This window comes from Seriola lalandi, unplaced genomic scaffold (genome assembly GCF_002814215.2).
Source record: "Seriola lalandi dorsalis isolate HSWRI2012SDOR001 ecotype SW California unplaced genomic scaffold, Sedor1 jcf7180002054505, whole genome shotgun sequence".
Lineage (NCBI taxonomy): Eukaryota > Metazoa > Chordata > Actinopteri > Carangiformes > Carangidae > Seriola > Seriola lalandi.
The window spans coordinates 981,200-1,052,197 of NW_019525058.1; the positions used below are offsets into that span (position 1 = coordinate 981,200).

Here is a 70,998-nt window from a genome sequence, read left to right on the forward strand (position 1 = left end):
TGGAAAGGTAAATGAAGGTTTGCAGAGGAAGCTTTTGAGCGAGCGGATGTCTAGCTGCTGCAGTGGCACTTTTTGCCACGCGGTGCTTGAGTCAGGCCTTTAGCAGTGGTTTTATTATCCACAATATGTTCTGTATACAAGCAGCTCAGTAGATATAAGTCACAGGTCAACGTAAGGTCTCGGCTGCTTCATAATTCATCAGGGCAGTGGCACAGAAAGCCTCTGTTTTCCTTTGTTACTGATGAATAGTCTTGTGTAGATCAGCTGTGCTGTTATTTTGGAACAAACACAGCCTGTCTGTCAGGTTAAGGTGGCCCCAGTTTAATCAACCATGTGGTAACACAGTCACACTGGATTGTGCTTTCCTCTACACCCCACGGTTATTGTATTTAGAAGATTTTCTCTTGACAAATCTGAGCTGGCACTGAGAAATCCACATATACTGCACCTTTCTCATGCATTTAAATGTTTTGGTTGCTTGTTTTTCACAGCTATTACAGTGTGCGGTGAGAAATAATGGCCTCAATTATGCAAGCATCAGGCATTCAGTGCAGTTGTGCATGCACCTGTTTTCGGGCAGCAGTGTTGGTGGGTGGGTTAAAGTGATGCAAATGCCTGGTGGTGTACGACTGCAGGAAAGTAAAGTTTGGAGAGTTAACTGTGGTCATTACAACAGCAGTGTTTGTACAGCCACAGTCTTTTTAAACTTCAGCCCAGAGGCGTGCTTTGACTTTTACAGATAGGCAAGCAGAGCTGCCCAGCCCCGCCCCCCCTCCCACAATGCTTGACAAGCCCGAGCCTTTGTCAATACGATACAGCCATGCTCACAAAAATGACAGAAATGATCGCTGCAACAGCTGGTAGTCTTCCCAGAGGGCAATGGGAATGCAAACAGGCAATCTGACAAGGGAAATGTGATGTGTCAAATTTGTGGTGTCGCTTTAAGACGCTGTATTGAGCACTATTACTTCATATTTTAAACACTGACATATTATCACCTCATAAACATGTTAGCAATCTAGCTGTTATTTACACATCCAGCAGACATGGAGCAACATTAACATTCATACGGAGTCAAGTTTCTGACCGCCTGGTGAAAGTACATCCAATGTTCACTCTCCTTTTGGTCTCCATCAAAAATATCTGGCTGCTCAGCTGCTAAAGGCTTCAACATGTTCAACATCTATTTGCTAACATTGCCCGTCTTATATTTGGTGCTGGACAGTTAGCGTAGAGAGTGTATAAGAGATTTTTCCATGAAAAAGTTCTTGCTTGCTGCACAATTCTCTGTGGGTTTGTTACTATGGGCAACCCCTCAAATATTACCCCAAAAAATACTTTGATCCATTGTTAATATAGAGATATTGATTAGTGCAGCTTTAAAGCTACCTATCTATACAATCCAGTGTGGGTGTTTTTTTCTTACCTATTTGGATCAATAATCAGTAGTTTCTGCAGTGTGTGGAAGTCGTCAGGAGGATTTCAGATGGACACCTTCGATAGCCAATGAGAGCCAAGACTCTGCAAACGCTGCAATGACACAATTTGCATAAGTGGTTAAATTAATTAATAACATTATTTGGAGTAATTGACAATGCAGTAGAAGCAGTCATTCAATTATTAATCTTTCATGCAGTGCTCACTGATCACAAGTACCGTCAAACTGCAGCATTGCTCACCTCAAGTTTACTCTTGAAAATGTACAAACTCTCATCTTCATCCACATCTTTATTCTCCTCTCTTTTCCTCTGCCTGGTCTGAGCAGCTGTTCCAAGGCTGGTTGAGGGTAATGTACTGTGGTGTTGATTTTTCTTCCAATTGTGCGGTACGGCCTTCAACTGCAGCGAGTATCAGCCTTCAGTGTCTGAAACAGACAAGACCGATGAAAACATTTGTTATGTGTTGGGTGTGTTATAATTCCAAATGGTAGAATCTCAAATGTAGTTTTTTGAGTTTTCAGATGGTCGCATCCAGTCTGTCCTTGTCGCTCGTCTTGAGTTGTCCTTGAAACACCATCGAGCCCGAGGATGAACATAAGCTGCATTAATAAAGCTGGACTAATATTCAGCCTGAATGTCCATTTTTACCATCGTGCCATTATTCAGTCTGACATTGCCATTTTTTTAAAAACTGTTTTCTGTGGCAGAGGATTGCATTCGACCTTTCTAATGACTGGCGTGTTTTTAGCAGTGCTCATTTGGCAAGTTCTACAAGTGTACAGAGAATCATAGTGAGAAGGTGTAGAAAATCATAGCGATATATTTATCCCTCTTTCACAGTAGACAAACCACATGTCTAATATTAAGATTAATAATGGCTGCATTTGTTTGTTTCAGGGCCCAGCTATTATCATTCAGGCCTAGCTAGCTTGGATGGCTCACAGGAACAGACCCAACTCAGTGTTATTTCTTACTGTGCTTTTGTCAAGTCAGAAAATCTGCAGTGAGGATTGAAGATTTACCTGCCTGCCAATAGCTGACTACAACTGACCAGCTAACAGGCCGGTGTGCTAATGTGCAGCTAATGAAGCTAACTTAGCCTAGCATACCTGTGATACACAACAGGCAGGTCGGTGCAACGCACATGCTTTAATAAGAGTAATAAGAATTTCCAACAAAACTCACTAGAAGGCAGTCAGGAACAAACCACTGAAGATCCAAGTCAAACAAACAAGAAGTTTCACAGGATTGTCAACAAAGTTAACATCCAAATGCTGGAGACACGAGGGACACAGGGCACAGAACAGAAAACTTCAAAGAGAGCAAAACAGAAAGAGGGAAAGACAAAGACTTAAATATTCAAGGAAGGCAAAGCTAATTGAAAACAAGTGAAAACACATTAGGGTGGGGCAAGCAGTAAAAATGGAGGGAAAACAAGACAAAAACAGGAAGTAAAAACAGCAGTGAGCACACAAGGTAGGTGATTTCAAAATAAAACAGGAAATATAACAAAAGTCCAAATAAAGCGTCAAAGACAGTCCAAAAGCCCAAAACTGTAAAAGAAGGTGCAGATGGAGACGGATTATAAGAGACTGTTAGCTGTAATCAAAATATATAAGTCATATCCGTAATGAGCATGCCAACATAACATAGTTTAAAAGCCACAGTACGTACATCATTTCTGTATTACAATTCTAAAATCACATAATTTTCCTTTAAAGGAGCTATTTATATGTTTTTGCTATTGCTACATAACCAACATTAGCATTAATAGCTGTTTACCTACCAGTCTAGAAGAATCAGCATTAAACTTCATTCCTTTACCGTCCAACAGCTGTCTCCGGAGGGGAAAAGCAACACGAATGTTGACTTCTGTTTTGCATCTATTTCTATCACATCTTGTCATCTGCTGACATTAGCATGCTAAGCAGCTAGCCCTCAGCCTGTTTTGTCACTTTCTGATATGACGTCACTGTAGTGTCCAGTCTGTCCTGAAGAGCTAGCGCTGCTCTTGTATTGTAAGTGCAAGGATAGCTGCAGCTCTTGGCAAAACTTGTGAGTAAACATGTTTTAATGCTAACAATGGCTATATAGCAATAGCTAGCTCCATTGAATTCTTAATTTTGTGCTTTTATCTGATGAAGAACACACTATTGTACTACAAAGACAAACAATTTAATTCCAAGAGTTCCTCAGTGGTGATAACAGTATGAGCTAATGACTTGTGGTCTGTGAACTACAGACTAGCTTCCTATTGCTAGAGCTAGCTTAGCCCTGACCCAGGACCATCTACAATCACTGTACAGTCCACCAGTCTGTGGTGTACAGGGTGAATACTGGTTGAAAATGTAGAAAAACAGTGTGGTGATGTAAAAGCATGCCCCCAAATGTTACAGTATCACTGAACAAAAAACATCACACAGGGTCAAAATGACAAACAGTCTGATGAATACATTTTTGTATTCATTAATTTGTGGATAAAAGTTTCACATTGAAGCTTACAGCAGTTTTCCAAATGGCTGCTGATGTGTAAATGTCCAGATAAGTGGGCTTACATCAACAGGACACAAGTCAAAGAGTCAACATGTAGGAGTTAGCAGTGAAGCTGTTATATAATCCAATTCTATATGTCCAGCAATATTCTTTTAAAATTAAAAATCAGCATAATTTGCAAAGGTACATTGTTTTCAGTAATTGCATTTAATATTTCATGTCATATTTAATAGCACCGAGTGTTATGTATTGATTTTAACATTTTAGTATTTGATGTTTTTTTTTGCTGAATAGATGTACTTTTAATATTAATCTACTTCAGCTGTCAAACTGCATGACAGGAGACAAAATCCTCTGTGGCACCTAGAGATATATTCATGTTTTCTCAGGCAGAGCACATGAAGCTCCAAACACAAGTGACATTTCTGAGCTGACCTTCAAAACAACGTTTATATCATGAGCAACTATAATGTAAATTTTAAAAAATAACTATAAAAAAACAACAACATAAATGATAAAGTTTCCAGAGTGTGACACAATCTAAAGCTCACAGGCATTTGTGGCTCACTTAGTGTGGCAAAAAGCCCACTCACTTGTCAGTTGTATTGAACCAACACTGTAATTATGGAGCATTTTGTGGACAATGTTTTCATTCCCACACATCAATTTTCCAATAAACCTGAGTTAGGTTGTGGGGGAATTTAATCAGTGTCAAAAAGAAAAATAAAACCTGGTGTGTTATGGAAGGAAACATGTGGGTGGTAAGTGTTAGAGACTGTGATTCTAATAAGTGTACCTCCACTCAAAGGTGCTGACGTGGGCAGGCAAAACATTACATACGGCATGCATTAGATAGAAATGATTATAGTGACTGACATATTTAGTGCATAACATTAATACATAAACATAACCAGCGAATAAAGTATTTACTGCGTGCAGATAGAAAACAAAACAAAAAAATCACTGCAGTTAGAAAGTTACCTGATGTGCATTTAGTGCAGCAATGAATGCAATAGGTCTTTTATAGATTTAAATAATGCAAGTACATAACTCTTTTCCAACAATTACTTGAGAACTGTGTCAGAGATTTTGTGGGAAAGGCTCAGCAGTGTCTTCACTACCTGCGTAAACTAAACTCCTTCAAAGGAGACTGACCACGTTTTTTATTTACTTTGACCTTCGTCATTGATTTGCTGGGTCTTCACTTCTTTGTTGACGGGACTGTAACCGACTGAAAGATGTTTTTAAAAACACGTTCTACATGACAACGGCTTATACTGGACGATTTCTCAGAAAGATGTTGTCAAATGCTATTAGGAAGGTGTTTTAGATTGTCTTTGTGTTAAAGAAGTAAAAGTAAGTTTGGTTTTATTCCAGACGGTTAGTTTTACTCTGTGCATGGATTGATTTGCACCTTTGACACTGATGCTATAGATTGGCTTTTTTTTCCCATCCCTTCTCTTTATGTATATTTGTATTTGTATATTTTACATTTCTACTATAATTTGTACTCGTTACTAAATAAGAGTTATCCATTTCTCTTTATTATGCAAACTTGTGTCAGTGAAGTTCACCTGTACCTTCATTCACAACTGTATTTTATGTTTAATATGTCAGTTACAGTTGATTGTAAATTGTTGAAATTAATGCAGTTTTAATGTGAAGTTTTTCCTGAATCTGTAATTTAATCAAAGACTTTCTATGTTGCTTTAATCAACAACTAACATGGTAGAAATGAACAGTAGAAATGAAGTAAAAGGCAAGAAAGTGAATCTGTGAACACTGGAGGACAGAATAAACCAAACTAGAAAATATCTGGAGAAATTTTGAATGTTCCCGCTGCTTGGTGCGTGAACTTTACTCCTCGTTTCAATCTGCACAAAGAAGTTTCACTCATGTCGTAGAGACTCATCCTGACACTGACCTCAGTCACTTCTGGTGTCCCTCAAAAAGCCTTTTGAAGCTGTCACGACTGACCAAAACAAACTCACAGGTGGTTTCAAATCCAAATTTGTCCACACAACCACAGCCAGACATGCACACACACACACACACACACACACACACACACACACACACACACACACACACACACACACACGTATACAACAGAAGTTGATCTGCCACAGCAGCTTCGGGCCACTTTCCTCTTCCTGTAAATCACAGAACAGATTACAACACACCAACAGCTTTATGACAAACTCTTACCACTGAGTCCTCAATTCATTCAAAGAGCTGGATGTTGGTCTGAGCCATGAACCTCGGGCCGGCCAGCACTGCCTCTCTGATGCCACATAATCCTTGAGAATGAAAGACCGAGTCCTCATGGTCCGGCCAACACTGGCCCAGTTTGCAGGGCCCGCGTTCAGTCCAAGAAGACAGCTGAAAGATAATCAGAGAGCAGTGTGTGTTAATATAGATCTGATATTCATTAGAGGAAACAGTGATATTTGAGGTGAATCTCACCTCTGGAGACTCTCCTTCCCAGGACAGGAGGTGTTCTTCCCCGTCGCTGCCTTGAACTGTCACCTGGGCTGCCTCTCCTGGTCTCTGGGAGGGAACACAACTCGCTCTTCCTCCTGCTCTGTCTGACAGGTGTTGCCAGGAGCTTGGAAGTACTTGTCACTGGCTTGAGGAAAAAGGTCAAAATGGATGAAAAGTGAATTTTAATCACAAGCTATGAGACACACGCATGTACCTGGGATGAAGTGGTGAAGGTGGAAACCAGAAGGCTGACCTCACCCTTTGTCAGTCTACCAGTCTCTGTGTACAGCTGCACCTGCTGGGTCCTGAATGCAGGTGAGGAGGCTCCTCTGTGTCTCCATATGTCCTGGATGCAGAGAGACGTCCAGGGTGACGTGGAGATCCTGGATGAGGAGGAGCGTCTCCTCCGCCCCATGTGTCCTCCTCCAACAGTGGAGACTCCACTCCTCCCAGGAGATCCTCTGGATCACCTTGGCAACAGTCAGGCCGAGCATCCTGTGCTTCCCCTCCGGCGAGGCACCTCCGGGGGTCCACCTCCAAGACTTCCATCATCAATCCGGCCGCCATCCTGGAAAGCCAACACACCAACGACCTTCTTTGTCACCTGGAGGGAGAGAGAGAGAGAGACAGAGAAAGGTTTCAAATGTTAATGTTAATATTTGTGTGTGAATTTAGTACACATTCTGCTATCCCATGGACGCCCATATAGTCTATTCTGCAATCTTATATATTGTTAAATTCATACATCAATGAACAACGCCAGCAAGCTAGCTGCTAACCCTAACTCTCTGTTTAAAACAAAATGTACTTATCGGAAAAAATTTAACCGCCGACTCCTCCGAGTGTCTTATAGAACAACTGAACACTGAACAAGACATTTTCAGGCAAACAACATGTTGGAGCTAATTTTGATGAACTGAAAACACAATAACAAGTCAAATGTCCGACACATCGCTCTGACAGGCAGGTCCCCCTGTGTGTCATCACGCAGTAGCCACGCCCTAAAATCACTCTGCTTTAACGTCTATTATTTTTTTAATAGGACCATAATTTAAAAAAAAACGAACATCATGAAGAAAACTTCAAACTAGAGATTCAGACCATAAACACATAACGAAAACGTTTTCTGAGGTAGCAAATCAAGTGACAAGTCGGGTCATTTCTCCATAAACTTCAATACAATCAGACTTCTTCTTGCAACCAGTGGAGTCGCCTCCTGATGGTCATTTGATACAATGCAATTTTAAGGCACTTCCGCATCGGCTTCATTCTCACCTCACCTCTCAGTCTATGGTCTGTGTCTGTGTGCCTGTGTAAAGCCATAGGTATTAATAAAACTTTACCATACATTATACAATTTTTATTCATACCCTGTATATACCCTATAATAATTAAACCATACTTTTTAAGGACTTTATAGTGAATCTTAGTGTCTCCTGTTATTTCTTCCCGCCAGATGCTCCAAGGATCCAGCTGATTACTGGCAGTTTGAAGGTGGATTTTTCTTCATCTGCTCCGTTGCACCGTCACTTCTGGTAAAGATTCATTGACCTTTGTGGTTTGTTTTGATTTGACTTATTAATACACTGTATAGTTGGGATTCTGACATTAAAGATAGTATAATGTTTGTCCACATGTGTTGTCAGAACTAGAATACTGTGGAAAACAAGATCAAACTCAATTGGAAAATACAAGCTAAAAAATGAAAGACTACCCCCCCCCTCAGCTCCACAGCCCCCCTCTCTCAGAGGTGACATCATCACCTCCTCATTATAGTCACCTGAACAGGCAAGGGTTGGTTTATGTTGTAAATTTACATCTGAATATATTAAATAAAAGTGTTAAAAAGTCAATAGTGGTGTGTATGTTATTTTTAATTAAGTTTCCAACCCCACTTTAGTTTAAAGACTACATACAGTAGTTAATTTGCATTTCTTCAGTTTATTATATTTTATGAGAAATGTAAGAAAATTGATCTGAATCTGAATCAGTAAATATTGTATTTAGATTTTGCTTCTACAGGTTTTAACATTACTTTACATACTTAAAGATTCAATGTTAACACAAATACTGCAAGTTGAAGTTTGAGATGATTTTAATCTGTTTTACACAGTATTTTTTACTTTGTCTTCCAAAACAAAAGGTTTACTTTACAATATTAAGCATGTGTTAATATTTAATTGACTGACACTTAATTGTATTATTAGGAAAAAGTTTCTCTGCAGAAACTTGAGTGGATTCACTTTATTGAAGGTGTTTGATCATAATAAATTAGGAAAAATCTGTAAAATTATAATTTCTCTCTGTGGAAATATTAATGAAACTTATGTGAAACGTTTCTCATGGTTTTAAGTTTCAGTCTCATTCATTCTTTCAGTGCAGTTGTTTGTGAATACATGTTCTGATTCTGCTGTCATTTCAGACCCTGCCACTTCCACGCCACCTTTTTCCACCAGTAGAATCACCTGACTCGTTCACTTCATCACCTGTTCTCCACTTCCTCATTAGCTTCTAAGAATACACTGTGTACCGGTCCGTTTCCACTCTCTGCTCTGTTTTCATCCTCATTATGTATTCATATTTTGAACCTGCCCTATGTTTTGTGGATTTTGCTTCAGCCCGACTCTTTGTTCTATGTACTTTGTTTGCCTGCCTGGATTTTTGTATCCTTGTTTTTGTCTAATTAAAGACTTTTTACTTTTACATCTGCCTCCTGAGTCGTGCTCTCGGGTCTCCTTTCTGAGAACTGTGACAACAACAGAGAATTTAAAAGCTCAATCAACCACTGTGAAGCTTCTTTAGTGAATAGCAATGCATTTGTCAACAGTGCTGGAACAATATACATTTTACTGTGTGAACTCCAGCTGTCTTGTCTGGTGGGCGCTAATAAACAAAGTCTAGGATTTAGTGTCGTCTTCGAAGTTTAACATATCCTACGCACCATCTTAAAAACAAGTAACTTAAAGGGACTATGTATCTTCTGCTGATGGGGGCGATGGTCGCTTGGCCGACTGGATGCTACGGTGACTTGGTAGCCGGGCTGGGGTCAACTAGTTAGCATGCTAACGTCAGTATAAGGAAAGAAGTGAAAGAAATAGAAACAAAACAAGAGTTAAAATTGGAATTGCTTTGCTGGAGACAGCTGTTGGTGCGTGAATAGCTCCTTTAAGTCATAGAATATATGAACATGATTCTATGCTTAATAATAGGAACGTTTTGAATTATTTATAATATTTGAGACATTTCCATTTGAGCCTAACATTGAGTGTATTTTGTCTCTGCAACAATGCTCTAATAATTCTATGAATATTTCTATTCTTTCTATCTTCCCCATTATGGAGAGAAATGTAGTTCAGAGGCACCACCCGTGCTTCTGTCTTTTGTCAGCTCTCAGATATGACACAGCGCTGTACAAATCAAATGCAATCTGTTGTCTTGGCTGCATCTTTCCAACTGTGTGCTCTCTGTTGCGTGCATATCAACATCAAGTACAAGCCAGCTCTTGTGATGAATGTCCATGCACAATGCCCCCAAAGAACACTTCACTTGAAAATATTGGCCACATCAAGGGCCATTTTCAGGTGCTGTGTGTAATGAATACAGAGACACAAGCTTCTGCCACCTCATATATCAAGCAGTGCAGCATGAGCATTTCGGTTTGTCCTAACATAGCAGTATTACACAGCTACTTATCACTTTTAATGGAGTTTAATGACATTAGTCTTACACTCAGCAGAGTACGTTCTTCTGGTGGCACTGAAGGGAAACAGACTGGGAGGTAACATCTGGCTGGGGATGTGCAGTGAAACCTTCACAGAATAGACACATGCATACATATTATTATTCCAAATATGCTTCATTAGTAAAGGCGGCGTTATGTCTGTGAGCTGTGTGCGATAAATATCTGACTGTGGCAAATGCATTCAGACTTTTTATGGTAATAGAGAAAAGGAGTTTGAATGGGCCATTTGATACCATACTTCCACAAAGTTAGGAGGCTTGTAAGAAGCAGATTCAAAATAGAATGGCATTCAGTAGAGCGCATATCTCCGCCAAAGGCCAAACATACCCACCAAAATGTACAATATAGATCTCAGCGCCATAAATATATCTGATTTTTTTTTTCAAGCTCAAGCTCAATACATATTCTCTGGGAAATCAACGAAAATGTCAGACAAAGTGAGACGGGTAAAAATATAAAAACCTTCATCTATGCAGCAGAGGCCAAGATATTATGAGTCAAGCTCCAAACACTCAGGATCCTACATTACACTTTCTTTTAAACATTAATTATTCATCAGTAAATAACAACAATCAAAGTTAAAGTTTGATAAAAAAAATACATTCAAAGTAAGCAAAAAATCCCACAAATTAAATATTAGTCTCATTCAAATATTGCTCAACTCTGATTGGTGCTGGGAAACACGAGATGTGACATCACAATTTTGCATCTGATCCCCGCCCACTTCAAACCAGTTACAAGAGCCAGGACAAAAACAGAACTGCAGAAATCTCTCAGGTAATTGTGTGTACTCATTTGTGTAGGAGCCATAGGAAGATGGTGATTAAGAAAGAAGTAATGATGAATAATAATGATGTCACAGGGCCTGGCGTACACCTGTGCATCACACAACCAGGCAAACAAGAAGCAGTCAGGCAGTGGCTAAACAAAGTAAGGTTTAAGCAGAAGATGAAGGCTAACAAATAATGTGCTGCTTCTCCACCAACGCTGCACAATCAAAATCACTCAGCACCTTTTCCAACCAGCCTACAATTGTTTGTCTAAAATTGTGATGGTGTTGGTTCTCCGCCCCTGCAGCTCAATAATAATGCCTGTCGCTCCCCTCCTCTACAGGGAGCAGACAAATGCAGAGAAAGGTCACATGAAACATAATGTTCATAATGCCGACTGAATAAACTTGTAAGGAGATATTTTTCCCACAGCAAAAGCTGTGTTCATCAGGAACCAAATTCAGGTTACACAGTCTAGCATCAGTAAGCCACAGGCAGAGTGCAGCTTGCTCACTGTACCTGCTGTTATGTATGGATTTGAACTGTTGTGGCCAAACTCTGTTCTGCATTTTGCTGACTTTTTAGAATCTCAGTTTTAAATAGGTTGAGATAACAAGGCCTTTTTTTGTGCAGCTGGTAGAAAACATTAAAACTGAACCCATGATACGATTTTATCCCTGGACCACCATGGGCCATCATCCACCTACCCAGTTTTTAGCCGCACTAGCAGCCACATATCTCAACGACAATGTTCTGCCATTAAATTCATAATGAATCTTAACCTCTTTGGTGATCGCTTAATTTTTCATCATAGGTCAAATTTTTTAATTTTACCAGGTTTATTACCAAATACTGTCTAAGCTAATTCTTAATTAGCATGTTGACATGGTAAACTTAAAATGGTTTTTACATTTTATTTACTTATTAGCATTAATAATTACATAATCATCTAATTAGCACTTAATTAGCATGTTAACAATGTCCTTGAGAGGATGTTAGCATGCTGATGTTAGCATTTATCTCAAATCATAGCTGTGCCTAAGGGCAGCCCCAGAGCTGCTAGCATAGCTGCAGACTTTTAATGTTGTTGTTTATCTTTACTGGCTATTTATGACTAGCTAGAAATGGACAGAAAGTAAACTAATGACTTTCAGCCTGAGCTGAAGTTTTGTTAATCTTAATTAGCAAATGTTAGCATGCTGATATGCTAAACTAAAACGGTGGACATGGTAAACATTTTACGTACTTAACTTATTAGCATTAGTTAAGCACAAAAACACTTAAAATAAGCACTTAATTAGCATGTTAACAATGTTGTGATGATGCATTTATCTCAAATCATAGCTGTGCCTAAGTACAGTCCCAGAGCTGCTAGCATTAATGTTGTTTTTATCTTTACTGGCTATTTACCACCAGCTAGAAATGGACAGAAAGTGCTGCAGAATTGGAGATGGCAGCTCATGAATTAGGTTTTGTTTGCATAAAATCCCCTAGTATAAGCATGGGTCAAGTTATTAAATTGTAAGGGCATGTGAACAAAAGCAGCAGGCAGCGGACCACTTTAAATATTCAGCAATATTCAGATGTTGAAAGTCACAGGGAAGAAAAACATTCACACACACACAAAGACAGCCTCAAAGCAAAAGCTGCAGATGTCAGAAGAAAAAGTGCGATGACAGGCCGAAACAAAGACAGGCTGAAGTTTTGCAGGGAGGCGACACGACAGCGAGGGCAGCATCAGCACTCGTCACAGCAGTACTGATAGGGGACATGTTGCCTTGGCTGTGAGCCCTGGCTGCCCCGGCCTCAGCTCTGCTCCAACTGCCATCCACCTCCCCCCCCAGCAGCAACTGGGGGGCAACCGAGGCTGAATAGGGGGGCCCAGACGAAGGACTGCTTCATGCATCTCAATGTAAACCAGGCGCGTCGGCCTGTCAGCCTGGAGAGCCGTCTCTCTTCCCCGGCTGACACACAAGCACCCCAGCCAGTTCAACACTCGTCAGCATTTATTTTCATAAGCGGAGGAGCGGCAAGCTGTCATAGTCTGGGCGAGAGCAGCACTCAGATTTCCCCTTGTGTGTGTACAACGACTCGCACACACAGGACACAGGAAGCTCCTCTGAAAGTTTGCCACCTTCATTGTCTTGGCAGAGCTACGTCGCCACACACACGGCTGTCAGCTTTGAAAACTTTAACATAAAAGGCTTCAAATGTCAGATGTTCACCTCAATCATCCACAGACGGAGGATTAACAGCTTAAAAACTCTTTATCCCCAAGGAGATGGCTGACTTTTAGTCCTCTATCAACCCCGGCTCGGCTCAGCAGGAGGAGGTAAAGGCCATAGTCTTTCACCTGCCATGCCACACGAGGGTAGTTTCTTTATTTTCTGTTTTTTTTTTCTCCCCCACATGCACTTACATGGGTGTAATTGCGGTATGAGATGGTACTTTGAGCTGGGGCTGTTCTCATCAGCACTGAGCAATTACATATGCCCCCAGGAGTGCAGATAAAAACACACGCTGAGAATGAACTGTGCAGTGCCAGGTGATGGCGGGGAGGCAACGGCAGGCCCATATTAAACAGAAACGGACCGCGGCGCGATGGAGGTGAATACAGATCACTCCCTTACAGGCACACGCAACCCACACAAACCCCAGCGAGCAGGCAGCTCCCCTGCTCCACACCGGGACTCTGGGCTTTGTCAGTCCGCTGACCTGTGAAAGGAACCAGCCTCCATCTCCCTCGCCTCATTATAGTGGCCAGCCAGGTTGATCGAATAGCATGACTAAAAATATCAGTCCCTTGTGATAGTGTGTGTGTGTGTGTGTGTGTATAAGATAGTGTGTATGTGGTGAATGTATTTCTATATAGTAGCAATGTATTTGCATTTGTTTTTTTATATTACCCACAGCTTAACAGCTTATTCTGTCCTTTTTATTTCCCCCAACACATTCGGCTTACATAATCAACATGTGGAAATAACAGGAAAGGGTTATAGTCTTAACACCACTATTATCTATTCAAACGTATTATTTATTACCATTACATATTTCAGTGAAAACTACCTTTTTTATATTTTAAGGTGAACAAATTAAAAAAGATTTTTTTAAACAATATCATAAGATGATAAAACAGAATGAAAATATTTGTATGCCAGCAAATGCCAAATCCAAATTGCCAGTAGGTAAACATCCCCTTGTAATCATCCCTTCACATAAGCCCATGGTCCCTAAAGTCCCTTAATTCGCAAGATGAGGAAAGTTAATAAAGCCCCTCATCATTACTGTCCAAGCAGGGAGAGGGAGATTTAAAACAAACAAAGAAAAAACATCTAGGCTTTATGTTCTGGTTTTGGCCAAAATAAGTTATCTAGACTCGCTGTACAGTATATAATTGTGTAATTTCCTCACAAGTTCAACCCACTGTATTTGGCTTTATAATGAGACTGGAGTTGGTGTAGCTACATGAGAGGGTGGTTCTGCCTGCCTTCATGAAAGTCTTGGTGACATAGTGAGTATACTCGCAGGGCTAGCTGGTCAACCACTTTAGATGGCGAGTTAACCCCTCACTAGGCGGTGGGAGGGTGGCAGACGCAGTGGCAGTTGCACCCTGTCTGATGAAAGAGGGCACGGTCTGACCAGAACTGGCAACGCAAATTTTACTTGTACGCTGCAGTGAGAATCCGACGAGACAGAAAACAATGTAGAGTTAGAGGGGAGCACGGTCTAGCAGATCTACAACATGTTTTTCTTTTTTTTCTTTCAAAATTGCTTTATTGTTGTTACCGTCTACCTTCCCTGTCCTTGCATTCACAAGGACGTTCATAATCAATAGTTCCTGAACAACAGGTCGGTTTCACCCTCCCTCTAAAACAGATCAGACATTGAGAGTCTTTATATTTCGAAAAGTCAAACTCCAGTCATGAGTGCGGATCAACTCGTGACTGTAAGTCAAATATGCTTTCAGTCATTCCTCAGAGCAAAAACTTTAGCCAAATAATGCTCTGTGCATTTGAGATATCAACGTTTTAAAAATGTTAGTCTGTCTGCTCAAAAGCACCAGAAACATTTAATTGCAGAGGTTTAAAGAAGCTATTTGGAATTTTTGCTACTGCTACACAGCCAACGTTAGCATTAACAGCTGTTTACTTACAAGTCTAGAAGAAACGTTGCAAGTTCAGCATCAAACTTCATTCCTTTGCTCACCGACAGCTGTCTCCAGAGGTGGAGGGCAACACCAATGTTAACTCTTGTCTCTATCAGGTCTTTTCTTCTATTGAAGTTAGCATGCTAACCAGCGAGCGCTGTTAGCATCACCCTGGTTCCCTTGACAAAAAAACTAAAGGGATTTTTTACATGGGCTTTTGGATTGCTGAAGAAAATAAACTCTGTGACAAACAAAAGTTTATGATATTCACCAAGTTCCGTTCAGTAAAATAATCTTCACTAATGAACACCACTTTTATGATTTTTGAAGCCTAAATACCATCGCCCAAAGTAAAAAGCTAATGTTAGGCAATCCAATCCTGAAGACGTAGCACTGCTCAGAGGATGTATTATAACCTCTTGTATTATAGAGATAAAGATGGCTGAAGATCTGTAACTTACAAATAGTCTATTTTAACCAGTAACATCACTGTACTGGTTTGCTCTGCGTGGGTTTGCTTGGTGAAAATAAACCGTATAATCATCAGAAAGTAATGTTGGAAAATCTGGTGGCTGTGTGGGCAGCTCTTATTTGACATCAGCTACTCCCAACTAGTACATGTGTTTTATTTTTAATAGTTTGGAAAAGACTGAGCTGTGACTTTGAAAGCAGCAGTTGGTAGCTGCATGGTGTTGAATCAGTCAAACCATGGCTGGTGAGTCAAGCTTTCCCTGGTAGGAACTTCCAATTACTGCTGTTCAGGAGAAATCGAGCAGTTTTGATCTGTCACATCCCGTGTGAGAGGAGGGTATCGCATTGACAATACCAACCTCCAAACTTCCACTAAATTAGTGCAGATTGGATATTTTTTTTTTTAACCACAGCCCCACTTTATGATCTGCACTCATCATGATCAAACATCACAAGTCACGTCAGGGCGTCAGGCGGTAAATCGTATCTTTTCCACTTGAAACGGCACATCATTTCACACCTCTCGCCTCCGTCAAATGACTGACACTTGCTTCGATCAGGCTTTGACAGATGCACCTGGCCTGCTTTGGAGGTGACATGGTAGAAAAGTCTGTGGGAGTTAATGAAAACATAGATGAGGAGAGAATTATGAGGTAAAGAAAAATCCCGTCAGTAAAACCATTCCTCTTGCTTTTTTTTTTTTTTTTTTTCACTTGATATCAGACAAAAAGGAGAAAAACAATCTCTGACCTTTTACTAATCGTTTCATTTCTGAGGCTTTGTGACTTCAATTCATGTACATGCAGAGATAAAAGGAGAAAAAAGGAGAAATGTCTGGATCAAAATTACAAAAAGAACCGGGGCTCCTGGTGAGTTTTGAGATCACAGACTGAGCTGTCTCACAACCGTTGCGTCCGTGATAATGTATGCACGTTGTAGTTTAGCAAGCTAACAAGCTAACATCTACAGTCGGTATCATTGTGGCAAATTAAACACAGACCTGCAAAAAAACGGTCTCGTGGTCAGTCTGAATCCATCCTGGGAGAACGTTGTTGTTGTTACTGACAGCTGGTGGTTTAACTGTGTTAAGACGTGTTAAGATAGAATCCGAAACAGACGAGCTAATTAAAGCTTAAAGGTGTAATATGATATATCTGGATGAGGTATTAGCACAACTTTAAAGTGCTTTACTCCTAATACCTCCATATTAGGAGAACAACTATAGCAGTGGCTTTGTCAGTCAGTCGGTCGGTCAGTCAGTCAGTCAGTCAGTCAGTCGACCACTTTAAAGAAGAGTGGCTGGACAGAATCCTCTCCTCAGTAAAAAACACCTGAAAGCTGCTTTGGACTCTCAGACTGTGAGAAACAAGATTCTCTAGTCCGATGAAACCAAGACTGAACTGTTTGAGCTCCGTTCCTATAAGGGGTTGCCACCCGTCCTGTATAATACGGGATCGTCCCACATTTGAAAATAAAAGGCTGCGTACTGTATTGAATCAATACAGGATGCTATTTGTCCCGTATCTTCGTACACGTCATGTCCTGTGAAGTGCTGTGACTAATGTAATGTCAAGTAAAATCTGGGAACCTCTTATTTCTTCACGTTAAAGGTGGCGACCCTAGTTCTGAGCGTCATGTCTGGAAGAAACCATCATGCTGTGGGGCTGTTTTTTGTGTCCAACAGGACACAGTCCAGACAATACAGGAGTGGCTCAGGGACGACTCTATAAATGTCCTCGAGTGGCCCATCCAGAACCCCGCCTTGAGCCCAATCGAACGTCTCTGGAGAGACCTGAAAATGACCGACGGCCCCCATCCGACCTGACGGAGCTTGAGAGGATCAGCAGAGAAGAATGGCAGAAAATCCCCTGATCCAGGTGAGCAAAGCTTGTGGCGTCGTACCCAAGAAGACTGGCGGCTGTAATCGCTGCCAAAGGTTCTTCAACTAAGCGCTGAGTAAAGGGTCTGAATACTTATGACAATATATTTCAGTTTTTCCCTTTTAATAAATGTGCAAAAATGTCTAACGTTCTGTTTTTGCTTTGTCATTTTGGGAAACGATTTTACCCGAAAGCTGCAACATAAAATGGTGAAAAAGTGAAAGGGTCTGAATGCACTGTGTGGTGTCCTCATCGCTTTTCACTACTGTACTCTGAACTATTTGCCATTTCAGTGTCCCACTCTCCACAGCAAGAATCAATAAAGTTTCACTTGATGTTTTGGAAAAAGATATAAAATTGATTTTTAGCTGAGGTTTAGTCGTTTGACAAGACTCACTTTCTTCATGTGTTCAAGCTTTTTTCTTTTAGTTACAGCCTGAATAACACCTGCTGTCATTAACGAGCGTGTTGCATTCCCGTGCAGTTTCATTGTGACTAAGCAGGACTTGTGAAACACAAAAAAAAACCATATGTGCACAAAAAATACACACATGCACACCGATGTGCACTCACGCATACAGAAATAGATGTTCTCAGACTCTAACTGGCCACAACAGTAGAGCTTTAACTGCACCTCCATGTTACAAAGTCTCCTCGTCCTCTGCTCTCTATCTTGTGCTACCGTCTTATCTGTCTGAAACTATGGCACACACAAATTTGTCTTATTTAATTTTAAATGCTGAAGTGCCACTCTGGGGTTGATAACATTTTATCTCCTGCGTTTTAACGAGAGAATAAGAGGCAGACTAGCCTCGGCTCTTTTCAAAATCTTCATCCTCCCTGCTCATCAATTTTTCTCCACTTATGCTTCCTACAATAGAAGTCATCAATTTGTGAGAATGTTTAACTCCTGGGACTCTTCTCTTCTCCTCTCTCTGCTGCTCTCGCCCCCTCAGTCCTTGAAATTTATATCCAGAATACTGTCCATCACCACAACAGCACAATCACGCTGCCTCCTCATATCCCCAGGCTCTTTAAACTCTTCTTATACAGCGTGATTCATTTACTCCTTCCTGCTGTGCTGAGCTTTATTTTTAATTCATTTGAACCTGCCCAGTGTATTTCTGAATCACACTGAGGCTAACAAATAACTGCTCGTGTTAAAAGGGAAGTTAAACGTTCAGCAACCACTTTGCTGATTCAACAATTAATTAATTAAGATTTAAAAGGCCCCCACTTATTTGAAGTTTTGAATATCCATGAGAAGATATATTTGTGGTTTTAAAGGTCCTGTGAGTGATCGCCCTCTCCCTCTAAGTTTTCATCTGAAGATGCAGTGTTTATGGATATGTATACACTTTGTGGCTCATGGCCATATGAGGGCACAGGGTCATTGTCAGCTACAGCTGGAGAGATTTTTCTGTGTGAGCGGATGTTATTTGAGGACAGAGGAGGAGTATATAGTATCTGGGGGAGTGAAGGGAAAAATAACATGAAAGGCAACAATGGCATGGCTGAGGGAAATGATTTATGGTGATGTGAAGCTGCAGCAGGTCTCTCCTACTGAGAAGCTGGCTGTCTCGCAGCGAGATAAGAGGAGGCAGATAGGATGTTTCCGTGACAGACAAGGTGACAATCTGGCCTCAGCGTGTGTAAACAAGAACGGTGCTATCTCCCCCTGCCCGACGACGGGGTTAACACCTCTGTCCGTCAGCCGGGCTCCCATCATCGCTCACGGGGCCCCTCCTCATCCAAGTCTGCCTGTCAGGGTCTGGGAGAAGGGAAGTTGCACCTTCTGTTGCGACGTGCACGCCAACATGGCTGGCAGGGGGAGAAGATGGGGTGGCACATGGTGGCACACGCTGCCAGAGTTTTATTAGTTACCCTCACAGCCCCAGTTGTAGAAAAAAATAATAAAAATCAGACAAGGTCCACAATCCTCTTTCTGTGTGCTGTAAACACAGCGGTCCTCAGAGCCAGAAATCCCTTCAAGCAAGACGGAGTGGAGTGTTTGGGGTGATACAGTAGCTTGGATTAACAGCTCAGCTTCTTGTGTCAGTAGTTTTAGTAGTTTCAGACTGATACTGTACGTCTTTTTTCAAATGGATATTAGCATTTTATTTAAAAGTATCACTTATTTTCTTTAGTGTTTTTGTTTTTACTTTGGTCTTTTTATGTGTCAGATTTGGTAGTTTGTATAGGGCATTGAATAATAATAATTACTACCAGGCCTTCAGACTGAAAACAGCTGCATTGAGAAAAGCAAAGGGGCTGCAGAGCAGGTGGTGGTGGGGGGTGTTGTTTCAGGTACCAAGAGAGAGCCTGAAACAAAACTTTGACTTCAGGATTTTGTTCCAGAGATAAAAAAGAGTCCCACTGATATTTCTAGCGACGCTAATAACTAACAATCCAGCCTTGGAAGAGACCATGGGTGAGTCGCAGGGTCGTGGTTGGCTCAGACAAGTCTGTAATGACAGCAGCACAGAGACAATTGAAATCTATAGAAAGTTTAGAAGAGAGTTTTTGATAAGTTTTTAACTTAAGTTTAAGTTTTAAGTTATTCTTTTGGCCATTTTATGCCTTTATTTGATAGAATCACTTCACAGAAACGCTCCGATTCTCTATGAGACAATGAAATACGATCCAGGAATTCCAGTTTGAGTAACAGATGCACGAGCTTTTAGGCTTATCAGATGCAGAAACAGTGCAAAGTGGATTATAGTACTATGATGGATTTTACAACTCATGTTATAGGGTAATATGCCAGGAATGTGCACTTAGACATTTGTGATTGGCCGATGCAGACGTCGTTGGATTGTGTTGAAGCCGTTGTTTGGTCTGTTTTACAAAGTGCTGTTCTCTGTATAATCATGGTGTTAGGGAGATAATGTTATTCAGGCACTGTGTAAGTGTATTCACCTGTTTGATTCAAAGATAAATACTTAACATCTACTGGCTTCGTCTAGTTAAGTTCGTTCTTCTTGATGATAATAGCGTCTATTTGTCCTTGTTATGCGCCACTTGAGACTCCTTAAACAACAATTTAGTCCATGACAACTCACTTTATCTCAAAAACATATGGCCAGACTTATCATTTGACAGATATTAATGGTTCCCAGAGGAAGAATCCTCATGTGGTTGGATTTTAAACCAAGCCAAAATGTGTACTCATTCTCAATGAATATCAGAATGGGAATAAAGGGGACCTTTACTTTATTACCACCCTCATCGAGCACATTCATAATCCCCAGCAGATGAACTGTTTCCATGACTTTGCATGGGCTTTCTTTTGGTGCCAAAACCTAAAGGATAGTTCTGCTTTACTTTCTAATATTTCTAAAATTGGCCATTGTAGATATCATTTAAAATATCATTGTACTCACCAAAGTAAATGCTGAAATTGTCAACTTCTGTGGAATAAGGGACGTTCATTTTCAGTTTTACTTCCATATTAAGTTGTTTATATAATCTGATATAATTTATTTGGTCGAAGGCTGTACATTTGCACTCTCTGTCCCCAAATCTTGGATGAGTAGAACATTATCATGACTGACTGAAATAATGGTCAAAACTGACATCTATACCCTCGACGGGTAAAGCTGCGAGAAAAGCAAAACCTACACAATGACTTTATTTTCATTTTTGAACATAAGGTAAGGAACACTGCATCCTCTTGAGGCCACTAGCGGGGCTTCAGACTTGAGATTTTTTTGTTTTTACTTGACGGTGGCAAAGGTTTTTTACTCTTCAAATACCTGTGACACCTGCCTCACTGTGTGTGCTACAGCCGTAACCTTGTGATCTGGCAACCCCGAGAGGAATTGCTGTCTATATATATATTGGGTTTTTTTTATAAATGTGAAGAGGTTTTGTTTCCCAGAAATCATGTAATGTTACATCATTAAACTTTACACTACAGGGACCAAACGCAGGGGTGAAGATGGTCTATAAAATCTGTTGGCAGCAGCTACAGCCATCAATGCTGCTCTGTAATTGGTACTTCAGACTCTTAAGAAAGGTGTAGCCTGGGTTACAGTCCACAGTTCCTGTTTCCTATGGTAAAGTAACTTAAAAAAAAAAGGAAAGAAAACTATATGAATTCAATTTAATGATCAGAACTTAGGTGTTGACAGTACAAAAATGAACTAAATGTGTGTGCTCCATGTCTAAAAATGCTATTGAACAAAGGGCAAAATCAAAGGAAATTGTTTGCTAACATGTCAACAGTGTCAATTACTTAACTACAGCATAATTCCTCCCAGTCCACTTCAGTGTATTTTTTGTGCTAACAACAAGATTTATTGTATGTGTGTAGATAGACAACAGTTTGCTAACACATTAGCCATAACAAATTTGTAAGGTAATAAAACTTGCTCCGCAGGAGTGAGTCCTGAAGCATTAGCATTAGCATTTGAGCACTTCCTGTTTCCTCCCTCGTCAAGTCTATGGGTTTTTGATTTAAGGTCTGCGGGTTAAATAAGCTCAAGATATTTTTACGTTTTATTCTACGACATTAAAATACATCAGTAAATACTCCAGTTGTGATTTCTTTAAGCTTTAAAGTCTCTTTAAAAAAAATACCGGTTGCTAACAGGTGGCTAAATGAGGCTATAGAGGTTGTCAGGGACGTCAAACGTCATCACGTCGGACATGAAAACCGATCAACTCACCGGTTCACCTTTACGGCCTCGTTGTGTTTATACTTTTACAAACAGCTACGAACTTTGTAAGAGAAAAGGCTTTTGTAGAAGCGGTAAGAGCTAAATCAAACTAGAAGTTAGAGGTTGGAAGTTTAGGGGTGGTGACGTTGAAATCACGCGACCGTGGTGTAGTTCGTTCACAGCCTAACATTTGCTTTTTACTTCTGGTGATTGTATTGAGGCTTCAAAAGGCTCATAAAGTAAAGTAGTGTTCATTTGTGAAGATTAGTCTATTGAACAAAACGTGACAGTATCATAAACGTTTGTTTCTCATAGTTTATTTTCTGTAATAATCCAAAAGCCCACGTAAAAAATTCCATTTTGCTTTTTGTCTAATTGATTAGTCAATTATCAAAATTGTTGTGGAGTAATTAATTTCTTAGTTGAGTGACTATTCTCTGGTATTTTAAATCCTGTTTCAGAGGCTTCCTTTTTTTTTTTTTTTTTTTTTTTTTTACATGTATATAGTTTATGGAGTTGACACCAAGTTCTTGTTATTATTGAGACTAATGTCCATTTACAAAACATGTTGGTACTAGTTTTAAGAAACTATGCATAACTCTCAGTCAGGGGCCTGGGTAATGACTGCAGCAGTGGTCCCAGTTCACCGGCAGGATAGAAGTCGACATGTATAGAATAAATACTGGCTTATTATATAAGACCCTGCATAATTTAAAAGGACATGATTTAAAAACCGACTGAAACCCTTCCCTTACACAGGACATGTTCTGTCACTGTCTGTCACCTCATTTTTAAATCAACCATATGTTTTGAGTTTTTTTATTTTTATTTTTATGGGCCTGTTTTCCTCCTCTGATGCTATAGATAGAGCACGAAGCCGTTCTGTGTGTAAGATACACTGACTAGAGATGTCACGCTCCTGCATCTATTCTCAGCTAAACCTGCTACAGCCGAGGCGTTACTGACTAAATGCCAGCTGCGTTGGCCCCTCTTCTAACAGCCTCTCAACCTCTCCAGAGACTTTCCCCAACATGTAACCGATGCTCGTTCTGCTCCCGTTTTCATTGTCCTGTGCACATGTGAGGAAACCCAACCTGTAGCCTATGGAGCATCTCTGTAATTTACCCGGACAGCATATCCTCTCCTCCTGCACCTCACAATGACCCCTTCTGTTCAGTCTCTCAACCTTTTAGCCCTCACTTGGCCCCCCAGCAGCTCCACATTCAGCTGCTGATGTCAGGATGTTTCCCTTTTGTACTTCACAAACACACACACACACACACCTAAAACCAGTTCATGTCAGTGTCTTTTTCAGCCTTGCAGTTTGTTTGTGTGTGTGTGTGTGCCTGTTTTTGTGCTTGTATAACCCAAATCCTCATGCCCTTTCCCTAATACAGTGTCTGGGAGTGTTAGGGGCTACAAGAAGAGTGGACTGTAATAACCAGAGAGCCCCGGTGCCTTGTCAGCACGGCTCAGCCTCCAGAGAGGCCTGCCCATCACGGACAGCACCCATGACGGTGCAGATTACACCGCGTACTGCAATAAACCTGACACATGGAGAAGTCGGAGAGATTACAGCATCTATTAATGCAGCTGTGGCTGTGACCCTCGTCTCCGGTTTCAGGCCGTAGTGGGGCGAGCACACAGCGCACTCTGGTGGCAGAAAACGGACACAACCACTCACACTTTTTTTCTTTTCTTTTCAGTTTTAATCTGATATTAAAACACATTACAAAGTCAGTATGCAAATACCCTCATTTGTTAAATTAAATTATTGGAAATGCACAAGTCTTGAACAAGTCTTTGTTGATGTGAGCTAAAGCCAAGAGCATAAATTCATCCAGGTTTGCACCTTAGAGAGAGAGAGAGAGAGAGGCCAGATGGAAAACTAATAAATATGACACTACTTTGTACAAGTGTAAAATACAGGCATACCACATTAGACATTAAGTATATATATATGTTCTTTTATATATCGACTTAAACAATCAGTCCAGTAGCTCACACTACCTATGATACTGAGAACAAGCAATAGATGTTCACAATGAAGGAAAAAGAATTTTGTGAGTGAAACCAAGCAGTAAAGAAACCGCTGACAGTCCAATGAGAGGAATTCAGTCTGTTGCCGTTTAACTATGCACAGAGGAAAAGGTGGCATACCCAACAGTATGGCCAAACTGTAAAGAAATGTTTAGAGAGCAGGCGTCGATGCAAACATCTTCCCGTCGTCCTAAACGGACGTCACACAGTGCAAAAACAATACAGCTTGGATGCGACACTACGACACAACAGACAGTGCAATTATTCCCAGCCTTAAGTGACCCCCAACACTGTAACTGGTAATGAGTCTGATCATCAGCGGAGCAGGCTGAGAAGTTGCAGCCTGCTGCTCCTGAGTCAGTGTAAGAGGATGTGAACTGATGAATCATCAGCACCATCGAAGCCCTGCACGGAGACTTTACAGTTACAGTGAATTCTCTTCAGGTTGTTCATGGAGGCTTAAAGGATAATTCTGTTTTGGTCTCGTTCTCTCAGCTCCGGTCATCGTTTCTTTTTTATTTATTTTTTTTATCAGTAATGCACCAACCAATGTTAATTACTGAGATCTGGGAACAAAACATGTTTACAGCTAAGTCTGATAAGGAAAGAACTACGAGTGGTGAGATGATAACACGGGTTGTAAACAAGCAAAAGCGTTGAGCCTATTATCTAAACCAAGAGTCCCAAACAGAACAATTTCATATTGACAGATTTAAGGACTGATATCATGACCAAATTAAAAATTTCACTCTAAGGCAGAGTTCAGGATTATTTCAGCCCTGAGTTTAAAAAAAAAGAAAGAAAAGAAATCATTGATTAGATCGAGCTCGTCTGTGAGATGCTTCCACTGAGGACTTACTTTACTTTGTAATGCGAATGCCCTGGTTCGATCTTGAAAACTTTCAAGAGTCGTAAAGTCCTGTCTGTGAGTGTTATAAACTGTGGTGCAGTCTTTCACCATCTGATAAGCCTTTAAATGCAATCTGTTGCTTTCTGAACCCCCTCCCTCTCCTCCCTCTCCCCCTCCTCCTCCAAGTCAGCCCTCTGCGCTGTTCAACGCACGGCTGATTCCCCACTAAGTACAGTGCGTTTAATATCTGGATAGAAAAACACACACTTTGGACCTTTTATCTCATTCACCTTCTGTCCAGCTCTCTCCGACTCCTCCTCAAACGCTCGTTAGCTCGCGGTTGCTTTCCAAGAGCAACATGAACACGGCACCCACAGGCCGAGCAGATCGAAGTAGGTGAAGACTGATGACCTTCTGTGCTGCTGAAAAACTTTAGATCAAAACCAGTTCATTGTTATGTAATCATCATTCAGGTTTTTTTTTTTTTTGCCAAACATATTGTTTCCTCAAAGCCCCGCAAAGAATGCTGGAAGGCCCGGTGCTGGTCCACCGTCCGGGGGTTCGGACACATCTGATGTTAAGCACTTTATTTGGAGGTAAAAATAAAAGTCCCTGTACTTTAAAGCTGTTAAGTCAAACACAGGAAGTTCAGCGTGCCGCAAAGTCAGTCTCTAAACTGTGATAGTTTGTGTAATAATAATTCCCATCTTCAATTAAATAGGTTTGGTTCACTTGAGGGTTTGTTTGCAACCTGTCTCTGACTTCCTCTAATTGACGTCTGCATCGTCAGATCTCAGCACTTAACTGGGTCAGTGCAGGGTTAATACTGCTGACGCAAACGATGGCCAGAACCAGGAGAATAAGAGCCGAGCTGTAACGAGCTGGAACTATCCTTCAAATACAAAACAAACAGGAGGGTACATTTGTGATGCCTCTTTGTTTCAATAAAAATCAACAAGAAGTTAAGAGGAGCATGTACACACACACACACACACACACGCACGCACACACGCACTCACACACACACGCGCGCCAAAAAAAGGAAAATGGCTACCCTAATGTTGCTTGGTCTTAGGCCAAGTCAATCTGTGGATTTGGAAATGTGGTGTATTTACAGTTTCACAAGTCTGTGATAGCTCAGTACAAGTTCATACCTGCTTTGTGGGATAAAATAGGAGGTGTGTCTCATTTCACCTTGTTTTCTTCCTGAGTATTTTCTTCTATCACTACTATCTGTACACCTGACAACTGTCCACTGGCGTCCAGCTGCAGCCCCTGAACCCCTTCAGTCTGCCCCTCCTGCATTTGGCACTGCGTCTCCTCCCCCTCCGCGGCCATTGTCACCTCCATCCCGCCCTGGACAACCATGGCGGCCCCGTCTCTGCCTGGCTCACCGGTCAGCTGCAGCTCCATCACCCCCACCGCCTGCTCCACCGGAGCCGGGTTGATCTCGATGACCGTGTGATCCTGGCCAGTGTCCACCTCGCCCTGCATCATCTCCTGCTGCACCAGCATGGTGCCGTCCACCACCTGGCCTTCGATGGGCACCACCTCTGTGCTGCCGGTCTGCTGGCTCAGGTGCACCAGCTCTACGGGGCTCACCATCGTGCCCAGCTGGCTGGAGTCCTGCATAGCCGTGGTGCCCAGCAGTGTGAGGCCCGAGGACGGGTGCAAGGTGATGGTGTCCGCCTTTCCGTCTCCGGTCACCATGTAGCGGGTGAAGAGCTGCGAGCCGGCGGGAAGCAGGGTGACCGTGTTGGAGGACTGGGCGAGGGAGGCGATGGGCAGGCCTGCCACAGTGAAGGGCTGACCCACAGAGGACAGCGAGATGGGCGAAAGAACGGTGAACTGCTGGGGTTGCAGGGTGGCCTGCTGGCTGATGGGGGAGGTCAGGAGGGTGGTGGTGGAGGCGGGCCTCTGGAGGCGAGGCCGCTTGGTCTGGCGCTTGGTGGGAGTTTTGTTTTTGGGAGGCTGCGGGCAGGAGAGAAGAGCTCGAACCTGCTGCTGCTTCCTCTGTTCTTCCAGCTGCACCTCTAGGTCTGCACAGAGCAAACAACATGACACACGACTGAACATGAAGACCGAGCAAACACTGGATTCACAAGTATTTCACATTAGATTTTACACCGCCTAATACTGATGTGTGAAATCAACATTCAGCAGAGATGGTGAGAAGCTGCTTAAACCGCCAAATGTCAAGTCCGATCTCCAGTAGAGCCCGACCGATTTATATTGGTATCGTCACATATATTCTCTGATATGCGCTGATATGAATCCTTTTATTAAGAAGCAATAATGCAGTGGTAATACTCAGGTCAAGTCAAGTTATATAGGCAGCATTTTATTTACATTTGATCCTTTGTTTTCATTCAAAATATATAATATGCATACATATTGGTTGTTTTTTTATTTATACCGACTCATTAACACGCCATAAGTTGTAGTTCATCACCATGTAAATGTTTCATACCTTTTCCAAGTGATTTCCGGTCACAGTGTCACACAGTGATGCATCATCGTCACATTTAATACGACTTATTAGCAACAATTAAGATATTGGAACTAGAGTTTCTCTCAAAACAACAGGAACAACTGTAAGATATTTGCATTTGTAAACATTTGACTGCAGATTTTTTTTTTTTTTTTTTGGACGGTGTGTCTCTGTTTGTGTCTCGTTTACTGTTCTGTGACTTTGTACCTGACAAAAGTCCCGAGTGAAATACAACTAAGCTGCAGCCACAGTCTACAGGCTTCATGTAAACAGTCAGGTTTACACTGTATAGCCGAAGCAGAGGCAGGTGTGACAAAAACCTGTGTAGATTTACTTTTTTCACTTGGGAAATTCATCAAGAATCTTTAAGGAAATCGATAAAGAATCGGACTGATAAATAATGGCTTTGGTATCAATAAAGTCTGATCAATTTCCATCCCTATCCATGACGAAGTTTAAACTAGACAACTCACTCAGCTGTTATTTGATGCGTTGTCTACCTTCAGATGCTTTGCACAGTTCACACATACAGGTGTGGATGAATCTGTTCATATCTTAAGTTTCTGTAATTGAACAAGTAAATAAATGATCAGGGAAGAAGAGGAAAACACTGACGCCACGTGGGATTTGATCTGAAATTCACCCCCTGGCTGCATTTTGTTGTAGCTAGAATAATTGATGTTGAGTCAAGTAACAATCAGACATCAGCGTTCACGTTTCTATAGTGAAAAACAAACCTGACAACAAATCCAGTGGGCTAAATGGAGGATGTACTCACTGGTGAGTGTGCTGAGGACCTGCTCCTGGCTGGGATCCGTCTGCTGCCTCCTCCTCTCCAGGATCTTCTTGACCGAGTCGAGCAGGCCAAACACCTGGGCGAGGTTACTGAGCACCGCCACCTCTACCAGACAGGAATCTGGGATCAGTGCGGCAATCAATCAAAGGGTCACTTTGTCAGTCAGAAAGGAAGAACAAATTCAGCTGTTGTACACAATGAATAATTAGGTATTCAGTCTTATAGAAACCAACAGCAGCCTTTCAGAGCCCTCTGCTGTTGGTTTGTCATCCTTCAGCTTCCGCCAGCAGCTGAATTTGTTCTTTCTTTCCGTTCGTTTATGCACCTTTAAGTTCTGCATAGTCTCTGTCATGAAGATGCAGTTCCCAGCAGCCAGTGTACATTAGTGTTATTGTGTACCTGTGTCCTGTATGGCAGCCAGATCCCTGAGCTGCTGCACGCTGTTCAGCAGCTCCAGCAGCTCAGTGCTGATGTTGGTCACCACTTCACCCAGCAAACCCACATCCGCAATACCCTTCCAGAAGTTCAGCGTGTCCTCTGTGGCCGAAAGAAGAAGAAGACCGAGTCACTGGCGAGCTCTGTGTTTATTCACGTATGATCTCCTCAACATATTATCATTATTGTGAGACGAATGATGTGCGGTGGACCTGAGATCTCATTGTGTTCCTTCTTGTCTGCAGACTCCAGTGTGATCGTGCCCCAGTCCATCTTCCCGCTCAGAACGTCTGGTCTGTCCTCGCCCACCGCACCGCCATTACCCAGAACCACCTGAGCTGCAATCATATAGGAGAGCACCAGAGGCAGACTGAAACAACAATTCAGGGCGGCAACTGGACTCAACCTGGACCGCTAATTCTGTAAGCTAACCCTATATGTTAATATATTAACTCTAGGTGAGGACAGTAACAGTTTGGTATAGATAAAGATCTTAGAGATCGGGTTATTTGTGTAACCAATAAAAAAAACAAAACATAAAAAGCTTCTTAGTGACACACAATTCAAATACAATTTCAAATGTATTTGTTATTTGCGTGAATCTGGAAACAGCTTGTCGTCAGGTGGTTCCTGTGTCCTCCACTGTAATGCAACTTATCGGTTATTGTCACTTACATTAATGCACTTAAATACTGTTTACAATAATAATAATACAGCAAAGTGTAATCAAAAAGAACATGAAGTGTAAAAGAGCCAACATATAACTTTATTTTTGTCATTATTTTCCCTTTTTGTCATGAATAATCACAATACACTTGATTATTTGAGACAGGCTGTTATAATAATAATTGTTGCTTTTGTTTTCCTTTTCATACGGTTTATAAAATCTGAAACGAGACTGATGGGGCAAAATCAGAAATCACAAAAATCTAAATAATGCACGATCCTAGTGGTCGATATCAGTTTTTTTCAGAAACTGGCATCGTCATGACTATGGCATGTTCTCACCTTGAGAGGACGTGGGCGTGTTAAGCCTGCTGCCATCCGGAGGGAAGCGTGTGTTGTTGATGAGAAGGTCAAACTTGGTGCTGCGACACGTGTTGGTACACAGCGTGCTGTGCTGGTAGAAGTCAAGCTGACCTGAATCCATCATTTTTCTAGAAAGCAGAAATTAAGAACGGTATCAAACAGGAAGAAAATAGAAACAGGAAGAAACAAAAGGAACATATTGATTTGAGGCTAAATTTGCTGGTTCTATATTTAAGTTGTGTTATCAGTTATAGATATTTAAAATATGATTTATTTTGTCCTCGCTAAAAACAAAGACTGACACAAAAGTTTACATCATTTATTAAAGTCAGACCTGTCTCTTATCGTTTTGATATACATGTATTTTTGGGCATGTGCTGCCGGTGTACTGTGTGAGGTGGAACAGCTGATTCACGCAGGACTTGCCCACACAAACAGCCTGGGTGGTAAGAATAAAATCTGAGCAGGTTAAAAAAAAAGCCCATATGATACAAGCATCCCACAACGAAAGCAGAGCAGTGGCTGAATGCAATATTTGTGTTTAAAGCTGCTCGATGATGCAAAATAACATTCCACAAAAACAACAGCTCAACAGAAAACACAACGTTTCACATCACGGAAAAAAGGTAGGGACAACAACTCTTGCCAGTGATTGGACAGAACTCAAGTCAATTAAGATTATATGGAAATAAACCCCATGACTGTATGAGGACGCAAATGGAACAACTTTAAAGTAAGATATTGAAATCATTTCAGTAAAGGACATTCATATGTCATATATAATATGTCAGGATATCAACATGTTTGAAGCTTTAAAAAAAACAGCAGGACTGACTCCTCAAGAAGCGACCAAGTGTCATGTTATCAGAGCCGCACAGACCAGGCCAGCGGTTTGGATTCAGATCTATGTGGTTGACTCTAATGCAAGAAACATGTGTGAAAAGAGATACGGCAAAACGAATGCTTAGTTATCTGAATCCATCCTGTCTGGGACACATCATAGATTTATTAGACACAGATACATATAAAGTAGTGTCTTATTTAAATCCGCCACTCCCCGTGTAGCATCATTACTGCGGTACGACACCAGGACCAGCTGATGATGGATGCCAAGAAACTGCAGTTTTTGAGTTGTTCTTACATGAAGAAAAGAAAGAACTTGTTTTATATTTACATGCCAAATTCACAAGATGGCATGAATAATTAATTAGTTGTACACAGCATTTCAGTGTCGTAGTATAAGTTTCCCTGACTCAACACGTCAGAAAAACAGCTCGATTTCTGGAGGGAGTCTGGGAGAAAAAAAAAGGAGACGCCTATATGAATTATATATTGCTGATGTCTCAGACTACTTCCTTATTCCTTTAATTTCTCTATCATAAGAGCTCGACATGTGTGGGATTGTTTGGCCTTGATGGAGGTGTGCGCTCCGCTGAGAGCCATTCTAGTTTGATAAATGTCACCTAGATGTTACTGGTTTCTGCACCTTCGTCTTCACTTTCTTCTTGTTAATGTGAATTTCTGACAATCCTGATTCAGTTTTCATTCTAACTTATTATTGTTTATTGTTTTACACGTAGAGTTATTTTAGTTATTTTAACTATTTTCTGTATTTGGCCTGTTTTTTTTTTTTTTCTGCTTTATTGATTTAGTGTGATTTTAATAATTGTTTGTTTTATTTGTTGTTTTGTGTGTGGTTGAATTCTCCAGTATTTACACACAGTCACATCTTTGTTTGTTATGTCAGCACTTAGCAGCAATACATATGCAGGAGTCTGCAGAGCATTGCAGACAGCGATGATGACTAATCATAATGTGTAGAGCAAACAACCATCACGCAGATACAGAAATACCTTTGGCTTTTGGCTCACTAATCCAAATGTAAGTGCCCTCACCTTAGCATGACTCCACCCATCCTGATGGCTCTCTTCCAGTCTTTCAGAGTGGCTTTCCCAGAGATGTGCACAAACTGTTTGGGGCTTATCAGCTGGTCTTCATACTGGTGGAGAGAGTGTTGGTTAAAGGACCAAAGCAAAACGATATACTGTATTATTATAAGTCTGGTATCTATTGGTTTGTTAATACTGGCCTTTAATTTAAAACAATAATATCAATACATTGGTATTTTAAAGCCATAGTCGTCATGCATCATGCCCAGACAGTGTTTATGTTGAGGTGATATTATTTAGTGCAGAAGTGCACACTACGACAGCGACTGTAGGGGTCAACCCACAGTGGACCAGCCCTTTCCTATAAGGGTCTGGGGGAAACATGACTCTCTCATGTTTCTTTTATCCATCTTTTTCACTTCACTTCACCAACACCTTTTCTCCCTTCCTCTCTTCCTCTCTCCCATCCACCTTATAATGTGGTGCACTGGCAGGCGAGCACACACACATCAACATAGACCTGACAACAAATATCACTTTGCTTTCTTGTTTCCTGGCTAGACTCTTCGTAATTGGCCCGTCCTATATTTACAGTTTTGTTTCCCCTTTGTTCTCCAGTCAATGCTTTGTCTTCTGTCTTGCAAAAAAACAAAAAAAAAAAAACAAAACAAAGCTGTGCAAACTGTTTGCTGTGGATTGATGGATTGATTTAGTTCATACTTCTGTTTTACAGCCTAATGTACTGTGTCTTTTACGATGCTGAGAGCAGCCTGCCTCCTCTTGCACCACTTGTTCGTATTTCTTTTGTGAGCCTTGTTGCTCTGTTAAGTCAACATTTTATTTTTCATTCTTCAGAACACTTAATGTCCTTCGATGCTCATTACAGGTTCAGCTAGAGCAGCTATGATAGCACTATATCATAGCACTATGTCGGCAAGAAAAACCTAAAAATTCTTTCAAGCATAAAACAGAACATTCATCTTATTTAATTATTCATGACAGAATCAACCCAGGCAGCCATTGCACATGCCCACTTATAGCTGTAATCAGCACAGACCTATATGAAGCTTCCAAGTTTAAAGTGAGACAAAATAAACAGGTGGTTCAATGCAGTTATTCTTGGACACATGTCAGCAGAACGTGTTTATTTCCTGCTGGGTGATTGACTGTTCAGCGGCCTCAATGCCATCTAGCTATGTACAGTGATGCTTAATAACAGCCATTTGTACATTTTTTGTGAAGTGTTTTTTAGGGTTTTAATAATACAGTTTATGTCTCCTGTGACATGTTTTCACTCAAAATATATTTGCATATTGACGAGCCTTTGAAGACCAGAAGTGAAAGGTTGTCATTTTGAGTCAATGTGGACTTAAAAACCATAATGAATACCAACCTTCACGCATTTCACATTGATTCCCGGGCACACAAATTTCTTCACCAGCAACACAGCTTTACTGTCGCCGCATGTTATGGGACAGCCGATCTCTACGTCATCTCCCTCAGTTTGTTCTAAAAGAAAGAGAAGATACGCAACATTTAAAATGTATTTTTTTTTGTCACGTAATCTGCAAAATGTTTGAATCACTGAATCTTACCAGATGTCCAAACATCTTTCTGATAATGTCTTACCTGGATGTGCTTCAACGGCCATGACAGCTGCATCTGTTTCAGCAGATTCATCTCTGAAAAGAAAAACATATGGCATTTTTACTATTTTTTTAGATATTAAAGGATGTTGTCTATCTGCAGATAGGATGATATCTATGTTGTATCTATAGTAAGTACTTACTTTGGAGTAGTAGTCTTTGTCGAAGATGATTAGCCTCTATTAAAACCTAATAGTGGCTAATCATCTGGCATTACTGTAGGCGTTTGCTACCTTAAATTGTTTTGTAATGAACTCAACTTTAATTCCAGTCCACATCCTAACCTACACCATATGTGACAGCTTGCTTCAGTACATACCCTGTGGTGATTGGTTGGAGCTGGAGGATGACCTGAGTCTTATTAGGGTCATCGGGGTCACCCTCTCCATCAGCCTTTACCATTACCACCTCCCCCATGGACACCGTGACCTCGTCGGTGGTCGCCATCACACTCACAGTAAGACTCAAAGAGGGCCTGCTTTCACAGAACAGCTACCCAGGAGTTTGTTCATCTGAAGGTGGAGGAAGAGAAAAAGAACACAATATGAAAAATGATATCAAACCTCAGTTTTGTTGTGGTGCGAAGAAGAAGCAAAAGCAAATTGAATTATTATTATTTTTTTAACATATAAAAGACCTTTTTTCAGTCAAAGTTACTTTCAAAATTAAAAATAACACCAATCAGGCACAATTAAGCGCCTCTAGCGGTTGGGAAACACACTGCACTAAGAACTTGATGTTTAAATGTAGTTTTAAAAGCCTATCTTTAGATTAGCTTAACTTTAGCTAGCTAACATTGCGGAGTAAACTGAACTTTTAAACCAACATATTGCTCTCAGACTTGGTAGTTAGCTAAATGTTCCACCTTAACCAAACTTCATAAAGAAATGCGCCATTTTTACATTGACGTCTTCTTGGCAGATAAACATAAATAACAACTTTTGAAACGAAAGGTTAAATTTTATTTCAGCAATATCAAGCTAGCATACCACGACATTATATCCACTAATTAAAATACATTTAAAAAAAAAAAAAAAAATCATATTTCAGAAAACAAAAATTATTTTTTGTCTGTGAACTAATGAGAGCAATATTAACTAGCTTAATATGAAACTACATTTTTAAATTAACGGTTTCGTGAATGTGCACAATAAGAAATTCATTTTTCCACAACACCGCAGTGACTGGTAAACTGACGTACTCCGTGTTCAGGTTATCGGTGCATTACTGCCGATGCACCCCCGCTTGTCAAACTGTCAAATTTGGAGCAAGATGTAACGGTAGCGTAGTGGGTTTCCCCGCGCACTGGGGAGTTGAAACCGCAGTTTGGGGGTGATTTTGGGGGATGGTATCCGATATGTGGTTAGTAGACCACTCACAGGTACACTAGTGCTAAATTCATCCTTTTTTGATGCAGATAAAAGACTTCTATTTCCAAAGTTGGGTGGGCTGTGACGGCCGCGGCGGGGCTGCTGACTGATTTTTCGCTGTTGAGATCCACACAGCTCAGATCGGCGGTAGCCATTATGGCTAACGCAAGGGCGTAACTTGATGTGTGGGAACTGGACAATATTGTGAACTATACTGTCCGAGACGGGTAAAGCTTTGCATTTACAGTGTGACGGTTACGTGCCGCTTGTCTATGAACCGTACGTCCCTTCGTAACTCTGCATTTTAACTCTCCGCTCCCCCTCAAAATGACGTCTCCCTGTGCGGCGGCACGTACAGCAAACAACGGCACGGCGACGGCGTTGCCCCTCCATTCTGTACGAGCCTGGCTAGCTGAACCCCCTCCGCAATATACCCGAAACCCCCGGCGAATACAACCGTTTGTTTCGTTAGAGCGGTTGGTATTTTACCGCGAAGTATATTTAAAATCACACAGATAGAAATAGGCTTGTCCTTACCGTTTTATGAAGAGAAACACATCCCTAGATTGTGGAGAGCTGCTGCACATGCGCACTTCGCTCATATAGCTTGACTTCCTGCTGAACTGCGCTCGCTTTTATTTTCACGCTCTTGTAAACCCGGACAAAAATTCAACTGCAACTCACTGCGACTACAGTAACTTCGTTAGTTATATGTATAATATAAGAGTAGAGAGCATTCCACATTTAATGACACCTTCTGTTATTATACACCTTATTTATTAAGTTACATCTCGTAGATTGTATGGATGTTTTTTAATGTCCCGATCAGTGGTTTTGTTCGTGAAACATTGGCATTGTATAATATTTGAATATATTTTGAATGCTGAAGCGTCGAGCAGTGTCATTATACACTCAAACATCAGTGAGGGTTGGTCCCCATCATAAAACGAGTCCAACTTTAAGGTTTCTGTCCAAATTGGCTTTCGTTATTGATTTTTAGTTTCAACACACAATAACAACATCGCTCCCTCAGTTATAATGACTCATGTATATCGAGATAGACATTGATCACCTGTAGATTAATAAGAATTGCTTGTCGACCAGATGCGACAAATTTAAGATTCGAGGTGACACTTTCACCTTTGTTTTAATTGTATTATTTTTATACATAATGAGACGGGGCGCCAGGGCATGTGACCACTAGCAGCCCCTGGTTTAAAAATTGTGCTTCCGAAATCTCTTGATGGCGATTCCGCAAGAGGAATAGTAACCACTACTCCTCCTGTGCAAATCACAGCAGAAGCCCTTTTTAACGTTACACTTGAACATCTCATGGAATAACCACAGGTGGCACGTACCTCACTCAGAGGTGCATGACCTGAAAAATTACATCTGGGTAGATGCGTTTTTATGGTGTATTGTATAATCGCAACATACACTGACAGTTGTTATTAGAAATATTTACGTATTTGCAATTAAAAACAACATTTGAGAACAGATGGATGCGTGGGTTTCACTGCCGAAGAGCATGATGGGTAGGAAAAGGCGGGGCAGTAACATTATGTTGGCTCTCATTTGTTGCTGTGCGGCTACCATCTAGTGATGCCTTCACGTAATGTGGGGAAATCCACCAAACAGATTTCTGTAGACTTGGCTGCTTTTAAATTTGATCAGTTTATATAATTTGTATTTCATGCTTTTTAAATGCTGTTAAAAATCCTTCTCCACCTTGTGAGGAAATAATTGTGTGGTGACAAATACTACATTACTCTAATATTTGAATTGAATTTTATATTTTTTGTCAAATTTAGAGATCTCTGTCAGAATTGGCATTCAGCATTGACCATATGTAATTTGTGTGTAGTAAATATAATATAATATAATATAATATATAATTTATATTTTCCAGTAGGCATTCTGAAGACACAAACTCCTGAACTTGGAAACACAAATCTCATGTTATATTAAAATGTCGTTACTGAAACCTGACATGAGTCTGTTGTGTTCATATAGTCTACACTGTCACATATAAAACACTTTTAATCTCTATGCCAAACTACAGCTTGCAGCTAAAACAGACTATCTACTGTTTTTCCCACTGGACTGTAGCAACAATCACTATCAGCTGCTAAATCAACTAATGTACTAATGTCACTGAACTGTAATGTAATGTAACTCTTCGGACGGAGGGTGGCATGGTCGCCATAAATAAATCAAAAACAAAATAACCAATCTAGGTCATGATTATTCTCCCCCTGCCAGACGAGGGCACCAAACCCTTGTTAAAATAAAAAAAAAAAACAACCAGGCCAAACTTTATTCATTGGACATCTATTTATTTTTTTTAACCAATCAATAAAATCACATCAAATAAGCGAATCCCTTCTACAGAATATATAAAATAAATAACATTTATTCGATAAAGCTGTGAAATGTGACCATGGGGCTCAGAAGCTGTACAGGTTTTTGCTATGTACCATCCTGCAGGCCTCACAGCTGCTGATGTTTTCTGGTACTGAAGCCCTATCAGTGCAGGGCTGGTTTATCATTCCAGTGGATAACACAATATTATTAACGGCACAGTTCAGCATTTCGGGAGGATTTTAATCATATTCACAGTCTCTCTGAGTGAGATAAGAAGATTGATATCAATATGATTTAAGATAGTGGTGTCAAACCTCATCTGACTCTTAAAAATGAAAGGGAATAAGCATATTTCCAGATATGTTGAGCTACTCCTTTTTAGATTTCAGTAAGAGAGAGGCTGGATGTGGACTGAAGATTGGTTCTGGCCACCATCATCATCATCATCATCATCATCATTACTCACAATGGTCACTGTTATGTAGTTTGTAAGGTTACAAATGGAGCTGCAGATGTAGTCTAGATTTTTAACTGTTTACCATTGGTGGATATAGAGGCGTCTGCTACCAGCCGATGAGAAATAAGCACAGATAATGAGTCCTTCAAAAATTCAAAATTTTTCTTCTTGTCTTTCAGTATTGTCCTTTAAATTTAACCCGTGCTTTCAACACTCTGAGGCTGCCAGTTCCACACTGTTCAGTGCAGTGCTCACGAATGGTACTCATGCTCATAGGAGAACAGTTTGCTCTTCACATACACATTCAAACAATATCATACAATTTAACCCTGTTTACATGAGAGACAAAAGTGAGGAAGGTAGTTGTATTAAACACAGTCAGACTGGCTGTCAAACGGTGATTTCGGATGGACGTTTAAACTCGATTGCAAGGCATAGCACCCCTGTGATGAAGTCCTCACCTTCACCATGAACATGAAATGTTAAAGTCTGATTGTCAAACGAACAAAAAAACATTTATACCGTATATAATACACTGTACTTAAACCTGGCTATAACATGTGGTGGTTTCCAGAGAGAATACAGTTTGATTCTGTACAGAAAAGTAAAAAATAAAGGGGTTGGTGCAAATGTTTTACAATACATTCCTTACCGAATACTAAGCTGCAACCACATACCGTACAGTATGTTTACTAGATCCAGCATTTATCAACTCATAGAAAAAATGTAGGTAAGCTCGATCACATGAATGCAAAGTAAAAACTGCACAATGCATAATCTCTTGCTGTTTACACGTGTATGTGAACAGGTTTTTTTTTTTTTTGTTTGTTTGTCATGAGATGCTGGTGAAAGGTGATTGAGTGACTGGTGCGAGGAGAGGTGAGCTCCCAGGGTAAGTGTACTGTCGTCTATTTTACCCTCCGGGCTGGTAAACAACAGATTAATGGGCTCTGCAAGTCAAAAGACTCTGGAGACTTGAAAGCGTACATGATCCTCTGTGTTAAAGGTAGTTACTGCCACCATGTGCGGTGTAAGTCATGTGCACAGACATGCATTCATCATAAATACATCTTACTGCTAAGAACGGCAAGCTGACCGTCACAGGCTCCAATTACAGCTGCTAAAGTTTTGTCAATGTTATGTCAACGTTACTTAGTTGAGAAAAGAATTTCAGCAACTTAAACAACAGCTTTACACTTGAGTATTTAGGTTGATGAAAATCCTGCTCCTTGAAAGTCAGCTGATCTACTGTAAGTGATCACTTCTGTCAGATTTCCATGATTAAGAACAAGCACTTTAAAGAAATAGTTCTATACTTTGGGTCTGAGGGTTAGCCGATAAGATAGAAACCTTGTCTGTGCATTAAGTACAGAGCTAGAGCCAGGGGGCGACTAGCCTAGCTTAGCTTGAAGAGGCAGGGGGAAAATAGCTAGCCTGACTCGGTACATCTCTGACTAGCAGGATGCAAGATGCAGTTGGTGAGCACAGGCGTCTTAATGTCTTAACAAATTTACCACACATGGTGATATCACTCAGAAGTGGCTGGAGAGAGCAAGGCTAGCTGTTTACACCTACTTTAGGCTAAGCTAGGCTAATTGCCTCCTGGATCTAGTTCCCTACTTAACACACAGACATTACACTAACATTCAATTTTCTCATCTAACTTTTAGAAAGAAAAAGAATTTCCCAAAATGTAGAACAATTCTTTTAAGGCTCTGTCGAGCAGGCTGAAAGGGGGAACTGTCAAAACCCAAACCGGGTGTCAGGGTTTCACGTGGTTTGCTGGACTGCTGCGTTAGCTTTTGCAGTGCCATGTTAATGTGGCATCCTCAGGTTTTGACAAATCTTGCTCCGGGTTTTCCGCTTGGAAGCCAGGCGACTTTCCTCCAGACTTAAACCAACATTTCCTACTCACTGATACTTCTGGAATGAAACATAAACTAAGCAACACATCCTCAGGCCTGAATGTAATATTATTTTTGTGCATTGAGCTTCGAATGAAGGAAGTAGCTGTTTGCCTAAGCTGCAGGTGAAACTCAAACTCCTTTTTGTTTCTAATCAAACACATCTTTACTATTGCTGACGGCATAATTAAAGGTCTGATGACTGAGAGATGAATCTGTACTTGATGTCTTGCTCCTGTTGATGCTACAGTATAATACAAACCTAAATTGGACTTACCATAGTTACAGTATCCTATCTTTATGTATACACCTTAACTAGAAGTATTCTCTATCTTCTTCTTTTTTTTTTTTTTACAAAAACATTACTCATGTATTCACAGAATGATCAAAGATTGAAGTCAGTTTGGCGTAAGTGCACGTACAGCTTACAGTAGCAGGAGGAGTACATTGATTTCAAATGGTGACACTTATTGTAGAGTGCACTGTGTCTGTTCACACTATCATTTAAATAGCTTTTAGTGACCTTTTAGCTTTCATTTCTATAGAGTTCACTATTATTTACAATATTACAGTCACACAGGATTGCAGGCAAAGCATTGCACAAACTTTGACAGTTATAAACCCACAACAGTGCCGTATGAAATGAGAGTGATGCCAGACCACGGTATGCCACAGTCCATGGATTTACCTGTACCTTGAACACCTGTACCTGAAAAAGGACTATTGGCTACACTCTCAGTCCCAAGACCTGATCACCTCTGCATGCTGTCTGCGGTTTCCGAACCTAACAAGGCCAAAAAACAGCTTGGCTCATGCTACACCGTATGGATTTAGAGATACAACTTGTTTATAAGACACACATCAGGATGTACACAAGCCCCCTGTTGGAAAACAATCCCAGCTGTCCCACACACAGAGAGGGCACGAAGCACAAAGGTGAAGGAGTGATGGGTGATGATATCACAGGGTGCTGAGCCTGAGTGACTTGTTTTCTAATGGACAGCTGTGAGACGAGGCAAGCTCTTAGTGAGACAGGACAGTGTGTGGACACAGAGTTCTCAGTTAGCAGTGGCAGCCTTTTTCGGCAGACGCGGTGGCTAGCTCCTCTTCGTCCTCGGTGGGGTAGAGGACCTTGGCAGTGAGACCGCTCTTCACGCCATCCCAGCCGTCGCGGGTGACGATCTCCCCCATCTTCATCAGCTCATAGATGTCTCTGGTCAGCAGCTCAAAGGCCCGGTCCACGTTGCTGTTGCACTTGGCCGACGTCTCCACGTAGCGGATGCCCAGATCTGCCGCCAGCTGCTCCGCCTCGTCCCGGGTCACCTTGCGGTCCTTGTTGAGGTCGCTCTTGTGGCCGATGAGGATGTAGACCATGTGGTGAGGCAGGATGTGCTCACTCACCTCCTTGTGCCACTCCCTCACATGGTCAAAGGTTTTGCGATTGGTGAGATCAAAAACTAGCAGCCCGCCCACCGAGTTGCGGTAATATGATGTCGTGATGGACCTGGTGGACAGACAGGTGACATGTTAGTCAGTGACAGCAAAATCATCTTTGACAAAAACCTTAACTTTGTCCCCACATGCCAGAATCCTCCATTATAAGATCCATAGCTGGTCTATGCGCTTTGGTCCAAGTCAAAGGTCCAGGTCAAGCCTCAAGTCAATCAAGACAAGTCTGGGTCAAGTCTCTTTATCTTGACTTTGGTCAGTCAAGATAAAGAACAAGTCAAGTAAAAGTGAACAGCAATTCGATATTTGCATTTGTCCGTTTTACTTTTATTTCTGGGATTTTACCAGGTCAAAACTTGAGACTTGAATGTTTTTTCTTCTGGACTGAAGTGGGTCAGGTTTCACAGAGAACAGGTCCAAGTCAAGTCTCAAGTCCTCAACTTTGTGTTAATCAAGTCCATGTCTCGAACTACAGCTTTGACAAGATCCATATTCTCCTCACGCTGGCATGAAAAGAGACTTAAAATCCCACAACTAGGATAAATCATTCGATTTCCCACCGTTTTTTTCTCATTAAAGTTTTACATTTCATATTGAAACGTAATGTAGTTCTTTAGATTCCAATTAAATTAATTCACAGACTGTCATCCCATTACGAGATGCAAATCCAGAGTCAAATTAACCTACAGTTCACAAAATGAGCTGCAGGCCGCTGATTGACCCGGAGCCCTCTCGCTCTCTGTGGGCACTGTGACTGTATTCTGTTGCCTTTAACTACAGCGCACTCTTCAGACTTCAAATAGCAGCTTCATTCTGTTTCACCAGCCAGTCCTGTCCTGTAATACCCCACTGCAGAGGGGTAGGTGTGTCTGATTTTACTTAACACTGATGTATTTAAGAATATGCTCCATGGATGCACAATATCAACTGAAATATATAAAAAGGTATTAAAACTAGGTTTTTACATGAGGGCTCCTTTACAAGAAAGCGCCTCAAAATTAAGTAAAAACACAGGAGCTGCCTTCGCGTCGTCATCAGTCCAGTTATAGAGTGATTTGGTGGTTCATATTTAGTGGCTTTGCGTTTCCCTACTGGGCCTGAATTGATCGCATTACCACAAACCACACAGTAAACACAGGATCTTTTGAGGCCCCAGAGGAGGAAGTTACCCATCTGGGACAACCTATTTACCCACATACAGGCTGCACATGCACAAGGTAGCTAAAAAAAAAACCTGTTGGTTTATCTGACAAACACTTATCAGAGCCAAGACCCACTGAGACAGAAGAGAGGTGAAGCCTGAAGGAAAACACCCTCTGAAGCCTGAGCTTCAAAAGAGAAAGCAGATCTAAGAGCAGAGCTGCTTCTCCAGACAGAGGAGCGCTTTAAAGCAAATTGTCCATGACAGCAGGGACACATGAAACAGAATAAGCAACAGGGCAGTTGGATGCAAAACTAGATTTGGATATAGAGTTTTCATCTTCTGTGTTGCCCTTGGAGACCGTGATATCTGAGGGAAATCAACCCGGGGCCTAAATATGAGGAGGCTGCCCATCATCCGTTAATGAATGCAATGATGCGCCTCGATTTGCACTGTTTTCATATATAGGCCATGGCATCATAAGATCGAGGCCTGTATAATCGTCTCCTGACCCTTTTCTCCACTGTCCACACTGGCTTCATTACATCACAATGAGAGAGGAAATGGCCTTCATTTCATTTAAACGGCTTTTTTTTTAAAAAACGCGACAGCGAATCAAGGCCTCTCCATTATTTAACAAGAAATCTCGACGAAAACGGGTCGTTATATTCAGTTTTAAGGTGAAAAAAAAAAACAAAAAAACAAAAATCATTTAAGCTTAATTTCTTTCTCTTTCGTACCTGAATCGTTCCTGGCCAGCGGTGTCCCAGAGCTGAAGCTTTATTTTCACCCCGGGCTCGATATCAAGCGAGCGGGCGTAAAAATCTACCCCGACAGTCGGATCCGCCACATCACTGTAAATACCATCCGTGAAGCGCTTCAGCAACGACGACTTCCCCACGGTCGAATCCCCGAGTAAAATGATCCTGAACTGGTATTGCCACAAAATATCCATGGCATGACTAGAAGGGGGATACCAGCGGTGTGTGTGTAAGTATGAGTGAGTGAGTGAGTGTGTGTATGTGTGTGTGTATGTGTGTGAATGTGTGTGTGAAACAAAGCCCTGAGCGCGGCGTGTTTACATGAAACCCGGGCTGCCGCTGCGGCTCCTGCTGCTGCTGCTGCTGCTGCTGCTGCCTTTCGCTCAGGAAGAGACGCGGAGCACAGAGCGACCGCAGCAATCATGTGATAGATTTACCTATGCTCCACTACGCGATATTACAACTACAGACCTGGTAGTGGTGAATGAGGCAATTGTATCTTATGAAACGGTCAGAGATAAGCTGGGTTTTAAGGCACAAGAGTATTCAGGGTTTTTTTTAATAAACTCTAACTAAGTCATAATAAATCAGCTGCTTTTGTAGTTGGAATTTCAGCATTAACTTCCAACGTCTTTTGTCTATATTGTGTGAAATTCTGTGAGTCAGCTTGAAATATCAACACGTAAGAGCAGTATTTCGCAACTGTTTTTGAACGCAGCACCCTTCACTGTTGTTATCTGGACACCACGCGCCGGTTGGAAGCAGGTTGCTGTCCGTGGTTCTGAAGTAACTTCATTTCCAGCTATAGTCTCGTTTTAACTTAGTATTTCTCTCTTTATACACGATATATAATAACTTCACATTTTAGTGTAACGTAAAATCTCAGTTCGCGTCGGTATCAATGTGTCTAAGTGACAATAAAGCTAAAAGACAACAAGCGGTCATAAAAAAAAAAAAAACTTGAATGAATACATATCCCGTCATGCAAAGTGGTCCGCGTGAGCTCTGTGGGCCAATCAGCGCGCTGCTGCCCGACGCTAGCGTGTATAAAATCAACGGGACCCTCCTTTCTCTCTCTCTTCCCTTTCCTGTTCTTCATGAGGTGAAGAAGTCGGTATTTGATATCGGTAAGGCCTCAACTACTTATAAGTTTCTGACACAATAGTTACATGTATGTGTGTATTGGTTTTCTGCGAATAGCTTTAACACCTACGACCGTTGAGTGGAATTTAATTTTAGTAAGTGATTGGCTAGCTTTAGCAATGCAAAGTGCTAGCTGTTTAAGTAATGCTAGCATGTAGCCCACTGTAGTTGGGCGGTGTCTGGTAACGCTTTAACTTGAAAATAGAGCCAAAGTATTTTTGTACAATATCTTTAAATCATATTACGCTGCCAAGTCTTTAATTTAAACTTGGGAATGCTAGGCCATAGTTTAGCAGTAGTGCTAACGGTACATGATGGGTTTAATGCGTGTAGGCCACGTGGCTGAGTCCTTCACTTCCTTCAGAAGTCTATTACCCATAATGCATCTTTAAAAATACAGATTTTAATTTGTGTTGCAGACGTCCTCGTCTGTTTAACCTTATATTTTTTTCTCAACAATGTTTGATAACAGACGATGCTTTAAAGTCGTCTTCATCTCAGACTTGTAGTGCACTGTAAGGCCTACAGTCAGAGTAGATGGCCTTGCATAACTTTAATATAAAATGGCGCTACTTTCAACTGCATCAAAACAATTCTATGTTAAAATGTGGCATGTGCATAACTGCTGACAGTCAACCGTTTAATTATGGTATTGTATGTGAGTGTGAACTGTATTTCCTGTTGTAGCTGTTAGCAATCTATACCAACATTTTTAAAGTAATCTATAAAATCATGACTTGCTAGATCCTTCTATTTTAGCTGGCTTATGTGGACAAATGTGTATATATTTTTCTCTACAGGTTCAACCACTAATAGCTCTGTCCAGCCTCTCCAACCATGGATGTCTGCATACGATGCAGGTATGTTCTCAGGAGTTTGTATCTTTATATCAGGCTCCTATCGAAGCCGTTCATGCTGTTATGTAGCAGTGAACGGTCAACAGGAAGCCCAGATGAAGACTTTCACCGACGGTCGCTGTTCAGTTTGAAAATAACTGCTCAAGCAACATTTAGGGGAAGGACACTTGATCTGAACTAAAAGATTAATAATTAAAATTACTAAAAGTGATAAATGTCTAATACTTCACTACCATCTTTCTGCAGGTTCTCGGTTTTGCTGATGGTGAAAGGACCAAACAGAAACCACTTGCATGCAGGTAATGTCTTTGAGCAACATTTTTTTTATTTTTTAGTAGTCCTGGCTGTGATTACAAACTTGCCCTCACTGAAACTAGGTCTGATTGAGACATTTATTTTACTGAGCCACATTTCTTTAAAGTTTTCTAATGGTGTTAGTTTGAAAAAATATGCTTACCAAATTCTGCTTCTCTTCAGGTGATCCTCATGGCTGACCCTAAAGTTACTGCATGAGGACAGCTCATGTCAAGGTAAATTTCAAAATATTGCACTGTATTAATGTGACCTGAAGTTGAGGCATGCTATCCTAAGGACCTGGGCTTGTTCGTAGTCCAAGGTTCTCCATGTGCATGCAAGAAAATTGGGTGGTCTTTGACTGTTGTGGCCCTTTTTTTGCCATCAGCAGCCACTCAGCTGTCCTACAGATGTTCTGTCAGATGTTGTCATGATTCTAAACAGGATCTGTTTCCTCCAGGTATCTCTCTGGCCCATGATGTAAAGTCTGGTATCCTCAGGCTGTGCGGGCTCTCAAACCTTCCTGGTTTGTTAAAGGTATGTAAAAGGCCTCTGTCGTATATTGCTTGAGTTCATCTGATCTATGATGACCACTTACTATAATGAGGACTGTTGGATGAAGCTTGCGGATATGGGACTGAGATCAGCCATAACTTAATGTGTTTAGAGGAGGCTCTTGAATTGTGATTAACTGGTGGATTTGTTTCCCCTTTTCTCCCAGGTTCAGTGGCATCTTGGTGAGGAGTGCTGGGAATCCTAACCTGTCTGGGTGAACTGCTGCAGGCCATCCAGAAGACGGGGTGACACCGAGTTAGATGTGTTCACTCAGATTGACCTAACTGTAAAGTGTGGTGCTAATGAGTGGCAAATCCTTGACCCAAGTTGTAAAACTTGCATCAATGACTGTGTAATAAAATGACTTGTCAACCATTACTGGAACCGCTTTATTATATTCCATCTTACATTCACATTATTAAAAGGAACTTTGAAAGAAGCTGCAAATGGTTGTCACTCCATATAACAGTATCTAATTACAATAAGGCCACAATAGTACAGCTGTGGGGGGTAGATCTGATAGTGGTATAGGATCTGCATGACAAAAATGTCATTAAATGTCAATTCCTGAGTCTCACTGTAGCCAGATTCAGCTTGTGTAAAGGCAACACGATTCAGGCCTGGAAACCCTGAACACTTGCCTCACAGCTGCCTGGAGTCAGTGCTGCAGTGACAAGGAAACCTGCCGTAGTCCACTTCCCAACAAGTCCAGATTCGTCTGCAACAAAGAAGTTAGACTTTAGTTTTACTGACAAGTTTGTAGAGGACTAACTGTTAGCACTTCATTTCATTACATATAGTGTCATGATCTCATGTTGGCAAACACTGATGCTCAGTCATGAGCAATGAGACAAAGGATTAGTTGAGATACAGTTTGACATGAGTATAGTTTATTTCATGTAAATAATCTTTGTGGAGGTTTAGTCTTTGACCTTTTTGATATTGGCTTCTATAATAGTCACCTTGTTTTCACTCAGGAATTCAGGAGTTTTATCACATTGTGTAATTGAACATTTAAAAAAAAAAACAAGCTGAAGGCTGAGTAATTATACTTAAGTACAATTTTAAGGTATTTCCATTTTATTCTACTTTATACCAACAGTCCTGCATTTCAGAGGGAAATATTCTTTCTACTCCACTACATTTACTTGACAGATTTAAACAGAAAAGATGCTGCGAGGCCTGTAAGACTTCAGGTCACTGGAGCGTGACCCTACACTGCACTGGGATCCTTTTTCACCCTCAAGGAAAAGTTGACCCCCCCCCCCCAGTTGTCTTTGTATAATTTGCCCTCCGAACTTGAGTCTTCTGTACCTCCAAGTCATTCATTCGAGATAGAAGGCAATTTGAGCTCTGATATCTCGGAGTCTGGGGTGCTGCTGCCGCTCCGATCGCTGTATGTGTCCCTGTGTCAAACACAAGATGCAGCCATTAAAGTGCATTCAAGGAAGAAAACTAAAAAAGAAAGGTCTGCATACTGGTAGTGTTTATACGAGTGGAGAATTGATGGTGCATGTGTACCGTGGAGACAGACGGCAGCCCTTCTGTAAGTAGCTCTGCAGCTTCCCGGCAGCGGCCAGCAGTAAACCAAGGTAGGGGGGCGATGGCTTTATGGGACGCGAGGTGAACTCTGGGTGGTACTGCACTCCAACGAAGTATGGATGATCTGGAAATAGAGAATTACATATGTGAATGTAGATGGTTGTTGTTTAAAAAAGTCCTGACTGTTAACATTATTATCCACAATAACAAACAAATCAGTGTTTCATTTTCCATACCGTCCAGTTCTATGACCTCCATTCTTTCCCCTTCCACATCTTGACCCACAAAGCGGAAGCCCTGGTCTTCAAAGTGACTCGTTAGCTCAGGATTGACCTGCACAAGAAATAAAAAATTAAATTAAAACGCTGACTCCACTGTAAACAATGTTTCTGACGCTGCTGACGAACTGAGCGGTCAACATACCTCAAAGCGATGTCTGTGCCTTTCATCCACATACTCTGCGTCTCCATAAAGTTTGCCTGGAAAACAGAAGAGGTCTAAAGCACCGTGCTGACGCAACAAACGCATCAAAGACTGGCTTGGTTTAAAGAGAATTAAAAGTTTTTCTTACGCAATACACTGGTATTACTCTTGAATATGGTCCGTCTCTTCCCTAACCTCATTGTGCCACCCATTTGCCCGGGGTTGTGTTCTGGCATATCGATCACCTGCAAAGATTAGAGTTTGACTCGTCAGTAAATTCAGGTCAAATTACAACTAGATGGCTTCTGAATTTAAAAAAGAACTCACCACAGGATGCTTTGATTCTGGATCAAATTCTGTTGAGTTGGCATCTAAGTGCAAAACAGGGAAAAGGACGTGCAGTTAGTTATGTTAGAATTTATTCACTAGCCACCGCTTCCCACTCTTTCTCTTGAGCACCTACATGTGTGAATTCACTGTGTGTTCACAGAGGAGCTTTTTCGGTCGTCCATCTTGCTCGTCTGACAGAGCAAATAAGCTTCTATTATCATCACTCCGGCTGTCCATACAGGCTGCACCACGGCTCACATTTCACTTGCAATATGTGAGTAAACATGACCTGAAAGTGTACTTTCATACTGTCACGCTACAGCGATTGTGCCTGAACGCATCCTGACACAGACAGAAGACTGTACACACGATGTTAAGGCCCCTATACACTGTGTTATTAACGATTTTTTTTACAGTTTCATTACATGTCATGTGACATCTCCAGTAAGATCTAAGTCACAGGGCCCAGTGCATCGTAGCCTTTGTAAAATGTGGGGAAAACAAACAGACAAAACTTTACAGAAGTGGTCAACTGAAGTTCTTTGTCTGTCTCTCTGAATATCTGCATGTCTTTGGTTTTCCACAAAATAAAACAAAGAAGCTGAAGCTGTGAAAAGCAGCTGAACTCTTGCTTATTCTACAAAGACATGATCATCGGTTCCCGTGAGAAGTGGTCAGCCGGACCAGTGGTTTGTTTGATGCTGCTTCACACTGATCAAGAGACAGAAAAGAGGAGAGTCGTCTGAGCAAAAAGCTACAAGACCGTCTCCACACAGCGTGATGCGCAGCTTGTGACAACAGCTGTTAATCTTATTAAGGAGTTTCAGGACCGTGGGATTGTAGCCGACGATGTGGGCACAAGAGGAAAACTGACAAGACTGAACAGCAGGAAAGTTCAAATGGTGGAAAAAAAAAAGAGACAAAAATCAAGCTGACATCCAAGATCAAGGTACAAGTGTTTCTGGATAACAGTGAGCTCTATGGAGGACGACGCAGAAAGAACCAACTTTAGAAAGAGAAATTAAAACAAAGAAGCCCAACTGGAGTTTGCTAAAAAAAGCATGTTGACAAGACAACAATGCTTCTGGGAGACTGCGCGTTGGACAGATGAAACAAAAGAAAGCTTTTCACTAAGTCACATCAGCTCTGTGTTCACAGAATTAAAAAAAGAAAAAAGAAAGAAGCTTTCAGATAAAAGAACACCACCCCCACTGAGAAACATGGAGGAGGCTTGGTTATGTTACGAGACTGTTTTTCTGCATCTGGCACAGGGAGCCTTCAATCTGTCAGTAGATGTGTCTCTTAGTACAATCTGTGACCACTGTTGGACGGATGAACAAAGATTTCACAGAGTTTCTGTCTTACAGTCCAAAATCACACTGGGGCTTTCAGACTTTTTTAATATGCTAACCCCCGATGACCTCTGCAGTCTCATTTAACCGCTTGTTAGAAACTGGCCTTTTTTAAAGAGACGTAAAAGATTAAAGAAAGACGTATTTAATGTTGTAGAATAAAACATGGAAATCTCTAGAGCTTGTGTTAACCACAGACTTTATTTCAGCCCTCTAACCAACAAATCTTCAGATTTTACCTTTTCTGTAAAGAGCTTTTCTTTAACTATTACTACACTAACAATACTCCCCCATTGTGTTGATGCACGTGAGGACTTACCTTTCCAGCCAAGCATGTTTCTGGCAAATTCGCACACAGCCAACTGCATTCCAAGACACACACCTGCAGGAACGACGCAGCAAAGATTTGGTTTTCTCAAGTGCATTGCACAGAAAGTCAAGATAATGTTAAAAACGGTGTGATCCTGCAGTGTCACAGTGGCAGCTCTCCCGTACCTAGGAAAGGTTTTTTCTGTTTCCTCGCCCAGTTGATGGCGTGAATCTTTCCTTCAGTTCCTCGGACACCGAAACCTCCTGGAACAAGGATTCCACTGAGGAGAGAAGAGAAGGAAGAAAAAAGCTGTTAATGAAACTTAAAAAATCTGAAGTCCAGGTTGTTATTACTTCCAGAAATGAAACCTCTGGACTCACTCAGCACTGCAGAGTTTCTGCCAGGCCTCGTGGTATTTCACCGGTTCCTCCTGCAGGGTGCTTGGCTCCAGATGAGCTGAGTCTATATACTGAGGAGAGGAGACGTATAAGCTTTAGGTTGCAGGTCTAAAGAGTCAAAGATAAAGAAAAGTTTTTTTCCATCTCAAGGTTCCTGCTTCTACCTGTCCCTCTTTAATCAGATGATGTGTAGTCACTGTGATGCACTCAATGACTTATGTAGGGGGTGGAAGAAAATTCAAAACGGCCAATCATATGTGGACACATACATATCTGCCTACGGGGCTTCTTCAAAGATGGGTCGGGTCTACACTCATGTGGCTTCAGGTCAATGGTTGTCTCAGGCTGGTGGCGGATGTCCAGTAGAGGACATGGGTGCCACCGTGTTTAGTTCACAGCCTGGAGAAGTGCAGCTAAAGGGTGATGCTAAAGGGACCTTGTCCAAAAATGTGTCCAGTGTGAGACAACGAGAGAAAGAGGGAGTTGTTGTTCACAGCTCTACAATGAAATGAAGTTTTAGCTTTTATAAATAGTTAAATATTTTCGGAACCTGTGGTGGGACTGATCAGACTGTGGCAAAGGAGTAGGGGTTCTTCCACACCTGAACTTAGAGCTGTCCACTTGTGAACAGATCACCCGAGACTGATGTTAGTACCAGGTGTGAACAGGACCACCGTGTTCGTACCTTAACCTCCAGTTTGTGACTAATGGCCAGGGCTGAGTGCTCCAGTGCTTTGATGACAGAAGCGTAAGAGTCTGAGAACTTGGTGTACTTCCCGACCAGCGCTATAGAGCAGTGCTCCAGCAGTCTGTCCGACCTGCGAGGAACACATGTGCGTTAGTATACCATTTCAAACAAGACCTGTAAAACCATCAAACCACGCAGGACAGAAGAGAACAGCAGGAGCAGTTTGTTTTCAACCATCTTCATCTTCGACTCACCTGTCGGACATCTCCTTCCATTTAGTCAGCATCTTCCTGGGTCGGGCCTCGATGGGCATATTCAGCCTCCTGCTCAGGTAGCTCACCACACCCTGGTCCTCCAGCAGGAGCGGCACTCTGTAGATGGACGACACGTCCTGCACGCAGATGACCTGGAACGAGACGGGTCAGTGAGCTGAGAACTGCCGAGCGAGTCGCGGCTCATCGAAGCGAAACGATCAGAGTGTGTCAGCGTCAGCGGCGATGTACCTGTTCAGGTTCTACGTGGCAGAACATCGAGATCTTTTCTTTAACAGAGTTTTCCAGAGCGGTGGAACAGCGACACATGATCTGTTGGCGAAGATGAGAAGGAAATTTAACGATCAAATGATTGACAAACTCCCATTTCTCTCTCATCTTTGAGATGTTTCGACGGGCTTCCTTTCCCACAGAAAAACACAAAACAAATCTACTCAACTTAAGGTTCCTAAGAGAATGAGTCCGCAGGACTCTGACTAAACCTGAGCAAAACACAGCCATCGGGGGAGGAGGCCCCGGGTAAGAGAGGGAAACATTTTATGGAGGAAAACTTGTTATTGCTTGCTATTAAAAAAAGTATTATTATGTTGTGTATCAAAAGTTAGAGGCTGGTGATGTTGTGTGTGGAGAATGTTTTCATTACTGCTGCTAATATAAAATGAATGGCACAGTGTCCCTCTGCATTGTTCCTTCATGGCCACAGTCTATTCTCTCCAAGTGAAAGGTTTCAGCAGAACATTGCCGTCATGACAACACTGCTGAATGTCACTCGGACCTCGCTGCCTCAAGATGTCACTGTGATTTAGGTCACGTGGCCTAAAGAGCATTTCACACCCTTTATTAAATTCAGGCTTTAAAAAAAAAAAGAAAAGAAAAAGGTATCAGTATGTTGTGGGTGTAACAATCAGGCCGATCACAGAAAATGAGCTTCCACATCTGGAGCGTAGCGCTCTAAATTCCACGATGTTGAAACATGTTTTATATTTAAACATTCTTACGTAAGTGATTCATGACTCACCAGGTCAGGGGACAGACCCAGTCCTCTCAGCTCTCTGACGCTGTTCTGTGTTGGTTTGGTCTTCTGCTCTCCTGTTGCACTGGGCTGGACACAACAACAACAACAACAACAACAACAACGGAGACAACATATACATTAAACTGGCTGTAAAGAACCTGCTTGCTAATCTTCTGTCTGTGCATCTGCGACACATAACGTGTAACACAAGTAAACAAAAACACAAGAAACTAACAAAACCCACAAGAAACTAACAAAACCCACAATGCATTTGCAGATATCCACGACAATTTATCGAGAATTTTGTTTCAACATTTACAGCATCTACTTCCTGTTTCATCCTGACAACTTATTTAGAAAAGTTGTCTTCTTCCTGCCTCCCACTGAAGTGTTTTAATCACCTTTTAGCAACTGTCATGATAATGTCACGTTGTCAGGCTACCAGAACTTTTGTTCTACATCTGACAAACCGTACTCTAGGGGATTACTAATACTAATTATTACTTAAATTAAAGAGTAAAGAGTGATGCTGCCATATATGCTAATTATAGAGGAATATATTATCACATATATACATCCTCTGGATAAATGAAGACATACGTTTATTACACATTTGGCTGCATTTACAGTCAGTTGTTCTCCAACAGCGGCCGACATATTTGCCCTAATGTAAAACCTGATCGGCCTGAAGGTGCTTCTCTCTTACCTGTGGTATCAGACTGACGTGAATGTTGCAGAAGTTCTCCCTCTTCACTTTGAACTGGAACTGCCTGAAGGCCTCGATGAAAGGCATACTCTCTATGTCTCCCACAGTGCCTCCTAACTGCAAACACACACACACACACATGCACACACAGATGTTATCAGCGACAATGTTAGCAGCCTCAGCTTCGGCGGAACCTTCAAAGAGGAAATAACCCTGGACAACAGAACGTAAAATCTGAACCCTTCTGATATGATAAAATGAACTGCACAGCTTACTTCTATTACACAAACTTGAGGCTCTACGTCATCGTCATCGACTGGTACAGCGGCCTGTTTCACAACCCATTCCTGGATGGCATCTGTGATGTGTGGCACCACTGGAATGAAAGAAACAACATTATTCTTAGTTAACCATTTCTCTTGAACGTATCACGCTCTTTAGAGATTAAACAGCGGTTGTTTACCCTGCACTGTTTTGCCCAGGTAGTCTCCCCTCCTTTCCTTGTTGATGACAGACTGGTAGATCTTGCCCGTGGTCAGGTTGTTGTCTTTGGTCAGTCGGATGTCAAGGAAGCGTTCGTAATTCCCCAGATCCAAGTCTACCTCACCCCCATCGTCCAGCACGAACACTTCACCTGGACAGAGACAGAATGACACAATCAGACGACATACTTAACACGTGGCCCCTTTAATTATGAATGTGTCAAATAAGACTGACCCTTCCCTCTCACCTACCATGCTCATAGGGTGAAAATGTGCCTGCATCTATGTTGATGTAAGGGTCGATCTTGATGGCAGTGACATGTAAGCCGCACGACTTCAGGATTGTGCCCACACTGCTCGCAATGATGCCTTTGCCGATGCCTGAGATGACTCCTCCGGTTACCAGGATGTACTTCATCATTGTCCTCTGAGTTGCTCTGAATGATTAAAATCAAACAGTTCATGCAAAAAGCCAGAATTCACAGTGTTTTGTGCTTTGGGAAATTTAACTTTTCTTTTAATGTATTTGTGATTTAAAAAAAACAACAAAAAAAACGTGATCTATACATGTTCAAAGAATAAAAATCATGTTGTCAAGATATTTGGAGGTAGATCATTACTGCCTGAAAGAACTGAAGGTACATTTAGTGGATCTAAATTCACTTATAGGAAAACATTGTGTTGATAAACAAGTATGTTATCTTTGGTAGAGTTTATTTAAGGTAAACACAAGAAACTTGTGCTACAGAAAATGTAGTAAATTGTACTAAATTACATTTTACTGTGGGGGCATATTGAATTTAGGATGTATGTAAAGAAAAAGTACTTTTGAATAAAATATAATACTTAAATTTGTATGACTTTTAACTAATATGTTTTTGGCTGTTTGACAGGAATTATTAGGAGGGGGTAGAGAACATTTATAGAGGCAATTTTGCTGTTTAACTAACCAAACAACGGCTAAACCTCCATGTCGTTGTTCTTCGACGTGAAAACGAGTTGTTGTTGCCAAGGTAACTAAGCCAATTACACAATAAATGATTACCGTCTAAAAATCACTGGTTAATTAACGCGACAAAAACTCGATGGTCGCCAAATTTTACGAAGTATTTGCTAAGATGAAACAAAGGTTCTCATTCCTCCCACAACACAACACTGTACAGAGCATGGCACATTTGAAGCGCTCGGTAACTCACGCGGTACAGGCCGCGCGGGTGGGAAATCCCCACTTCCGTTTGGCGAGAATACGACAAGTGAGTGCACCGCCCGTCCAAATTGCCGTCGTCATCGAAGTCAAAGACAACATAGCGCATTTAGCTTGAGGCTAACTGTTAGCTGTGATATCAATGCGCGGTAGTTACTCTCAGAAATGTAAAACCATATCATCCTTTGAGATATGCAGTGGTAAACGGACGGATTTTAAAGTTGCTTTACAAACTGCCACTGCTAACTGAAGCTGTCTTTAAATAGCGAACGGTAGCTAACATGCTCTCCATTTCTAACAAATGCATCAAGCTAGCAAACTAGCTAACGACAGAAGTAGCCAACATCGAATTCAAAATAAAAGCATATAGTTATTTATTAACTTTTATATGAAGAGAATGGCATCATATGTACCGACATAGTTAAAAACGACCGTTTGGAATATAATCGTCTGAACTATTGTCGTTATTATGAATCATTATACTGCTACGCTCCAGCTCAGTGTATTTTCAATTCAATTTAATTTTGATTTTAAACCGGAAGTACAACTTACTTATTGTGTCTAGCTTGTAACTCCACGGTTATTTGCTAACTAGTCCACAGCCTCTCTTTTCACAGCATCAAATTTCAACTCACCAAAATATTCTTCGGCCAGAGCTCCCCTTCAAAACAAATTATAAACGACGAAAAACAATTCACAAGATCTTTAGTCAGAGACAAAATTTCGACCCAAGCAGCAACAGTTTTTGCTACTGTGCTTTCCTACAAACCCATCTATCCTCAAATTTGCTCTACACGTGTATGGACCACGACTCGGGGCTGCAGTACATCATTCATTACACACTTACAACGTTGTGCTACCTTCAGAACGCCTCGGACATTTCCCCACGAACATTGACGAGTTCATCACTTGAAGTATTGACATTTTCGAGTTGTCAGGGGGTATTTTAAAGATTTTTGCATATTTTGGTTGCTCTCAGTGAGAACCACAAATAAAATGATCCTCGTGATCCTTTTTTTTTTTTGTTAGTTTTTATTGATATTTTGAAGTAGCGTGCCGTCATTAAAGCAGAAACCTATATAGCATCTAAAAGATAAAATGAACGGCATTATCTTGTATTATGCACTGATGTTGTATATACGAAACATGTCTTTATAACACTATAAATAAAGTTGTGGCTAAATATTTGAAGATGTGTTTCTTTAACATCAGAATAATTTAAGTCAGCACAAAGTTTGAAATAAGAAAAATTACAAATTCATATTATTCAAGTATCCTAGTAATGGTAAAGATTTAACTAACAAAATATATACACAAGTGATACAAGCTATATATATAATATATGTCTTTTGAAATCTGGTCAACTGACACAGTATTTGCTTTTTAGTGTATTGGATAAACTGTTTAAATGCCTGTACAGTATTTGATAATGTAAGTTAAGTACAAGCACTTCAAAACTACTAAGCTACAGTACTTTAATACATATACTTAGTAACTTTCGACCACTTATTACATGCATCTATGTCATCAGCAAATTCCTTATATTACTTTTCCCTGTTTTATTATCATGAGCACCTGAAGGCAGCACACTTTCCATTTTTAAATCAGCAGGGGGAGCTCATGTTTCACGTTTGAGGGCTGGTGTTGAGCAAGAGAAGAGGGGAAAGTAGTATTTTCTTCATGTATAAAGGCCTTTAGACAGCTGATAAAGAAGACTCCATGTTTGGTTTAGCTTTACAGATTGTAGGGTAGATTATTTTTACTTAAAGATCAATGCGTCATTCTTTTCTTGTTTCCAAGTGGCAGTGGATCAAAATGTTTTGAGTCATAAGTCTTGGAAAGCTTATCTGTGAAGAAAATGAATGTGTTCACACCTTTCCTTTTCTAAGGAAAACAATAAAAAATAACTAGAATATGTTATTATGAGTCCAAGAATAGAATAAGGTTAAATGCCAGTGTCACAGCCATTGTGTCTTGATAATAGATGGAACAATGTACCAGTGTGACTCTAGTGATAATGGAAGCTGCTGCTCAGAAGCAACAAAGGGAGACTGAATTGGCCCTGAAACAGAGGCTGGAGGCAAAAAATGTTGTTTTTTTTTGGTGGGTTTACAACACACAAGTTCCTCCTTCCCTCCCTGGCACAAAACAACACATTCTGCTGCTCTGCTTCATATAATAAATGGCCACGGTCCAAAGTGGTTAGTTATAGTATACTGTGGAAAGGTCAATGGTCCTGTGATGTGGATCTCAGTGTATTATCCTCATTGTGTTCAGTGAGATATGAAGTCCAGGCAGGGAGCGCTGCGCTCTCAATTTTGTCAAACTGTGACTCGTTCAGATTAAACAACAAGGCGTCCGCGGAGCCCACTGTTTGGATCATCTGCAACTGGTCTCATTGGGTTCACTGTGTGGGTGAGCGCTAGCACTGCAAATTAAAATAACAAAATGATGGAGTTAGTGACTGATGGCTGACTCACAGACGGATAACTGCAGAGATGATTGATACCTCCGTGAAACACCCAAATTTCTACTTGTGAGCCTCAGCAGCCGGCTTAGTCTCTGGAACACAGGAGGGGGGCTTAATGAGAGTTTTAATTCATTTTTGACCGGAGCTGTGATTGAATTAAACTCCCACAGAAGGGCTGGATCCTCTCCTCACCACAAGCCATTTCCTCCTATTAGAGATGTAACAGAAGCAGCAGGCAGAGAGGCAGGTCAGCCTGAGATGAAACTCTCCGCGCTGCCTTCATCTTATGGAAACATATACTCTTACATGCGGTTTGCATTCGCTGCTGGTGCAACCTGTGGTCCGCTAATGTTCAACGCTGCTGGACTCTGCTTTATTCTACATGTTTAAAGAAATAGCTCAACATTTTGGGAAATATTCTTCTTTGTTTTCTTAACTGGAGTAAAGAAAACGCTCTTGTTTAAATATGTAGAGTCAGGATGCATTTAGCCTAGCTTAGCATAAAACCGTACACAGGAGCCCAGGGTCGTGCTGTCCAGAGTGAAACAATAATATACACGGCATACACTCGTCATTTATCACCAACAGAAAGTAGTAGTCCTTGACATTCACCGCTGTCTATTTGTGACTAAAACCCCTTTACGCTGGTCAAAAATGTAAAATAAAACCCACCCTTTTCCTGCTGTAACATCTGTAATGAGCACACACACTGTAGACCTGTCACCTGTCCAGCACAGCTGCTAAACCAGAAACATTGCGGCTACACTTTCCTCCGAGACTGAATCTGTAGCCCCGAAATAAGTTTTAAAAACACTCAATCACCGATCGAAGCGCTTCACACGGAGGCTCCGTCCCTTTTACAGAAGCACCAACCCCTGAGTTTTACCAGTTTGCACGGCGGCTAGCAGCTCTCTCTCTTTCCACTGCGTCTGTATGTGTGCTCTGGAAGTGCATGTGATGACATCGCTCCCCGCAGTTGCCGTGTTTAAAAAAGCTGCTTATACCTGCTAAAGTTGGTGGAAAAAGAGTATGATATACTAACTAGTCAATTCACCGATTGTCACATGGTTCGATGCATTAACTGCTGTCTTTCTTTGGAATTAATCCTCATGGGCAAAGAAAGTAAAGGTCCTTATTTTGTTGGTTGTTTAGAGTGTAGGTGTGTTCGGGCATGAACAGACTATATGTAGGACAAATGGTAAACCATGTTTGTCATTCAGCTGCTGCTACATCAGTTGTCATCTTGTCTAAGAACTCATACATTTTTGGGGGCAGATCCAGATTGTTTATTATAAATTTTAATATTTTTTCTCTGAAGTCTGGTGTATGTTGTTGGACAGTGGCCTTGGCGGAGGTCTGTGCTCTCTGAGTGCCCTTCTAGTTTTCATATTGTTACGTCACCTTGGGAGAGTTGGTTGCTGTCTTTTCAATAAGAGAAAGCAGAGGATGGATGGGTGGAAGAACGGACAAATATACAGTTACTGACCACTGGTACAGATTCTAACACATTTTTACTGACCATACTCACAACCAAGACCGTCGTCCCAAGAAAAACACCATTTCAGCAGGTGCCCAAAATGACATTTGTTTATGTTATGAGAAAGTGCGGCAGGAGCAGAGAGGGAAGTAGTGTGACGTTGTTTTAAAGCCACAAAGTAGACGTAGGGAGGAGGCCGGGGTTGTTGGACAGGTCAATAAAATTTCAGACTTTGCCATGGGACACCACTGTTTTCTTACTGTTTTCTACCAACAGTCAACATTGATTTCTTTTAACCATAACAAAGTAGTTATTTTAACCCACACCATGATCTTTCCTTTGACCTAACTAAGTTGTTTTTGAACCTAAACCAAACCAAACTTTAACCACAGTGTTGTTGTTTTTTTTCCAACAGCGATTTGGAACATATGATGTCACCCTGCCAACAGTGTTTTAACCACAATGAGAGACTGAAATTGAAAGGCCACAATGACAGCCAGGGTATTGCAGGGATTTTAGTGGATAAGTAGCTCTTTAAAGGAAAAAATTAAACCTGATCATTTTCTTTTGTTCTGAGAGCGAGATTAGAGGACTTTGGGGGTCGGATGTCGCACTCAAGTTCCAGTAGAGTAAGTTGAAAGCTTCTTGTTGTTTCTTGCTTGTTTTTGTTGTTGTTAGCATGTTAGCATTAGCAGTTCATAACAACGCATCAGCTGGTATTTTGCGCATCAGAATCCTGCAGCAACATGTCCACAAATAGAAGTTGGACAGTACAGTGTGTACGACTGATTTAATGAGACACAATTATGACAGAAGAATTAATAATCGTTATTCTGGTGCAGATTTCATTTCTGTTGATGCGTGGAGCAGCCATCTTGGATTTTGAGGTCATGGTCGATGAGGTTCTTCGGACTTCTGGGGGCTCTCCAGTTGAAATTTCCAACTGGGAACTCTGAAACTTCCCAGTTCAAATGGAACGCACCATTAAATCTTGTATCAGCGATCAAGGACGTTGTTAGCCTAGCTTAGCATAAAGACTGGAAGCAGGCTGAAATAGCTGTGGTGAAAAGTGGAAACTTAAAAATAACTACAACTCCAAAGCTCACTAAATTAATGTTCCTTTTTTCTTAACCAGAACATAAATGAAAATGTAAAAACGAATGTTTGTAGTTTTAGGGGGAGCTACTGCTGTATCTTTTAGTTTAGTTTTTTTTTTAAGGAATAGTTTAACATTTTTCACTTGAGATCAATGTAAATCTCTCTGTAAGATTGCCACAGAGATGAAGTCAGAATGTGTTTAGTGTTGCCATGTCTTGGCAAAAAGATGCAAAGTGGGGGAGACAGTTAGCCTGGCTCTTTCCCAAGCTCCAAAATACATCTGCCAATACTTCTAAAGATCACCAATTAACATGTTGCATCTTGTTTCTTTAATCCATACAAAACAGACATGCAAAAATGACAGTTCGTAGCAAAAGTCTGACCAGTATCAGTTTATATTGGCAAACTCATAGATCAGTCTGATCATGCTGTCTAATACATCACATTTCACATGCGTGGTGAGCTTAATCCCACTCATCCACCGTGAAAAATTTAGATCTGTCTTACTGGAGCTTTAGTAATGATGTGGGGGTTTGCAGTTTAGTGCTGAGGACTGCCTTTGCATGTGAAAGTGTGAGCCCACAGCAGAGTGGAGTAGAGCTGTGAAGGGGGATGGGCAGATTACTTTGTCTTACACCATGGTGATGATGGCTCTCTCTCTCTCTCTCTCTCTCGTGTTCACTGTCTCCTTCCTGGTTCTCAACCTTCATTTAGACCAGTACATACAGCAGGTTTGTTCACGTAATGGGCTGATACCAGATACTGTCATTCACTCATATCATAAAAGAGCTTTCTCACTTACCATGGCTTCATATTCACATATTACACATATATTTCTTGTATTATTCTTTTTATAAATTACTGTGTTTTAATGGTTTAAAAATATTTCCCTCTTTACTGAAATGCTTAGTATATCACAAACATCTCCCTAACACTTGAGCTCTTAATTTGAAAAATTAAATCACACCCCCAAAAGGGCCTTAATTAATTGTACTTTAAGGGATATGTATTTCAAACAATATGCACATATTTAGGAGACTTCCATCTTGAATTTGTGATTCATTTTTGGGTCAATTTGTCATGGACTATCTGCACAGTTTAGGGTTAGTTTTTCCCCCTTAAAATCTGCCAGATATTATTACATTCTTAAGTTGTAAGGTGCTCAATGCCTGGCTACTGGTGTCTGACGGGAAACAGTGACAACACCAATAAGTTGGAAAGTGATGAAGATGTCTACCTTTTTGTTTTAAAATGCATGTCTTTTGCTGTTTATTCCTGTTGGCTCCATTTTAGTTTGAAGACTCTGGGGTTGTGTTGTAGTCTGGACGGGAAAAAACGGAGACCTTTGGAAACGATGACGTAGACACCCGCGGTCGCTCCCTGATTGGGTCTCATCTTCCTCGACTACCAGCGGTGAATACATCATGGATAATGAATATAAGTGTTACTGACCTTGTTGTCTTTGGTAGCAGCCGTTGAGGAGTTAAATTCTGCATTTTAATGCTACAACTGTCTTTGCTGTTCCTCATTCATAGTATTTTTTCGCAACTAATTAACTGCAGAGAAGACATTCTACTTCCTTCGTTTACACTGGCTATAAATTCAGCATTGCATGTCACCTATCTCAGTACGCTTGCATGCTTTCTCAGGGTGAAACATTTTGCAGGTCTTAAAACATAAGGGTAATTTTAGTGTCTTTTATTGTCTTTGCACAATTAAAGGAGACGATAATTGAATATAAGTTTATAGATTGCTCTTTAAAAGGTGAACAAGACGTGTGTTTAATTTCTCATTGTGCATATTTAACCTTGCTGCTGTGGTTTATTTATGTTGTTCTGACAGCATTTAATTCACACGTGTTGGACGTGACACTCAAATCTTATTTTGTCCGACGTAGTAACATTGCCGTCATGACTCTCGCATCAAAGTAACTGGGGCGCTTAGTCAGACGTGACACTGAAATGTTAAACTGCCACTACACTTTGGTAATGAGGTGTATGGTTCAAAGAGGCTTTAGGATGATAAAGCTATAATTTGTCCTGCCCTACAGGCGCAACAAAGCAAACATCTCCTGCACCAAAGGAATTTGTCTGGGTTTGACTGGAGGATTTACACCATTTTTGTCACATACACGAGTCTGTCAAGAGACTGCGGAGTGCAGCGCTGTGTGCAAACATCAGCACACTCATTGATTTTATCCGATGACGTCTGCACCAGACAGAGGAGCTTGTGAGCAGCGCTGTGAGGAAACATTAATTACATGACATCATTAGCCACTTAATGGGCTAACGGTGTATTTAGTACGGTGGTCCTGAGAGCTCAACGCCGCTGCAAAGACGCGCTGTAAAGACTCTCAACAAAAAAATGAGGATTCAGCGTTGTGCTGCAGATGTAGGAATTTCCAGCATCTGCTTCCACTGCCTCTGCTGCTGCTGAGCCGTCGTGGCCACAGATCACCTCAGGCTCAGGCACAACGTCGTCTTATGTACATCAAGATGAGTAACAAGTGTTGGGTCAGGAAAGTGGGATTTACAATACTTCCTGCCTCAAGGCAAAAGAGGTTGCTTTGATCTATTAGAGGATTAAAGATGGAAAATAAGGAAAGATGGATTTTTTTTATTTTTTTTTACTGGAAGGTGATTTCAGCAACATTTTTTATCATCTCCCGGCTTATAATTATTCTAATTTTTGATGATGTTGACTAGTTCCAGTAAATTTTATTATCATTTTATAACAGGAAGAATTACAGTTGATGTTTCAGTTATATATATCCTGTGATCACCAAAGGTCGTGTTTTTGGCCACAATCCTTTATCGTTAAAGTTCAACCTGTTCTACAACAGGTGTGACACAGCCTCACCTGTTCTGTCTCCCACTGCTTCAGCTGCAGCTTCTCCTACGGCATCTCCTCCACAACCTGACACTGCAGCTGCAACTCCCTCCACACTGGGGTCAAATCTCCAGTCCTTTACAGCGGAGGAGGTGAGGGCGGAGCTCAAGAGGCCTGGTCTGACGATGGCCTTCAGTGAATGGAGCGGCAAGAACCGCCTCCTTCTGAACACCTCCTAGACCATTTTACTTTAATTTTACGTTTTTTGTTTGGCAGCCGCTGCTGCCGGTCATTTTACCGTTTTTTATGATCTTTACTTTTTTACAGGTGATATGGGTGTTAACAAGGTTAAAAACGTGTTGCAAGTTTCAAGGTTTTGGGACTCCTTCATGGAGAATGGCAGTTGTTCGGTAACAGGAAATAGTGTACTAACCAATTTAATTGCAAAGAGATGAAAATTTGTTTTGACTCTATAACTGCTGTAAATTTGTCCATCATGAAGGATAAAGCTGCAAACTTTAAGATTTTCTGTTGTGCAACATTCCTTTAATTTTGACAACTTAAGCCAGAATCTATCAGCACTGACTCTAGCCTGTATCGGTCTACGCTTACGTCTCCTCTGTTTCATACTCACTCCCCATCTGTTAATGCTGCAGCATGTGCAGGAGCTGCTGAGCGGCCCCAGCAGAGATGTAACTGAGCATGTTTATATCACAGAAACTTGAACCGACGCTGTAGAGCAGCGCAACGCTGATGCAGTCGTCGGGCTTTAAGGCTCACTCCTCCACTGCGACTTTTATCTCATTTAATTATGCTGAGAGGTTGACATCGGAGCAGGGCTTTTGTACATGCTGCGATATGTCTCTGTCATCTGGGAACATCAGTGGGCAACTGTACCCCCATGCCTCGCCCCCCTTATGCAGACTGATCGCTCCATCTTCCTCCTTTCATTCATTGGTTAATTACGTTACTCATCTCTGCCCCGGCCTCAGCGGTGTCAGTGGAACAGCTGGGGTTGTTCCTGCAGCACAGATCCTGGGAACCTTAAATCAAAACTCCTCCTGGTGCTATTGATTGAGACAGAGGGGAGGGGGGGGGAGCTAACCCAAAGGACGGGGACACTCACTGTCCTTGGTCGGGTTATTCCTATTTCCCAGAGAAAGGTCTGTGTTGGTGTCCTTCTTGGTGACAGATGCTGTTGCTCCTGACCATGACCATCTTGCAGGGAGAAGCTCCAATGATATCAAAAACATGTCATTTAAACCAGCTGTTGTCCTCTGAGACCTTTATTCCTGCATTTCCAAACTAGAAACACCTGCTGTCCTCTAGTGAAGCTATCAGCTCACCTGAACCCTTGATTTCAACAAATAAATTATAGTGTACATACAATTCTAGTGGCTGTACACACAGTATTTGTTTTAATGTGTAGTGTTTTAATTAAGAGAACATTACTGAGACATTCCCATTTAGAAAAAGGTTGAAAACAAAGCAACACAGCGTTTGCCTTTGGGCCCTGAAATGCCTAAATCCGTCCCTGGAACTGATGGTAACGACAGTCAGGTTGAGAAATACAGGGCTAAGATCATTTTAGTAGTTTTTATTTCATTAAAGCTGGAAAAAAGATCTGACTTGTGGTTAGTCTCTAAGCTGATCAAAAAAAAAAAAAAAAAAAAGGAAGCCGTCGTATTAATGTCTCAACGATACTTGCGTAACAGTTAGCTTCCTCATTTGGGACTGATGTGGGTGAAAAGCCAGCTAGTCAAATAAGCTTCATCATCATCAACCTCACCATGTCACTGGTGCTTTGCCTGGGCTCTGAGGGCTGTGCTGGATCTTTTGCTGTTACCCTCATCTCTGCCGTCTGTCTCATGTTCCCCCGTGTCATCCTCATCGACAACAGCGATGGGAGAGGGGGTGGGACAGAGCCACGTGGACCAAATTTAAGCGCCTACAAGCGCAATCGTATTAAAACGGCCCCGCCCACCCAGGTCTGGCCCAAGTAACAGCATTTTCTAATGTCTCTGTTTTGAAAAACTCCCACTGCTCCTGACGACCAGTCCGCCCTTGCTGGTATATACTTATGTCTCATACAGGCAGAGCTTCGTTTTAACAGCTGGCCTGGTGACCTTCTGTGGTCTGGTAGCCAGCATTTGATTGGTGTGGTGTACCACAGCTGTTTCATTTTGACTGGGAATGAGGGAGGAGGGAGGGAGGGGAGGGGAGGGGGGGCTGTCCCATCCTATCCAACTATTCTTACATCCACCTGGATGAACAGCCTCCTGCTGTTATTGTGTTTAATTTCTGATTCAATAAACTGTGGCACAAAGTACACAAGGCCGGCTAAATCACTATTACCTCATCTGCTATTAAGTCGTAGAAGTCTGATGGTAACAGCAGCAGTGACTGTGGCAATAGCTGTAGTGGTAGTAGATGTGTGGGGGGGGGGTGGGGGGTGAGGAAGGGAAGTCGAGGGTAAAATCACATGTTCCCAGGAATGTCAGGCTGTGTTGTGGGTGAGCAGTGGGAAGCTCATGGCCATCAGCATGAAAACAGTGGAGGAGCTCAGTTAATCTCAAGATGGAGCGGGACAGGCCGTGATTCAGGACTGGTTATGTTGCAGCTGAGCAGCTGTAAATTATATAAACATGGGTGATTATTTATTGGATCTGAATTTCTAAAGGTCAGAGGAAAAGGCCAGACCGAAGCTGCCGATGGACAAACAATCTCGCAACAAGTCCTCAAACTTTAACAACACACTTTGCTCATTTTTTCCAGTCCAATTCAATTTTTATTTATAAAGCACTTTTTTTTTTTTTTTTAAAAACAACACTGTTGAAGTGCGGTACAATAACAATAAAATACAAAAAGACATAAAACACGTGTAAAAACAACAACCTAGTAAAACAAAATCCTAGTGATGAACTGGAACATACTGAGTATCCCTGCACTACATGCTGTTTAACGCCTCGGCCAACAGTTGCAGGAACCTTCCTGAGTTACAGCGCTGACTAACGACCACAGGTGTTGGTGCAGAACATTATGATGTCACAGTGAAGTCGACCTTTGACCATTTGGATATGAAATGTATCTTTATCATTTTATCCTTTTAGACGTTTGTGTTAAACCGTATCATAATTAGCGTATGAATTTGTGAGTTATGGCCAAAAAAAATGTGTTTTGAGAAGTCGCAGTGACCTTGACCTTTGACCTTTGACCACCAAATTCTAATCGGTTCATCCTCGAGTCCAAATGAATGTTTGTGTGGGTGTTCGTTACCTCAGAGGTAATGAAATTCCTCTGGGTGCTCCTGATACAAGGCTTATCACAAGGACATGAGGTCACTGTGACCATGAACTTTGACCTTTGACCCCTAAAAATCTAATCATATTTCACGGTTCAGCTCTGAGTCCATGTGAACGTTTGTAAATTTGAAGAAATTCCCCCTCATGGTGTCACGGAGATATCTCGTCCACGAGAATGTGACGGACGGACGGACGGACAAGCTGAAAACGATATGTCTCCAGCTCTGTCTGTCGCCGGCGCCGGGTCATAAATAAAATCAGAAAGTGCCGTAAGAATCAGTTTTGATACGATTTACAAATAAATAAATCATCAGTCAAAGCTGCAGAGGTGGGTGACACTAACTGTGTAGTAAATATACCCTCTTTAATACCCACCTCGGCGCAGTCGTTGGAGCTGATCTTATAATCTGTGCTTTTCCTTTAGCTTGTCGAGCTGCAGCTCACACGGGGAGGGAGACGCAGGCCTCTGTGATCTCCATATAGGAGCGGTCTGCTATCGCCTCTGGCTTATTGAATTCCTTCTAGTCACCACAGGAAGAAAATCCTAATTGACAATTTCACACCGGCTCCTTCCTTCCCCTGTTATTCATTTCCAATCATTAGTCCATGATGGCTCTTAACAGCATTCCATCTCTTTATTAAAATTACATACACATTTCCTCCTCTTCCCCGTATCACTGGCGCACTGCTTACCTCTGCTTGGAGCGCCCTTGTGAGGCTAGTCTTTGAGGGGCGCGCTGAATTGGTTGTATAATTGTCTGTTACGTAACTGTGTGAATTAGGCAGGAGATATGTTTAAAATGAGGGCACGGATTGGTGGCAGTGAAGAATACTGTGTTCTAGCTTTTTGCCTCGCAGAATAAAGGGGGAGGAGAGTTTATCCAAAAGTGTGTGTGTGTGTGTGTGTGTGTGTGTGTGTGTGTGTGACAATAGCAGTGAGGGATGGAAAAGGAAAGACAGACAGATAAAGCTGGAGTGCAGCAGCAGAGGGATAGATGCATAGGCATGGTGTAACAGCATGAATCATCACAACTTAGCTGATGGACATGTGGCCTGAATCCTGGCGGCTGGCGCCCCCCCCCCCCCTTCTGGAAACCTGGAAAAAAACTGTTTTTTATTTAGTTTCCATCTTTTGTGTTAATGCTTGCTGCTGTTGTTTGTTGCACTGCAGTACCAAGAGATTACCTGTGAATCAATGTGTAGGCTGCTGCACTGTGAAGCCATTTCTGTGATTACAGCTTTTAGCTGCGACTCTCAGCCATGCTGGCTATTAACTCTCTAATCCAAACACTCTGTAAATGAAATAAAATGAAAGACTTCCTGAATGCAGAAGGAGTTTTGAACAGAAAGGACAAGATGAAGTGTTGCAAATAATAGATTGACATTTTCAAAATAATATTTTCCATTTTCTTCCTGAGAGTTTCCACAAGAAGTTTGATACCACAGTAAATATTAAGATTCAGACAGCTCAGAAATATAGATTAATATATAGGGAATAGAATTTGTTGTGCGTCATATTTGTAAAAAAAATAAAATGTGTTGCAAAATATAAGTGAAGAATTATATCGTAGAGGTAAAAGTATTTCTAATTTCACGGGGGTGGGCAATGTGCTACAAATTAGTTTTTGTAATTGACAAAATATGTATTTGAAGCTGGGTCAGATCCTTTTTGCTAATGTTCAGTAAAGTACAAAATTTAACTAAAAACTATGTCTTTATAATTTAAGCTGCACTGATGAAATGTCTGCATGTAAAGTCGAAGCGGTTGCTGCTGGTAACGAGCCTACAGGGAATTCTCCCCTGACTCTCATCAACCTGATTTCCAGCAGCAACATGTCATGATCTGTGCCTGTGACTTCCCACTTTTAGTTATTTCCTGTTTTATTTTGATATAACTAACCTTATGTGTCTGTTGGGTGTTTTACTTTCTGCCCTCCTGTGCCCCTGCCCCAATTAGTTTCACCTGTTCCCAGTTACCCCTCGCATTCCTTTGTATTTAGTCTCTGTCGTTCCTGTTTTTATAGAACTCCTTTAAATTTTTATTGTTGCCCATTTTTAGTTTCGCTGGGAATTAGGGGCGGAGTCAGGCACTACCAAGATGGCGACAGCGGAGCAGCTCACTCTGAGCTTCAAAACTGCTTGTCACAAAACCCACTGAGATTACGTCCGTGGTTTTTCTCTGTGGTTTTGCTGCCTGAGTTTTGTTTCCTGCCTGCCGGGACTCTAAGGTTTTCCACCTGTCAGCCATCATGTGTATTAAAGTAGAGTAAAAATCTCGAAGATCTCTGGTGAGTCTTTGCTTGCACTTTTGGTGTATTTCCTGTTTTATTTTGAAATAAGTTTTAGGCGTGTGCCCATTGTTGTTTTACTTCCTGTCTTTGTCTCATTTTCCATCCTTTGTGATTGTCTGCCCCGCCCTGATGGGTTTCACCTGTGTGTAATTACTGAGTCTGACTCATCTGTTTGTAGGTGAATTTGTTATTGAATTACTACTTTTGCACCAACCGTCTTTTATTTGAGCTGGTCTGCATTTGAGTCCTGAAAATACTCCATAACATTTACACAACAGGAATCTGTTTTCATGTGTCTTTTAACTTGTTATGGAGTTCTGCCCCAAAGTGTCCAAAAAAACAAAGACAAAACAAAGAAAACAAGCAGAGAAAAGAGTGTAGCTGTGTTTGTAACACTGAAAAGCTGTCCTCGACAGCGAAGCCATTTATCAATTTCTTTATGTTTTTATTCTTTACTTGACCTAAAACAAATAAAAATGTTTTATTTCTACATCTCATTTTTATTTTTTCACCCCGAGTTCTTGAGAAAGTTCTTAATTCCTGGGAGCAGAAACAACCTGCTGCACTAAGTGCTAACGTGTTGAAATCAAACCAATTAGAAACGTGATAAACGCAGAGAATCAGACTCTTGGGTAAGTGACCTTTAATTTGATGTTTTCATCTAGTCCTGCTAAACTGTTGAGTAGCTAAATCTACACTGCATTTGTTCTGTTTATGTAAAATGGCAAGTAATTAACCAATGACCCATTTCAATCATGGCTGCCAACTGTGTGCACTCTAACTCTATTTTGTTTTCTGCATCTACAGTAATATAACAGCTAATGTTGATTACAAAGGAAATTAAATGTCATGCCATGAAACTAAATCTCAGCAGAACTAAATCAGTGTTTTTAATTCTGAAACACTATAGGATTCAAAGGATAAACAATAATATATTTTCCCAATACAAACAGAATCTGTATGGTGTAAATAAAACAAGAAAAACATGCTCTGTCAAAATTAATTTGCTGCAGGGAGTTTTTCAGCGTGTTTCACTCTGTCTCCCTTTCCCTCTTCTTCCCAGCAGTAGCCTCTCGTTATGAAAGCTATAGGTTCTATGAAACGGTCCTCGACGAACAGGAATCCTTCTTGAAATGTGTTTTCATACACACCTTTTCGACTCTTTTTCCTCTGATCCACAGCAAACACACTCATGTGTACAGGGTCCACATGTTTATCCGCAGCACTTCAGACTGTTCTCTTTGTTTGCTCCATGAGCGCCTGGGTAGTTGTTTTTTTTTTCTCAGCTGAGGAGAGAATAACTGATACTGAGGCTATATATATGATACTGCTTATATAGGTTATATAGATGTTAATTCATTCTGTACATTTCACATTTTTACAGTGTTTATACAATTCATTATTTACACATTTATGTTCACACAGTTAACTATTTACGTATGTATATTTACACAATTATTATTTACATATTCACAGGTTTATATATTTACATTTGCATCTTTGAAAACATGAATCCATCACTATCATATTCACCTCAGTCTAAGTCCTTCTAGCCCCTGATTGGTTACTTTAGCGACATGTGACTAGGAGACAGGAAGTGTTGTTGTGTGTAGAAAACATAGGCCGTGTTTGGAATATCCACTCTCTCAGTATACAGTCCACTATATAGTGAATCGGCCATTTTGTAATTGTGGTTCGAATTTTCAACTGTAAATATTAGCACTACAAAATTGTTGTGAGGCACACAAAATATGTAGTACACAAAAGTAGATGTATGCCTACATAAATCAAGCTAGACATGCATTGCGGCCTGCCTTGTGAAAGTGATGCAGGAGAATTCATCTCGCTAACATGCTAGCGGCTAATGTTAGCCGCTAGCTAATGTGCTTTTATAACTGAATAGCAGTGGCTCATGTCCTTTCAAAAATAATTAAAATGTCCGTCAGGATCATATTTTGAAAACAACACAAACGGACGAAACAGTAAGAACTGACAAAAACAGAGTAAAGATCGATGTGTAGAAATAAATTCAAATGTATACAATACATGAAAGATGTGTAAAAATTGCACTTGTAAGATAGCATGTATTTCATTTTTTTTTTTTATTATTTTATTTTTTATTTCATATGTGATGCAGATGCTCTGGTGTTTGTTTATTTGAATATCCAGCACATTATTAGCATTAGCAATTTAGCGTCTAAGAAGTGTCTGAAATGTATGATCTGCTGTCTGTACTGTATACGGGGTGGAGAGAAATAAAAGTGCTGCTTAAAAAGTTAATCCGTTGCTATCCAGCTGTTTCTTTTATTGAGAGAGATCCAAACCATATATATATATATATATATATATATATATATATATACAGTATATAATACGTGTGTGTGTATTAAAGTAGTCATGAGTAATTCTTGAATCTGGTTGGTGAGCATTAAGAACCACCACCACCTTCATCATGCAGATACCAGCTGTTTCATTTCTGTCTACATCTACAAAAGACTGTTTTGAAACATTAAAGAGCGTCTAACTACATCGAGCACAGTTCGCATGAAACGAAGCTTCATCTCAACATTGGATGTTTCCCTGTCCCCTCCACACATCTCTCCCCCTCACTAATGAGCCCATTAGCAATTACACATTGAATCAGGCTTCTATGGCAACACAGCATGAGCACAACATTTGGGATGGTGAAATTTACACAGCATCTACTGTCACGGCTGTTTTTTTTACTTGCCTGAAAAAAACCCCGTCTTATATTAAATATTTAGATTATATGGAACAGTTTTATTATGTGAGATGTCAAATCTTGTACATATCTAGAGAATAGTGAGTCACGCTTATGTAAGATATCAATTAGTAATGGCAGAAAATACATCATACAATATATACATACCTCAGGTACAGAGATAAAAATATTAAAAGTCCCATACAGTGTAAAGGTCTCTGTCCATGTGTAGTGTGATTATAGATCAGCTCTAGCTTCTATATTAATACTGTGAAAGTATCAAAGCCTCAGTCCACAGAGAAATGCACACAGCCTGTATTCAGAAACTGAGCCTTAAAACCAGCCGTCAGGACTTCTGGAACTTTGTGATGTCACAACAAAGCAGTCACCAAGCCCCGCCCACCTGGACCCACCATCCAAACCTTGCAGGATTTGGATTCTCTGAGTGTTTTTACCTGAAATCTGCTATATTTTTAGCCAATCAGAAGCGAGGCTCAGAGCCTCCTCTCTTCTGATTGGCTCAGCGACC

General features: G+C 41.1%; 3 protein-coding genes, 1 long non-coding RNA gene and 4 other non-coding genes across 11 annotated transcripts; 4 read left to right on the forward strand and 4 right to left on the reverse strand.

The window, feature by feature from the left end:
- Positions 1 to 23,773: 23,773 nt before the first annotated feature.
- On the reverse strand, positions 23,774 to 35,250 carry gmeb1 (glucocorticoid modulatory element binding protein 1). Of its 2 annotated transcripts, none has more exons than XM_023413226.2 (10): positions 35,171 to 35,250; positions 33,583 to 33,775; positions 33,247 to 33,299; positions 33,011 to 33,126; positions 31,624 to 31,727; positions 29,708 to 29,856; positions 28,912 to 29,037; positions 28,664 to 28,801; positions 28,247 to 28,369; positions 23,774 to 27,016 (listed from the first exon to the last, which is right to left on the reverse strand). In XM_023413226.2, the coding sequence occupies exons 2-10, from the start codon at positions 33,708 to 33,710 to the stop codon at positions 26,163 to 26,165; spliced, it is 1,791 nt and encodes a 596-aa protein (XP_023268994.1). In that variant the 5' UTR covers positions 33,711 to 33,775; positions 35,171 to 35,250; the 3' UTR covers positions 23,774 to 26,162. The 2 variants fall into 2 exon arrangements, with proteins under 2 accessions (XP_023268994.1, XP_023268993.1); XM_023413225.2 differs by having other exon boundaries at positions 28,247 to 28,384.
- Positions 35,251 to 35,810: 560 nt separating this feature from the next.
- LOC111660102 (U11 spliceosomal RNA) lies at positions 35,811 to 35,944 on the reverse strand. Its single transcript, XR_002761137.1, has one exon. It is a non-coding gene; the product is annotated as a U11 spliceosomal RNA (small nuclear RNA).
- Positions 35,945 to 36,948: 1,004 nt separating this feature from the next.
- Positions 36,949 to 43,661, reverse strand: rab42a (RAB42, member RAS oncogene family a). Its single transcript, XM_023413190.2, has 2 exons — positions 42,689 to 43,661; positions 36,949 to 40,862 (listed from the first exon to the last, which is right to left on the reverse strand). The coding sequence occupies exons 1-2, from the start codon at positions 42,901 to 42,903 to the stop codon at positions 40,421 to 40,423; spliced, it is 657 nt and encodes a 218-aa protein (XP_023268958.1). The 5' UTR covers positions 42,904 to 43,661; the 3' UTR covers positions 36,949 to 40,420.
- An 85-nt stretch (positions 43,662 to 43,746) lies between these two features.
- On the forward strand, positions 43,747 to 45,936 carry LOC111660068 (uncharacterized). The gene is made up of 6 exons (XR_002761133.1): positions 43,747 to 43,836; positions 44,653 to 44,712; positions 44,956 to 45,008; positions 45,187 to 45,239; positions 45,464 to 45,540; positions 45,725 to 45,936. It is a non-coding gene; the product is annotated as an uncharacterized LOC111660068 (long non-coding RNA).
- On the forward strand, positions 44,742 to 44,878 carry LOC111660100 (small nucleolar RNA SNORA16B/SNORA16A family). The gene has a single exon (XR_002761135.1). It is a non-coding gene; the product is annotated as a small nucleolar RNA SNORA16B/SNORA16A family (small nucleolar RNA).
- LOC111660101 (small nucleolar RNA SNORA44) lies at positions 45,284 to 45,415 on the forward strand. The gene has a single exon (XR_002761136.1). It is a non-coding gene; the product is annotated as a small nucleolar RNA SNORA44 (small nucleolar RNA).
- On the forward strand, positions 45,579 to 45,652 carry LOC111660103 (small nucleolar RNA SNORD99). Its single transcript, XR_002761138.1, has one exon. It is a non-coding gene; the product is annotated as a small nucleolar RNA SNORD99 (small nucleolar RNA).
- On the reverse strand, positions 45,934 to 55,104 carry ctps1a (CTP synthase 1a). 3 transcript variants are annotated; one of them, XM_023413187.2, is made up of 19 exons: positions 54,916 to 55,104; positions 53,329 to 53,513; positions 53,058 to 53,228; positions 52,870 to 52,970; positions 52,595 to 52,711; positions 51,892 to 51,975; positions 51,105 to 51,185; positions 50,856 to 51,007; positions 50,599 to 50,731; positions 49,896 to 49,984; positions 49,701 to 49,795; positions 49,525 to 49,587; positions 47,851 to 47,894; positions 47,672 to 47,768; positions 47,524 to 47,579; positions 47,337 to 47,433; positions 47,080 to 47,224; positions 46,873 to 46,964; positions 45,934 to 46,276 (listed from the first exon to the last, which is right to left on the reverse strand). In XM_023413187.2, the coding sequence occupies exons 2-18, from the start codon at positions 53,495 to 53,497 to the stop codon at positions 46,880 to 46,882; spliced, it is 1,779 nt and encodes a 592-aa protein (XP_023268955.1). In that variant the 5' UTR covers positions 53,498 to 53,513; positions 54,916 to 55,104; the 3' UTR covers positions 45,934 to 46,276; positions 46,873 to 46,879. The 3 variants fall into 3 exon arrangements, with proteins under 3 accessions (XP_023268955.1, XP_023268954.1, XP_023268956.1); XM_023413186.2 differs by lacking the exon at positions 54,916 to 55,104 and adding an exon at positions 54,273 to 54,593; XM_023413188.2 differs by lacking the exon at positions 54,916 to 55,104 and adding an exon at positions 54,027 to 54,241.
- Positions 55,105 to 70,998: the final 15,894 nt, after the last annotated feature.

Bases quoted from the DNA above. Each gene is read 5' to 3' on its own strand.
- ctps1a (XM_023413186.2), bottom strand. From the start codon at position 54,382: ATGTTGTCTTTGACTTCGATGACGACGGCAATTTGGACGGGCGGTGCA. The intron at 50,732-50,855 runs GTGAGTCGAAGA...TGTTCCTCGCAG, and splicing joins TGGAAGGAGATGTCCGACAG to GTCGGACAGACTGCTGGAGC. The intron at 47,895-49,524 runs GTAAGTCCTCAC...TTTTGCACTTAG, and splicing joins AAACATGCTTGGCTGGAAAG to ATGCCAACTCAACAGAATTT.
- gmeb1 (XM_023413225.2), bottom strand. From the start codon at position 33,710: ATGGCGACCACCGACGAGGTCACGGTGTCCATGGGGGAGGTGGTAATG. The intron at 29,038-29,707 runs GTGAGAACATGC...ATATGATTGCAG, and splicing joins CACGCCCACGTCCTCTCAAG to CTCAGGTGGTTCTGGGTAAT. The intron at 28,385-28,663 runs GTACACAATAAC...CACTGATCCCAG, and splicing joins GGCTGCCATACAGGACACAG to ATTCCTGTCTGGTAGAGGTG.
- rab42a (XM_023413190.2), bottom strand. From the start codon at position 42,903: ATGGATATTTTGTGGCAATACCAGTTCAGGATCATTTTACTCGGGGAT. The intron at 40,863-42,688 runs GTACGAAAGAGA...TCTGTCCACCAG, and splicing joins GCTGGCCAGGAACGATTCAG to GTCCATCACGACATCATATT.